We start from the raw sequence: 60,599 nt of genomic DNA, 5'->3' as shown, positions 1-60,599 counted from the left end.
AAAAAGAAAAAGAGCACAATTAGAATTAATGATTTGTGGCATAATACGAAAAAGAAGAAAATCAAATCCGTTGATTCGAATAAATTCCAAATTCCTTGAATTGTACAAGACATAAATTAATACGTAGACGATTAAAATATTAATTGAGTTTTCTTTTTCAAAGTATGTAGACTGTAAGTTTTAGACAATGAGAATTCCAGAATAGACCTTGGTGAGTCATAGACCTAATTATCAAAACCTTCCACTTAAAATTAAAAAAAAATGAAGTAAAGGTCTACACGGATTAGAACTAATAGTAAAGCAATCAAAAATCATTGACGGAACATCCGTCAACAGAATTTTCCTTCAAATCTTCTGTCTGGGGTCCACCATCCACATTAAATTTGTTTTATGACTAGGTTAGAGCAAGTCACTTGAACTATCTTACTTTCTTTTTTTTTTTGTTCAATTTACCCATTTAACTTTTAATGTCCATTATCCTGATCATTTTACTAATTTATATGAACATTATCTAAGCGTTGTTTTTGTACTAAAGGTCCATCTTACAAGTGCCTACTGGGCATTCATTAAAATAAAATTGACGTGTTAATTTTTTTAAAATGTAAAATTAATTTAAGAAAGTATATAAATATAAAAGAGCACGATAATAAAGTTTAGATTGGATATAGTTTTGGTATACTAACTAGTGCCCACCAGAACCAATTAGAAAAACGCTTATAAACTAACATGCATAGCATCATTCTAGAAGCACATTTGTTATTTCTCAGAAAACCCATATAACCCAACCATTTCCAAGTTTCACTCCCCCCCCCCCCCTCTCAAAGTTTCACTTCATTTCCTACAGTTCTGGTTTTGTGTCATTTCACCTATGTAACTTCTAAAAGGCCCCATATGTGAAGCTTATTGATGTGCTGATTGGCTACCAAGAATTGGAAAGGAACCACAATAGGACATTTTGCTTTTAACTGAAATGCCAATAGATCTAGTTTTGTTCTTTGTTTAATTTCAGCTAATATATCCTGTTTTACTAGAAGCTAAAATAAAATTCTAAAGTTGAAGACAAAATTTTCGGGAGATGGAGAAAACATCAATGGATGGTGGTGTGCATGGGCTGTCAACTCAAGCAAATGAATGCAACGACCGAAACAATGCACGCTTGAAAGATTAATCAATGAGCTGAGAAAAAAGGGGGAAAATATTCTTGAACAAAAAAAAAAATTTTTTATTGCCAATGAAACCTTAAACTTTAATCAAAGTAAGATTAAGTACCTTCATATTAACTTCAGAGACTCCATCTAATATAGCTCTCAAAGTTTCATAACAATTGTGGCAAGAATTTTAGTTGTTTGACTTACACATTTTAGAGGGATAGAACATTCAACTTATGAACTCTATGAAAATCAAAGAATATCTCTAGCATGCACTAACAAGATAGCACAGTGCACTTCAATAACTATGACGGAAAGGTCACAACAGCCACCGCTTATGAAGCCTTAATTCCCTTGCCGACAAGGTTGTGGTGCCTTGAAATTTTTTAATGCACCAAAAGTGCATGTAAATCTTGTTAGATAACTAATAAGTTTTGTTAATTAAGTGATAAAATTGGTTATAGTACGTAGTAGTAAAATTTCCTTTTCTGGTTATAGTAAAACTTACGCTTCGTTTCTGGTGCTTTGAAGAAGCTCAAAACAATTCTCTCAAACTATGGACGAACTAATTTACAAACATGGACAATGCTATGTGTTTTGAAGTTTTGCCAGGCACCATATACATATACATATATATATATATAGCTAAAATTGGTTCACCTTTAGTTGATATAGCAACAAAGTTTACACAATCCAGGATTACATCAGGAAACTAACGCAAAAACAAGGCAACTCAACATAGAAAAAAAAAGAAATTGGAAAAACATTTTCTAGAACATATTTCCTGTCGAAACAAACTGACCATCACGGAAAATCAATATTTCTTCCATGACGCCAAAGGACCACTAGAGATAGGGTGTAAACGAGTCTAATCAATGCTTAATATTCAAATTTGTTTGATTATTTTAACGAATTTCAAATTTTATTCAAGTTTAATTTGTTTATTTGCTGAATCGAATTTGAAATTTTTTTTTTATCGAATTCAAAAGTTATCAAATAAAAAACATTGTTTAAGTTTGACTTGACTAGTTGGCATACCAAACTTGAACGAGTTCTTACCAAGTCGAACTTGATTTAAATATCATGTAACTCAATTTATTTTTCAACCCTAACTAGAGATGATGCGGTAAAGTATTAACATACTAGTAATAGAAAGGAGTTTAAAAGTAAAATCACACCCGAAGCTGAGACGCGAGGTCTTCTTGAACCATAAGATTGTGTACTATTACGAGAAATAAGGTGAATCTGGGCATTGTGTGAGAGAGAATGCATCATCTTGCCCGCAAGTTCAAAATCAATGTAGATGAATTTGAATTTTGAGCCAAGAATGAAACGATGAATGCTGTTCCCTGCAAAACCTACTCGCATTATATAGTGGATGTAGTGATTATTATATGAAAAAATAGAGCAAGAAAAAGTTGACTGCTATTTGCAGCTCTTGCCAAAAATGGAAAAAAGCATGGAACATAGTAAAAATTTGACTAGAGAATTTGTTTCATTTCTTTCGTTGTCGATTGGTATTGCAGGTACTACCATAGAGGTGACCAGGTGACTCAAAGAATGCGATAACAGTGTGTATTGAAATATTCATTTTGTACGTACAATCGTCAACATTTCTACTAACAGTGGGTATTTCATGTTGGATCCTTAATCCAACGTTGGATTTATATGTGAATAATTATGTATTACAAACTGTCAAATAAAATTAAGTCCAATTAAAGTGATCAAATATAGTTTGGACTTAATGTATCTAATAGGGTGTGGGCCTTTAATGTGTAGAAACTTAAGAATATTTCCTATTTCTATGATGGGCTGAAATAGAGATCCAAAGGGTAACAGGAATGTTATCTATAAATAGGGTTATGGTTCTCAGATCACACGTATTCTCATTGTCGTATTTTCTAGTACCACAAAATAGCATTTTCCTGATATCCCATCGTTAGAAGAGATACTAGAGAGAAACTAAAGCGCTTCCTCAAGGATTGGCAAATACGTGTTAACTTGGAAAATCATTCCAAAACCTCTAAATATTCAAGTACCAGTTTGTCAACATGAATCCAGATACGCTTCCACAATTTTTTCTGTTAATTTATTTCTTAATAATCGCCATATAGATTTTGGGTTTAATAGGTGATGGTTTTCACCAAAAACTAAATATAAACAAACACCCTAACAAGTGGTATCAGAGTTTCACGTTACGAGACTGGGCTACTCATGGGCAAATGAATTCTTCTCGGAGTTGGACCGGTAAAAATTCTCTTCTTGATAGTGGATCGAAGTGCCAAAGAGCTAAGGAGTTTGGCTAGTGTTGGACCAGGTATGCAATGGGTTTGGCAGGGGGTTCGGTTGGGATTAGACCAAGGACCCAAGGGTTGGCAAGGGTCCATAATGCAGTTTAAATGTTGAAGAAGAGCGGGTCCATGATTGGAAGAAGAGGTGATCTTAGGTGATAAGGTGGGCTTACATTGAGTATTAAAGTGGTCTCGAAAAGAGCTTGTAAATTTGGGTTTAATGTGGGGGTTACTCATGAAGAGGAAAATTTGTTAGGTTCATGAGTAAAAAGAGTACGTTCCACATTGGTCCGAGAGATAGACAAAGAGTCGTTAATATGTAAGTAAGGGTCCAAAACCTAATAGTTTGAGCTTTTGGATCAGAGTTGGGTTCCTGACTTATATATTGGACTCTTTGATGAACTATTTCGAGGTGTTTCACCCTATCAAAATGTTATCAGAGCCTATATGGTTGATTATTGGGAAATAATTTGGATTCAATAATTTATATATGTATATATATTTTATGTCTCACGAATTGGGTTTTGGTTATATGGTTGTCAGCAAGAAAATTCTTGGTAATGGCCAATTGTTCACTAATTGGATTCTTATTCGTGTCATGATTGTTTCTCGATGATGCGGCTTCATGTTTCGGTTTCATGCTTCGGCTTTCATGATTTAATGTTTTTTTTTATTACATATGAATCTGTGGATCCCACCATGATGGACAAGTCTTCACAAAGCTTTCATATTCATAATTGTTTACATAAGGCATGTTACAGTTATCATGTTATTGCACAAGTCATCGTAGGATCCACATGATTTATATGTTAAAGGCACCATTCATATTTACTTGGGGACCTGTGGATTGTCTTGTTTACTGTGGGTTTCTTTTTAAGCAATTTGATTATATAGCTTTCGTGACTTATTTTCTTGTTTGAGAAACAATATGCCTATATTTATGTTAAGGATATTAGGGTTTCTCTAATTTAAGTGAACCCTAATAAAGACGAACAAGATATTTAAGCCCTATAAACCCCATGTGTTTGGTCCACTAAATATATAGTTTTATAAGACATTATGGATTTCAAGAAAATTTTTGGACTTGCATGATAAATTTGGGTCAAATTATGGATATGGACTTTTGGTCCAATTGACTGATTTGACCAGAGTTGATCAAAGTTGACTTTGATCAAAATTTTTGTTTAATTTGTATAATTTTAAATTTGAATATTGGTATGATTATATATATTTTGGAATAAATTAATTGAAACAATATGCCACCAAAGTGACCTCTACTGTAAAAATTAATTTATTTTAGAATATAACTAGTTGAGTACTTGTGATTTTATGAATATTGATCGAGTCAAAGGAATGTCAATATTTAATAAAATTACATGTACACTTGTGGTAATAAACATGTGATAATTATTCGACTTTTTACATGTGAATTATAAATTGACTCAAAGGAAAATTTATTGTTTGACATGTTATTATTATCACTATTTATTACTGCACCAAAATATCACTTAAAAATTAATATTTTTGTCCAAAGACAAAATATTAATGGAATATTAATATCTTGAGATGGAGTTACCATTATTTGAATTTATTATTATTTGGTTTATGTGAGCATAGTTTTAATTATTTTATGTTTTCTATTTAGTTGCAAATGATCTTAAAAATATTACTACCAACATCAATAATATTCCTATGTTGAATGGCACAAATTTCAAGTCCTGAAAAGAATAGTTAAGGCAATAGGAGTTTTTGCACCCTTTAGATCATTTTAGATTATTAGTTAAGGCAATAGGAGTTTTTAGATTATTGTTAAAGATTGAATTTTATTTGGATCTCAATGAGACATTTGTTGTACCGTCTTTTCGATGAAATTTTATTTCTATTTCTACTTTGGACAAATTTGGTTATTTTTGTTCATTTGAAAATAAAAAGTTTAAATTATTTCATGATTCAAAATTGGTTAGTTCTGAATCTTTAATGGACTACGATAATCTATATTTAATTGATACAATTACCTCATTTAATGAATTTCTGCATTTAAGTACTAGAGAAGTAAAGAGAAAATTAACCAACGAAAATTCGGCTACATTATGACACAAAAGATTGGGACATATCTCTAAACTAAGAATGGAAAGACTTGTGTCAAATGAAATTCTCGATTCCTTCAATTTTACATATTTTAATGATTGTATTAACTATATAAAGGGGAAACAAACCAAGAAAAGGAGATTTGAAACCAATAGGTCCTTAGACGTCTTAGAATTTATACATACAGATATTTGTGGATCATTTCCTACATGTGGTTGGAATGATCAACAATATTTTGTAACGTTCATAGACGATTTTTCAAGATATGGCTACGTATATCTCATTTCAGAAAAGTCACAGTTATTAGACGTGTTCAAAAATTTTAAGGCTGAAGTTGAGAATCAACTCAATAAAAGAATTAAAAATTTCAGATCTGACCGTGGTGGTGAGTGCTATGGTAGATGTGACGGTTCATATGAACAACGTCCAAGACCATTTGCTAAATACCTAGAGGAATACGGTATTGTTCCACGTTATACTATGTCGGGATCGCTCACTACGAATGGTGTAGTTAAAAGACGAAATAGAATGTTTAAAGACATGGTAAGGAGTATGATATGTCATTCTACCTTATCAGAGTCACTCTGGGGAGAAGCACGTAAGACTGTAGCATATATCCTTAACAAAGTTCCAACTAAAGTAATTATCAAAATTCCTTATGAGTTTTGGACTGGAAAAAAATCCAGTTTGAAACATTTACATATTTGGAGGTGTCCAACTGAGGTAAGACCTTACAGGCCAAATGAAAAAAAATTGGATTAAAAAACAGTTAATTGTTATTTTATTGGATACTCTGAACGATCCAGGGGTTACAAGTTTTATGATTCCACGACTAAATCAATTTTTGAGACAGAAAATGCCCGATTCTTTGAGAATGTCGAGTTTGAGGGAGAAAATACAGTAAGGGATATTATTTTTAAAGAGAAATATATTAATATTTTCACAGGTGTCATTGATCTTGTTCAGGATCCTATTCCTAAACTTGATCATGACATGACGAATCAAGACAATATCGAAAACAAACTGTTATAGAAGAACAAACTCTCCCTCTCCAAGAACCAGTGCCATTAAGAAAATTCACTAGAGAAAGGAGAAGTACAGTGCCAGATGATTACATTATTTTTCTCCAAGAATATGAGGATGACATTGGATTGATGGAAGATGATCCAATCAACTTCCGTCAAACTATGAAAAGTTCAAATTCTCAAAAGTGGATCGATACCATGAACGAGAAGATTAAATTCATAAAAGACAATGATATTTGGGATCTTGTCCCATTGCCAGAAGGAGCGAAACCCATTAGTTGTAAATGGATATTTAAAATCGAAAGGAATTCGAAAGATAATGTGAAAAGATACAAAACCCGTCTTCTCGTCAAGAGATTTACACAAAAAGTAGATATCGATTATAAAGAAATCTTCTCTCCGGTCTCTTCAAATGACTCTTTTAGAATTATCATGGTATTAGTGGCGCATTTCGATTTTGAGTTATATCAGATGGATGTAAAGACAGCGTTTCTCAATGGTGACATTGATGAAACGATCTATATGATACAACCAGAAAACTGTATGAGGAAATCCAAAGAATATGATTTACAAAGTTAAAAAATTCATTTATGGGCTCAAACAAGCGTCTCGACAATAGTATTTCAAATTTCATCAAGTCATCATCTCCTTTGGTTTTGAGATAAATTTAGTAGATAATTGTATATACTATAAGTTCTGTGGGAGCAACTATATTTTTTTGATATTGTACGTTGATGACATTTTACTTGCCAACAATGATATGGATCTATTGTATGAAATCAAGAAATTTTTAACTAAGAAGTTTGAAATGAAGGATTTTGGTGATGCATCTTTTGTGTTAGGCATACAGATACGCCGAAATCGCTTTCGGGGTATTTTAAAACTATTACAAAAGGGATATATCGAAAAGATTTTTAAAATGTATGGCATGCAAAATTATAAATTGGGTGACACCCTTGTGGATAAAGAAGACAAATTTAGTCTTGAACAGTGTCCTAAAAATGCTTTCGAGGAAAAAGAGATGCAAAAGATTTCTTATGCGTCAGCAGTAGGGAGTTTGATGTATGCTCAAATTTGTACGCGTCCGGATATTATGTACATTATTGAAATATTGGGTAGATATTTAAGTAATCTTAAATTAGATTATTGGAAATCAACCAAACGAGTCTTGCAGTATTTACAGAAAATAAAAAATTACATGCTCACGTATCCGAGGTCAGATGAGTTAGAGATCATTGGGTATACTGATTACCATTATGCTGGATGCCAAGATACTATGAAATCAACGTCAGGTTATATCTACCTGTTGGCTGGATGTGCCATATCTTAGAAGAGTGCTAAACAGTCCCTCATAGTATCTTCTACTATGACTGCAAAGTTTATAGCTTGTTATAAGGCGTCCAACCATGAAATTTGGCTGCGAAACTTCTTCACAGGATACGTGTAGTGGATAGTATTGAAAGATCATTCAAATTATTTTGTGACGATAAGTCAGCAGTTCTATATTCCAATAATAACAAGAGTTCGACGAAATCTAAACATATAGATATCAAATTACTGACTGTTAAAGAAAGAGTACAGAGTGAACAGTTATCGATAGAGCATATCGGAAAACTCTATAATTGCGGATTCGCTTACTAAGGGATTGCCACCCAAAATATTTCATGAACATACTGCTCGTATGGGTGTCATGTTATTAAATAATATACAATTTTAGCGAAATTTTGTTATTTTAAATGCTCTTATAATACTTTTTGATTATTAATGATTTAAAATATCTTATGCATAAATAAAGTTCAGATTTATTTACACTTTGATTTTGGTATGGTTTGATCTCGCGAAAATTTGAAATTGACCAGTTAGAAATAGGCATGTTATGATCACATTACATGAAATTTCTATACTACACATCCACATCATAATTCATGTCATTCAATAATATCAATATATATGACCATTGATGGGTCGAGTTATGAAACTGTAACAAAGGCCGCTTTGATCCTATGTTGATGTAATTGATGGATCGAATTGGCTACAGATACATTGTGATAATGACAGTAAAGTTGAGCTCATACGTTTAATTGTAAAATATAATTATAAGGTTACACATATAGTCCAAGTGAGAGATTATTGGATCCTTAATCCAACGTTGGATCATAATTATGTATTGCAAACTGTCAAATAAGGTTAAATCCAATTAAAGAGATTAAATATGGTTTGGATTTAATGTATCTAATAGGATGTGGGTCTTTAATGTGTAGAGATTTAAGGGTATTTCCTATTTTTATGATGGGTTGAAATATGGATCCAAAGGGTAACAGGAATGTTATCTATAAATAGGGTTCTGATCCTCAGATCACACGTATTCTTATTGTCGCAGTTTCTAATACCACAAAATAGCACTTTCCTGATATCCCATCGTCGGGAGAGATACCAGAGATAAATTAAAGGGCTCTCTCAAAGATTGACAAATACGTGCTGACTTGGAAGGCCACCCCAAAATCTCTGAGGATTCAAGTACCAGTTTGTCAACATGAATCTAAGTACGCTTCCACAATTTTTTCTGTTAATTTATTTTTTAATAATCACCATATAGATTTTAGATTTAATAAGTAATGATTTTTACCAAAAGTTAAATATAAACGAACACCCTAACATTGCATATTAGTATTACTACAATTTGGAAAGTTATGAATGACGATTCTTATGATTCTTACATTTGACTATTCATCCCCAGTGCTATCTTTATCTTAAGACCGCTATCGTCCAGGCGAATGATAAAGAATTAAGGGTTCTAGTCTTCGAAAATAAACAAGTGATTGTCAAAGTCAAGAGTCTGCAATTGCAAATATGGTAGGCGGACAAAATTCCAAAGTACATAGGATCTGAGGTGGCATTACTTTTCCACCTGATGGTACCCTCTCTTTCTCCATTTCGGGCGATACATGTTCATGGAAGGGGAATAGGGTTTCTAATGGTGGTTTGTTCATGTGCTTTCTTTTTCCCTTAAAATTAGGGTAAAAAACAAAAAAACCCCATGTGGTTAACCTAATACACAGAAAAGTCTCCCATAGTTTCAAAATATACAACACGACCCCTCATACTTTGAACTAAATTGTAAAGGTGACGGAATCCGTTAAACTTAACGGAAATGGACGAAATGACCAAAATGCACGGATATAATTAAGCAAAAGACAGCTCAAAAAAATCATTTGTTTTATTCTCTAAGTAGAGAGAATTGAGGGTTAAGGGGTAGAATAGGTATATTTGATAAAAATTAGGCATAAATTTTTTTTTTAGGTTCCAATAAATTATTTCCGTTAAATTTAACGGATTCCGTCACCTTTATAATTTAGTTCAAAGCATGAGGTGTCGTATTGTATATTTTGAAATCATAAGGGGCTTTTCTGTGTATTAGGCTTACCACAGGGGGTTTTTTTGTTTTTTACCCTTAAAATTATATAGACGTTTGGATGGTCTCAACTCTTATCACTGATGATGATACTTATATGTTATCCATCAATACAATATTTATATTAATAGCAAATTTCGAAAACACATGACCTCTTGGAGGATAGTTCTATCTTTAATTGCTCCTCCATTATAGTATTACTTTTCCACTTAAATATAGTTGGGGTGTAATGGTGGTATATCTATTTTTTTTATTTTTGATAAAAAAAAATTGGGTGATACCATAGGCCAGGGGTTGATGGTCTTTTAATGCACCTCATCTTAGATGAGATTGACATGAATAGAATGGCCCCCCAAATTTCTGGCTTTTCAGTCATGATATTTGACCAAAATTAGGACAACCATACGGCAAGTCATGACGCATGAGAAGTGCATGGACAAAATTTTCATTCACTAGCGTTGAAGACGCTCTATTTGTAAGCAAGTAATAAAAATTATGATTTTCAAGGTTTTTGGACATTCTGAATTCAATTTTGGCACCTATTTTCTCAATTTTTTCCTCTACAATACTATATTGTTATTTGTCCATTCCTTGGAGTATATTTTTGGTTATTTGTCATCTCCAATGGCTCAAGGTGATGTTTTTCAACCTATTCATATCATTCTTGATGGCACTAACTATTCTCATTAGGCCCAAACATTCCAAAATTTTCTTCGTGGTTAGGGTTGTTAAACAAAATGAGCAGCTCGAAAACTTGATTGAGCTCGACTCGATAAGGCTCGAACTCGGCTCATCAATTTTAGTAAATGAGTCGAGTTTGAACTAGAAATTTACTCGATTAATTAACGAGTCGAGTAAGCTCGAATCGTTTGTTATTCGAGTGGCTTGTTTGGGCTTGATAAAGAAGGGCATATATGTCATTTCACAAGTCAAAAACTAGAAATTGAAAATTACAAGTTTTTATTGTGATCAATTTGCATGAGCTCGAGTTCAGCTTGTATGTGATAAACGAGTTGAGCTCAAGTTTGAACTCAAGTCACATGTCCTATTTGGCGAGCCGAGTCTGAACACACTTCAAGGCTTGTCCATTTAATGAAGTGAGTTCGAGCTTGACTCAAGCTAAGTACAAGTCGAGCTCGGCAGTCAAATATTCAACTTGATTAACAGCACTATTCGTGGTCATAAACTTTGGAAATATATCACTGGTGGTGTCACTCTCCCTATTGCTATTGAAAGAGAATCTTCTGAAAAATTTAACACTCTATTCGAAGAATGGGATAGTGATAATCATAAAATTATCACTTAGATTACCAATACCTCTGTGCCCGCCATTAATCGCCTTTTTAAGTGATTTGATACTGCAAAGGGAGTTTGGAACTTATTAACTGATCATGACACTGCTACCGATCTCTCTCGACAATACCAACTTTCCCTTCGACTAAATGCCATGAAACAATAGCCTGGTCAATCTGTTCAGGATTTGTTCTCTGACATGGGCTGTCTTTGGGATGAGATTGCTAAATTAGAACCCCCGATGGAGCTACCCTAGTGAAGCAAAAAAATTCTATGCCTACTGTGATTCTCATCGCCTTATTCTATTTCTGGTGGCCTTACTTGACAAGTTTGATTCCACTTGAATTGCTATTCTCAATAGAAAGCCATTGCCTTTCCTTGATGCTGCTCTTAAAGACTTGATATTTGAAGAAACTCGAAGGCATATAACCTCTTCTTGCTATGTTGATATGGTCCTTGCCACTCCATGTCAGACTTATTCGGCATCTCAACCTCCTATATCTTCTGCTTCAAAATCAACTATTGAGTGCAGGTATTGTCACCGTTTAGGTCATTCTATTTCTAAGTGCCATAAACTTCAACGTAAAAAAGGAGGTCAAGAACAGTGTACTTGGAACTCTTCTCCTCACACTGCAGCAAGCACTGATATAACCTACCCTCTTGCTAAGTCTACTGCTGCCACACCTCTTGGACCTGTATCTCCTGCTGCTTCTTTTGCTCTTTCTGCTGCTGATTTGGAGGCCATTGTTTCTCAAGTTCTTACTCACACTGTTCAACGTTTTGCATGTGCTTTTTCTGCCACATCAGGTACCTCTTCATGGCTCATTGATTCTGGATGTTATAACCATATGACCAATAAATCTTAACTTTTTCCTCAAAATCCTTATCTTCGCAACCTACTTCCATTTCCACAACTAATGGTTTTATTATACCTGCTATACATACTGGCACCATCTCATCTAATTATATTTCTCTATCTGATGTCTATTTTGTTCCTCAATTGTCTCTCAATCTTCTTTCTTTTGGCCAATTATGTGACCTTGATCTTCACATCTTATTTTCCCGGTGCTGGTTGTCTTATTCAGGATCCACTGACGAAAACAATAATTGGGACCGTACGTAAGATTGGGTGATTGTTCGAATTGACACGTCTTTCACCTTCTTGTGCACTTGGTGCTCCTACTATGTCCATATGGCATTTCAGATTAGGCCATCTCTCTCCTATTAGATTAAAAGCTTTAATATCTGATGGTAGATTAGGGATTGTCAAGTCTGAATCTTTCGAGTGTATGCCATGTCAATTGGCAAAATAATCTGCTTTATCTTTTAATAAGAGTGATTCTCATGTTTTAGCATCTTTTGATTTGGTCCATTATGATGTTTGGGGTCCAACTTCAATTCCTACTATGGGGGGTTCTCCTTATTTTATTATTTTTATTGATGATTTTTTCCGATATACATGGATTTATCTCTTAAAATCCCGTTCTGAACTCCTCTCCATTTTTTGTGAATTTAATGCAATGGTGCAAACTCGGTTATCTAAAACTATAAAGCTTTTTAGATCTGATAATGATTGTGAATATACCTCTGGTGATTTTGAATCTATCCTATACTTTCAAGGCACCTTACCTCATTTATCTTGTCCACATACTTTCCAACAAAATGGTAGATTCGAATATTTATAGTAGTGTTTCCTAGAGTTTGTCCACCCTTTGTAAATTCCGATTTTAAAATTATGATTGTGAAAACCTTAAGGAAAAAACATCCTAAGAAGAAGAGCTAATACGAGTCAGTTGGATGAATTTGGGCAAACTGTTATTGGATACTGGTTATAGTTGAACAAATCCGTTCATATTTTTATATTAAATGATTATAAATTGGTGGTTAAAATAGATTTAGGTAATCTAATTACCCATTTAAGAATTATTTACTTTTTAACTTTACAATACCCAATCATTTTTTACGTCTAAATGCGTTTGCAAAATCACTTGCTAGAAGGGTAATTTGAAACTAAATACTGTGTGAACAAAATTCATAATCAAATAACATCAACAAAGAACAATATATTATGCAGATATTATACCTTTCAAATTTTGATTTGATTGAAAGTCAAAGTAGCAATATAATGATTAGAACCGCGGATCCAATTCCAATTCCGATTTGAATCGGAATTTAGATTTGAATCAAAACTTGACTTTCAATCTTTTTCAAGAACTCCATCCAGATCAAGTTAGAGATGGCCACAATTTAGATCTGAATCGGAATTGGATCCGCGGTTTGTTGAACTGAAATCAGAACTGGATTTTGAAAATTGGAATGAAACCATAACTGTAACTCAAGGTTCAGGTTCACTAAAACTTTGAACTAGAATTGGAACTGATGGTTTAGGATGCATTCAAACCGTTTGAAAAATACTTGCTACCTAAACCTATTTGGTCAATTTAGAGTTCAATATCAATAATCAATACCCAACACCAATAGCCTCAATCCTAACCCAACAACCTCTTATCACATCTCATTAGTAAGTCTATACCTCATAACTAAATTAAGTTAAAGACGAATCCAATCTAATCAACAATGAGATTTTTTAAAATAAAATTTGCATTATTTTTTTCCTTGCACATGATAATACTATACAATTCTTATTTTTTCCTACATTGATTTCCATATTTTTTTAGAATTAATTTTTTTAACAACAAATGTTTAAACATAACTAAAAAAACTGGAACCATAACAAGAAGGAATCGAAACCGTAACTAAAATCAAATTGGAATTGAAATTAGTCTGAAACTAGAGGTTTGAGAATCGTAACTATAACATCCCTATAAGGGCTAGTTCAGGTTCCAACTTTCATAAAAAATTAGAACCATTGATTTTTAAACTGAATCTATGGTTTTGGAACCACGGCCATATATAGATCAAGCATTTACTATCCTTCATAAATTAGTTAGATTGGGCTTACAGTAGTTTCTTCCCACCCGCCAACCCTCGCCCAAAAAATAAAACCCAAAAAAACATAAATATTGGAATTTCCTTTTCTTTTTTATTTCATTTTAATGTTGGGGTTTAGGCTCCATCTTATCCACTAACGGCCTTTCATGAGTCCTTAACCATTCTTTCTCTCGAGGTGTTTCCTCTTAACACTTTCAACTTCTCCCATTGGTATCTTACCCAATTAAAAATTGTTAAAAGGATATAAATCATTCAACCTTATAACTGAACTTTTAAATTTAATATCTTGGATAATGAGAGGGTATGGGAAAAAATGGCGTTTTACCAAGTGTTGTTGTACTGACTTGACTGGCCGCCTTAGCCTTATCTTTTTCCTTTTTTCTTTTTTGGATAAAACGAGCAAATACTTTCATTCATGATTGAAATCATCCAAGAGAAGTGCCCTTAGCCTTATCTTGGTTCAAGCTATTGTGAAAAGTCAATTCCTAATTGTAGTATATGGATTTAATGCTCTGATTTTTCTTCAGCCAGTCTTTGAGCTGACTTAATAAGTATATATATATATATATATATATATATATATCTTATCTTATCTTACATATATAGAAAGAGTTAAGATTTCTACTTCCACATTGAGCCACGTGGTGATGTCAGGGGTGGAAGAAAATTTTCCTTCCGTTTATGTCTCGGGAACGGTGATTACTTCTCCAAACAGTATATCGCTGTTGAGGTCATTTTTGTTTTTTTACATGAAATTACTACCTTACCCAGATAAAAATAACTAGCCCCAAAACAGTAACTAACTGTTGAGGGCTATTTTTGACTTTTCGCGAATGGTCTTTGCTTTCTTTCCCGTCTCTTCCCCTCTTTTCTTAGACCAAAGAAAGCGGTAGTTGCCATCAATTCTGTTGTTCTCCACTTCTCCTTTGTCTCCGTTGTGAGAGACAAGAAGTCAAATAGTCAAACAAAAAAATGGAAGTTCACCGATGTGGCAGGAAAGCAAAACAGTCCCTTTCTGCTTCATTTTAGCCCATCATCTTTTGTTTTCTTCTTTCTTTCTCTCTCTCTGTTTTCCATTTCTTTTCTTTGCCAGTGGTTCCGCTTCGTTTTCTTTTTGCTTCAGAAGAAGCATGTTTGTAGATTTCGTTTTGTCTTCATGTTCAACTATACTTTTTCTCCTTTGTTCCTCTCTCTCTGCTTCCTTTCCTTTCTCTCTTTCATTTTCTTTCTGGTTCCGACAAACAAAAGTACCAATTGAACTGCTCTAGCACTTGGTCAACAATTTGACGATCTTTTCTCCCAAATTATGGCTGCTCATCCGTATCCCAACCATGGGATTGTTCCACAAAGAGTCAATTATGGCTGCCTATCCATATCCCAACTGTGGGATTGCTCCACAAAAATCAAGTATGAGGTATGATTTCTACCCATTATTAGGAATATAGGTTTGTCCTTTTGCCTTTGTTTTCGTCTGCCAGTTGAGAAATTATCAAGAGTGAGAAGAAAAATCTCTAACAACTCATCCATTTTGCGTCATTATCTATTGTGTTCATGACGGCTAATACCATTTCTAGGGATATAGATTTGTCCTTTTGTTTTCCTTTTTGTTGGCCAGTTGGCAAATTATTGACAGTGAAAGAAAAATTCCAAACAACTAATAAAATTTGTGTCTCTATATACATCAGGAACACAAACACTGCTCATAAAAAACTCTACAGTTCTTCCTCCTTTTCCTCTGCAATGTTTCCTACTAAAGGTAAGTACTCATTTTTTTTGTGTAATATTTTCCCGTATGAGTATTCAAGAGATTGGATAATCTATATACTTTTCATTTTGGTTGCCAAATTTCTTCAGGGGTTTAATTGCACTTTCAAAGAATTGGTGCAGAAGAGCTTCTGATTTAGCGTTCATAGATTTCAGTTGTAAGTTCGTTTGGTTTCACTTATTACTTGTCAACTGAATATTTTTTCCTTATATTTTTTTCTTAGTAGTTGTAAGTTCTCTTGCGAGTATTAAGTCCATAGGTTGTAAGTTCTGCTATTTAACAGTAAAAGTCTATAGGGTTCTTGTTACATGTTACAACAAGCTGATTGCATAAAATTCACATTTTCATGCACCCTAGGGTGACAGAATGAAAAGTTTAAGAGTACTAAACCATTAGCTATCATTACTAATAACAACAGGAAATAATAGTGCATCTGCTTCTAAAGTAATGGGAAAGATGTTCACATAATCTTTTGTTGAACAAAAAGAGACGAGATAGGAAAAGCTAAGGCACTATGTATCTCATATTTCCAGTTTTTTCTTTAAAAATTAAAAATAAATAAGTAAATAAAATTGGAGAAACAATCACGTCACAGTAAAGAGAGAGGAAGTTTAAAAAGGAAATTATAAATGCTTTAGAGAAAGAATCTTACATAGTTCTCATACACTTTCTTACTTTTTCTTTTCCTATTAGTAATACACTACAACTAATTAACCAAGAAACGTTGTCATCACTTGCTAAATAGAGATAACTAAGCTAAAACAAATTAAATTCTCAACCTTAACTTCAAGCTTAAGTTCCAGTCTTATGTAAAGGCATCAGAATGAATACTGCCATCCATGTATTAAAGATACAAGAAAACCATGCTAAAATCCCATTTATCAAAATGAGAATAAAAGATAAAGTCTTACACATTAAAATTTTGCCCCACATTGGAGATATTATTCACAAAGGTTAGGTAGGCGATAGAAGAAACAAAATTTCAAACAGAGAATTCTAATATTGAGTTTCTAGCAATTTTTGTGACTGGCTTAAAAGCGTAGAATATTAGTTCCTGAAAGTTATTTCTAGAGGCAATGTTTCTTGTTCCACAGAACTCTCAAATATTAAATCCACAATATGAGAAGTTGATCGCATAAAATTCACATCTTTATTGAGGAAAAGTTTTTGTGATATTCTGGCATTAAATTGAATCTAGGTCTACTATTGCAGTTTTAAATTACTATATACATGATGTTGGTTTTATATCTACTGTCCTGATTTAGTGTTTCTGGTTGGTTGAATTTCGGCATTGAAATTTGTGGATGAAATTATTGATATGTCCATTCTAGTATTTCTTAATATTTCAGCTGCTTTTCTCCTTAGCATATTGACATTCATTCAAAGTGTGCCTAAACATACCTTTCTCTTTTTTTAATTTTTTTCCCTTGTGAGTATAGTTTAAACATATTCGATAATTTTTATAGCTTTACATTGACTTATACCTTTCTTCTATACTTTATTTTGGTTATCAACTTTGTTCAGGGGTTTAGCCACAATTTAAAAGAGGTGCTAAAGAGGCTTTTGTTTAGGGTTGAGAGATTTGTATTAAGGAATTGCTTCAATGCAAGATCATTTCTTCTATTCCTTCACTACATCCTCCAATTTTTGTGCTTAAATCTTGCTTTGCTTGACTACACCCTGGAGATTGTCATAACTGAATCTATGTTCATATCACTTTCTTTCTATTGTCATAACTGAATCTATGCTTATATCACTTTTCTTTCTCACCTCGTGCCTTTTATTATTTAATCACTTTGATTCGTTGAATATGACAGTGTCAAATAATTAGTCTCACATTTGTATCTCTTGGTCAGCTCCTTATATCTAGCAGTTTGGATTTCATATATATAAAAGTTAGCTTTACTCTCTTCAGTAGCTATCATTAGTCACATTTCGTTACTCCTACTTTCATTAAAATGAAAAGAAAAAGGAATGCAAGTAAAGGCTTTAGTTTAGTAGATGAGTGGTTTGATGAATGTTACAATGCTGAGGCTTCATTAAAAATATGGATGACATATATTCCTTTAGAGAGGTATTATGGTTCTTTCTACATTTTTTTTTCTAACTCCTGATATTTCCTTGTTTTGCTACTTTATCAAATGGCTGTCACCACCTCCTAAAGCTGTTTCTCCTAAGAGGCCATCCTCTGCAGCGAAAAACATGCAAGTAATAGCTTTACATGCTTAAAGTTTTTAAAGAGGACATGCTTTTTTGACTGGTATCAGGTGTATTTTTATTTTAGCTTTGCAAGTGCAGGCGAATAAAGATAGTAGCGAGAAAGACACTTCTGATGAGGAAAGTGAAGATGAGGAGCCTCAGAAAAGGAAGAGTAAAGTTTTGGTATGGTATGCATTTTGTTGCCTTTTAACATATCCGTTGGCTTTTGTAATTATTTCTTTGTGGGGTTCTCTAGCCCACTGGTGTTCTGAAATCCAGTGCTAAAGGCGGGAAAACAGAAAGTAGTAATGAAGAGGAAAGTTCAGATGAAAGTTCAGATGAGGAACCACCAAAGGCAAACAAGGTAGCAACATATATTATTAATCGCATTGACTTTTGTGGGACCTTAACATTTCACTTATATGTTCAATGCTTGAATTTAACTTTGGCAGCCTGTGCAACCAAAGATAAGCAGCTCAGATGAATCATCTTCCGAAGATGAAGAAGAAACTTTTGAGGATGAGGAAGAACCTACCAAAACCCCACAAAAGAAGGTAACATTTTGCAATTTAAATATTTGTGTTTGTGGTTCTTAAAATGCTATTTATTATGGTTTGATTTGCCTTTAGTTGGTGAGTGAATGAATTGATTCTTTGAGGAAATTTTTTTTTCTTGATTTCAAGTAGATAGTCCTAGCTAATTGAGATATACCTTAAAATTTCATGTGTGCCACTTGACTAGCAGAGTATTGTTAAGTGATATTGAAGCTGGCATTACTGTTTTGTAAAACCAGTGTGCAAGGTGCTGGTATTTTGGCGTTACCCAACAAATACCCTCAAGTTACTTGTTACTAATGTATGGTTTACATTTCTAGTTGCATGGTTTTGTAAAGAAAGAGCAATTGGAGGATACCTTTACTCGCACGCATCTTGTGATCATTCCTGTTGGAGTTCCTAGGAAACCAGCAATGACTAAAGATGACCTTTTTAATATCAATGCTAACATTGTTAGGACTCTCTAAAGGAATTTCAAAGTGCTATATGAAAGCCATTGTCCACATGGCGCCGTCTGGGACTGGAATGAACGTGACACTTGTTGGCATCAAACATTTGGGGCTGTAAGGAATTTCAAAGTGTTTGTGAAGTTATGAACTATTGTTCTACGATTCAGTTAATTTGTTGTGGTGTTGTTTAACTATCTTTGTTATGGATATTTGATAATTTAAAGTCCAAGATGGTTGAATTAGCCCAAGATTTGAATTTTTTTTTCCTTCTAATACTTTTTGGAGCTGTACAAACTATCGTAAAAATGTGTGAGAGAGAGACTCTTCTGTACTGTGACTTAATTAATTTACGTTTATTGTGTTCTTCATTCATGTTTATTTTTCATATTGCATATGTGCTCCTTTGTCCGGACTCTTCGTGGTTTATGTGAAAGTATGCAAGCACTTCATTATGGTTCAGAATGGCATAAGATTTACATCCCTTCTTAGGGTTCTTCCTTGCCAGCCAATATGAGAAGTAATTGATTGATGTCTAAAATATAAGGAGCAAAAATTAACATGTCTTCCTGATAGAATTTTTAGTGAACTTTACCACTGTGGTCTCGCCCATTAAGCAGCTTAATTAGCAATCCAATTAAGTTAACAGTTACTTCAATTCTTCAGTTCTACAAGTTATGCATTTGCGTGGACACTACATATAACTTGGCAAGAATTTACATATCATTGTTTAGAGAAATGAGAATACCGGGAAATTCTTCAATATTTTCGGCACAATGTATTGAAAATCTCTAGTATATATAAATATATATATATATATTTCTCAATAAAAGATACCTTTTCATAAAAATAATAATTAGTTGGACTGATTTACACACTACAACAAAAATGGCTTTTAACGGCATTTAAAAGTGTCAGTATAGATAATTTAACCTGACACTTTATCTATCCTCACACCTAGGGCGAGTGTTGTCCCTTCCAATGTGGGGATAGACTCGTACTATTCAATATGTCAGGAAAACTATGCTGTTATAACATCCCATCTGCCAACAAAAATCCCTTTTCTTGATAATTGAAAGTGTCAGGATAGGTATAGTACAACATTAGAATATCGAATTCTATGCTGACACTTTTAATTGTCAGGAGTTTTTTTTTTTTGAGAGAGAAGCAACCTGCAGGTAATGCTCCCTGCTATACATTCCGTCAATCAGAAACCCAAAGGACTTTTAAAATTATCCCAAAGAACAGAATGCATATAAGATAATATGCTATGATGCAAAAATCTAGAAACATCAAACTTGAGCAGTACTGTGATTATGAGAACTGAAAATGCCAACTCCTATAAGCAAGAGGAGATTTGTCATCATGTTTCATACATCAAAAGCAGAATGCAAATGAGACTAAATGATATACAAGCCAACACACAGTGGAAAATCTCAGAATAAATGCAAGCACACTTTGTTTATAGCAATAACAATTCGCACTTCAGCTGCTTTGGCATGAGCAATGGCCTTTTCTGTTTGAGGTCGAATTCTATCATCAGTAGCAACTACAATAACAGCAATGTCTATTACTCTGGCTCCACGAGCTCTCATTGCTCGAAATGCCTATCCAACCATTTTTACAGTTATGTTAGATAATTCATCTTGACAAAGGCCTTTTAAGATATGTCTGCAAAATCTCCAAGAAGAGCATTTGACATAAAAATTTTAAAAAAAGAAAAAAAAACTTGCATGAATAAGCAGTTAAAAGTTAGAACCAGTGCTACATCATTAATTACCTCATGTCCAGGAGTGTCAAGGAAAACACAAGTCTGTGGCTTGCCATCAAAAGGTACTTGTACCTTGTATGCCCTCATGCCTTGAGTAATTCCACATGTTTCAGATGCTGCCACCTACAGTAGGTTGTCTAAGATTTAGTTCCCAGCTATTCAAGTATCATAACATAAGACAGAATAAGGTACTTCTTCTAAAGTCATCAAATCATAATGGCATTACAAATAATGTACCTCAATGTGAACATTAATAAAAATAATCGATTCATACCTTGTTTTTCCTGATGTAATCCAAAAGTGTGGTCTGCCAACCCAAAAGAAAAACCAGTAATATATTAGCTAAAGATTGTTATGGGACAATAAATCTAGAATGACTCTCCTAAAGATCAATTAACTGGAAGCACACAAAATGTTCATAGGCAACAATCAAATAACAAAGAAAGGTAAAATTATTTCATGGGATGAGATCATAATGACTTCAAAAAAGATCCATTTGCTATGGAAGACTAATCCAGCTGTAAGAAAAATAAGCGCATGCATCAAGGAGTACAACATTAATATTGATGATAATGTATCATTTATAAGCAAAATACTGAAAATGAAACTTGGAATGACTATATCTAGACATCGCTGGACAAATCCCAATTCTCTTGATAAGGGAAGACAAACTAATAATGTACAGCTAGATTAGTAATAATTTAATAGAGAGCCAAAACTTAAGATGGGCACCTGAACTATGTCGTAGATTGGCGTGATGCCAGTCTAAAACTGAGTTGATCTCAGCTCTTTCGAACAGGTCTGCTGGGTACCTTTTTGGTATGAAAAAGCACAAGTGATCAAAAGAGGTACGATCGAGTATCAGTTGCTGGTTTGATACATTAGAAGCCAATAGGCATCATAGTAAGACTTACATTTAGCAAGTGGCTATGTAACCATTTTCTGGTCCTCATGTGTTGCAGCCTGATGATGGTACCACCTTTGATTGTATCCCCTTGTTGGGCGTTGGTATCTGGTACGGGTCTAACAATCTGCAAGCCAAGTTTAATCATACCTAAACTTAGAAAATTATGATGATCTAGAAAAAATAGATACTAGAAAAAGAAACATACCCAATAGTTGTTTGAGTCATCAACGTTGGGAAAACCAGTGACGGATTGCTGCCCACTACCAGAGCCATATGGTACATCATGCGAATGCAGCCTAAACTTTGTTCTCTCATGCATCAACTTGATCACTGACCCATAAGTAATCTACCAAAATCACAGATGCCGAACAAAATAAGAATGACTTAGCACAAAGCCCCATTATACAACTATTAGAACTCAAAGCATCATACACCATTTTTTATTTTCGCCACACAACGGAAACCTCAAACTATAAAACAGGAAAAAAAATCAAATTTAATTCATAAATCAACTCTTTAAAAAATCCAAATAGCAATTTTTAACTGATACCCAGCTAGATTTTCAACAAAGATTATCGAGGCATTTCATCAAACATGTCGAAGGCTATTACTAATTCTACACAAACAACTCCATTTCCTCTTTCCCTGTTCTCTTTTAGCTTATAAACCTCTGAAGCGCTGTAATTTATAACCATCACATGCCTATAATAGCACAAACTTGGTCAAAATTTTGAACCAAAAATAACTATAAAACAACTTTCCGCGTACAATTTCAACAAATAGGGGGAAAAACACACACACACACACACAAAGATGCACCGCATATCTGTGCAACTACAGGAACGCAAAAACCATGAATTTGAAGTAGTAAGTGGGCTTTTGGCTTACCTGGATGCCTTCGGAAGCGGTAGAGATGGGGGAAGAGGTGAAATCGGAGTCAAGGGTAAGAAAAAGGAAAATGGCGAGACCGAAAAACTAGATTGCCATTAGTAAAAGTAAGCCAATGAACCAGGTAGTTTGCCAAAAGGGCAAATTGAGATTGGACTTGGAAGACAATTCTCGATAAACTATTCGAGTCGGGGGAGAAATTTGTTGAGCCGAATTCGAAGAAGAAGATGATGATGACCCGGAAGTGGGTTTCCTTCGAGAGAGATTTTGTTGCTGATGCTGCTGTTAGCTGCCTGAGGGAGCCACGGTTGAAGTTTCATGGAAACTGCTGCTTGGCTGCTACCCATTTTTCCCACCAACTACATCGGAATCTGACAACAGAGAGATAGAGAGACAGAGAGAGGGTGGCTGGAAATGGTGGAGCTGGAAAATGAAAATTTTGAGTAAGTGTTTTGGCCGGCAGAATGAAATTTTTGAGTGTTTTAGGGCGAATGAATCTTCCGCCAAAATCAAATGATGCCGTTTAGTGTCTTTCTTTTTTTTTGGTGTATCTCATATTTTCTCAAGTGTCATGTTAGATAGTCTCAAGGCACATTATTATTTTTATATCTAATAAAATAAAAAAAATTAGAGTATATATTATTGAATTGCTAATAAGTGTCATGATAGGAGTGCTATAATGACACAAACCAACAAGTGTCCTTACAGATATGTTAGGAAAGGCCATTTTTGTTGTAGTGACACTTTCTTTTCTTTTTCCTTTCCTGATTTTTTGTCGGCCATTTGGACTTGGACACATCTATTGAACCTAAAGCTGATCTTTAGAGCGATTTGCATTTTGGAGTTTAAGTTACAGAAATCTAACCTCACCTACCTCGAATTCTATATTCTATATATTTAAGAATTAATTAAAGAATTAATTAAGTTTTATCGTCTTTCATAATTGTTGTACCAAGTGAATTTATGGTTCTTTTTTTTTTTTCATTCGGTGATAAACACTTTGAAAAAGAAGGGTTGTTCATTCAATATGACACTTTTTAACATTATCATCCACCCAACAAATTACATGTATTTTAGAGTTACAATTTTAAACTTTTACATGTAAAATAACAAATGGTCTACTTTCTATTGTGTGCTCGAAAAGAACCTAATTAATAATCAGTGCTTTTATTTATTTTCTTTTAAAAGATGTTTCTCACACATCCCCACAAATTTTACCTATGTTACATGTTCGAATGAGGCCCACATGTACAAATTTATTTTCTCAAGCAATTATACATCCTTAAAAATTTTTAGAACTCGTACTTAGTCAAACTAAAACATTGAGTTTGACGTCATTGGCATTCGTAAAATAAAGTATTAATAACCTTTGAAATATGAAGCAATAAAATCCTTTTGTAATTTAGGGTCCAATTTCTGGATAATGTACTATACCAAGTAGTGTGTGCGTGTGTCTAAGGCTATTCTCAGTAAAATTATTGCTTCCACACTCGCCGCCCGTGTTCCAGGCAAACGGACTGCCCATAATCTATTCAAAATATTTTGAGCTATTCGAATGGTAGGAAAGATTTATTTTTTTTTTCTTTGCATACGATTGAATGGAATGTTTTTTTTTATTTTTTTAATGATCATGGGGCGTCTCAATGGAGAGAGAGATGGGTTGGATAGTACGGAAAAAAAAGATTGTAAATGAGAGGTTTCGGATTTAAAACAATCCACTTATATTAAAAAAAGTGTCTGGATCTTGGTCCAAAATTTTTAAGTTGGATAGATCAATGTGTATCTTCTTGCTCTTTTCTATTCATCTTAATGGTTCTCATTTTCATAATATCCAACTACCTGATGGATGATCCTGTCTCCAGCTTTGCTCATCATATTTTGTCTAAATTGTTGTCCCGACTTTAATTCAGAGCTAGAGACAAAGGTCTTAAAAACTATCAAGGGTTTTTAAGATTCCAGAACTAGCCCTTTAATTTCTCATTTACTTTAGGCAGATGTATCTTAGTATATTATAGAGCAAATTATCCGAATAGCCACTAAACTTTTGCAATCGTCAAGTTTTAGTCACTGAACTATTAAAAGTCTGGTTTTGATCACTGAAATGTATAAAGTTAATATTTAAGGCTATCCCTGTTAGATTTAATCGTTAAGTATGCCAGATCTGAGTGCTAATGCAATTCCCAAAACAAAAGAAAGGGGCAAATCAGGGAGGCAATTGATGGGGTAATAATGATTCTTTTGGCATTATACCAGATGGGATTCGCTTAATTTCGGTGGTAGCTGGAGCAAAACATTTTTGTGGGATTCAAGAAGATGATCACGAACTTGAATGCTGGGGGAACTTTAATTCGTCTTTGGTCTCCAAAGAGTTCTGGTTTTCTTACCCTTGCTTCCACAGATTTTGTTACCTGCGGCATCAGGGAGGCTAATCTAGTACTTGATTGTTAGTTTGCAAATGGTACTCCACCTTTAGATTATGATCCTCCGTTGCAGTTATGCAGTCCCGGATTATGCAGCCCTGCTACTTATGGTGAAGGAAAATTTGCCTTCAACGCCAGCATTCTCAATGAGCTAGATCTGACCAACTAGTGTGTTCGGAAAGATCTCAAGATTTGTTCTCCTTGTGCGCAGAATTGTTCCGCAGGATTTTTTCACTTCGAGTGCTCGTACTGAGGATGCTGACAAGGTTTGCACGGCTTGCTCCCTCTGCCAGAACAACTCTTGCTGGGATATTTATGGGCTCCAATTTTCGCCTGAGATGAAGCCGAAGCACCAACAGCAATTGCGTGAATTGCTGCTTATAATTGGGTCTTCTGCTTCAGGATTCATGTTGATTTTACTTGGCTGGTACCTCTTACCCCGCGTCACATCCGCAAAAGGAGGAGGAAAAAGGATACATTTTGCTTCCTGCATTGGCAAACCTGAGCAGGAGATTGAAGTCAATGGTGATCCAAATCCTCCTTCGTGTGTGGTCCAATGTCTTGGGATTGCCCAAGTGTTCCGGCTTTCAGAACTGAAGGATGCCACCAATGGTTTCAAGGAGTTCAATGAGTTTGGTAGGGGGAATACTGGATTTGTCTACAAAGTTGTTCTTCCCGATGAACTTTCTGAATTGCCCCTTGAATAATGTTCCCTCTTGAACTTCCTAAATTGCCCCTTTTTTGTCTTGGGAATTATGTCGATACTCAAATCTGGCATACTTAATGACTAAATCTAATGGAATAGTCTCGAATCTTAACTTTATACATTTCAGTGATCAAAACTAGACTTTTAATAGTTCAATGACCAAAACTCAACGATTGCAAAAGTTTAGTGACCATCCGAATAATTTGTCTATATTATATGGGGCGACTTAGGAGGAGTAATTCAATGTTGAACAACGCCTTCAGACTTCTAAGTTATCATAATTGAACTAGGCACCAGATGAATGCATCTAATACTCAATTTCTTTAAGCAAAAATGTTCAAGGTACATTAAAAAAAGGAAGATCAGTGTTACAAGCTTTGAGTCTCAATTCTCAAAGAAAGAATGTGGTCAACGAGAAAATATTTGGGATTACATTTTTGGCAAGCCGCAGACAAAATTTCATGCTTTAGACAACTTAATGAGCTCAAAAGCCCAAAAATCTATACCAAGCTGGCCAATGTCCTCAAACCTGAGATGGAAGCAACTCCTGTACCAACATGTCCATGTTTATATCGCCAAACTGCCATCTTCTGTTTATAGGAAATTTTGGTGGTTAGGAAATACAAGAAAAAAAAAGTATTTTCTCAATTTTTTGTTTCATGTGTAAATCGTACAGTGTCCAGTGACCGCATTTGGAGACAAGCATTGTCGAATCCCTTTCAAAAATAGCTTTTTTAACATTATTTTCTCCATATATAAGACTCGTATCCAATATCATACTTAAAGGATATCAAACTCTTTGTTGCTTGACCCAATAACTGTTGGTGAAGCAATTGTCTCTATATCAAGTGCTGGGATTCCACTTGTCTACCTAATTAACAAGTGCCCTCGGATTTGGAAGAACCAGGAACTTCAACAGAGCTCATTTTGGGAAGGCATGCTCCATTTTTCAAGCTCAAATACATGGGATTTAATTAAAAAATTTAGAATAAAAAAACCAGTCCAAACATAAGCCCAGGCCTACTTTTAGATCCAAACAATTGAGAGGTAGTCAGCCACTCATTTTCTTGGACACCATACAAGCCCAGGCCTTTTATCCTTAGATTAGGACTGATAGTACTTGTGCTAGTGATTCGATTCCTGATGGCCTTGTTTTCTTGTCATCAAGAGGATTAGTCCTAGCCGTCCAGCTCACCTCAGCCCAGCCAAACCCCACTGCCCTACTTTTAGATCCAAAAAATTGAGAGGTGCTCAACCACTCATTTTCTTGGACACCACACAAGCCCAGGCCTTTCTCCTTGGATTAGGACTGATAGTACTTGTGCTGGTGATTCGATTCCTGATGGGCTTGTTTTCTTATCATCAAGAGGATTAGTCCTAGCCGTCCAGCACACCTCAGCCCAGCCACACCCCACTACCCTATCTTCCTCGGTAGAGCCCAAAACCCACTAGACTTTCTTACTCTGTGGAGCCCACGAAAGTGGACTGAACTCCCTTACACTGTAGAGCCCAAGAGACTAAGCATATTCTCTCAACAGATCAGTGATATCACTCCCTCTTTCTTGCTGTCTTTTTCACTCCATTTGTTCATCTTCTTTTTTCTCATCATCATTGTCCATAACGTCCTGTTCCTAAAGATCATCATCTCCAAGAGTTCTGGATTCCCCGGAAAAAACTCAGATAGGAAACAGGAAAAGAAAGAGGGTTTTGAATTTTTGCGGGAATTATGGATCTATGGTCCATTAATGTGAAGAATACAAGCAATAGGGGACCTTTTCTGCTGAGAAATTCAATTCCTCAGAAGCCCTTTTCCAAATGGAGCTCAAGAAGTGTGATGGCTGCTGGGATTTCCTCTGCTTGTGGGACTTTGAGGGTTGTTGAGATCAGGGTCTCGAGAAAAAGGCCTTGTGGATACCAATCCTTAATGGTCAGAGCCATGGGGAAGAAGAACAGCGATAGTAGTAATAGTAGTTCTGATAATTTCTCTTCTTCTTATGGTAAAGATTCTTCCTTTCCTTCCTTCTTCTTCTTCTTCCTTCTTTTCTGCAATTTGTTTTGCTTCTTATGGCGTCAATTACTTGTGGAGTATTGTGCTTACTATTTTGGCATTGTTTTCTGGTTTTGTTGTATAATTGACAAATTTATAAATGCATTGTATATTAAATTGTTAAGAAAAATGAGTATTGGTGTGCAGGGTAATTCGTGTGGTTATGCTAATTTTTATATCTTTCAAGTGCTGATGAGTTTATCCTCAGTTGTGAATCTTGAAGCTTTCTTCAGTTTTCATAGCCCCGATGAGTTTATCCTCAGCTGTAAATCTTGAAGCTTTCTTCAGTTTTCATAGCCCGAGAATTGAAAATTTCTTGTGGTACTCGATCCCCAACTCTGACAACACTCTGGACTACCTGTAGTATGGGGAAGCTGGAATTCTACATTGTTGGCCGTTCTAAATATGACACAATGAGCTCATATAAATCTTGTCAATGGAGTTTTTTGATGCTTAGTCGTAAAATCAAGACAGGAATTGAAATAAATAGGCAGTTTTTAAAGGTATTTGCTGGCTTTTAATCTTCTAGGATGGAATTGGTTTGACTAAAATTATGTGTGTGAAGAATTGGGCTAGAGGTTGCGCTTTGACAGTGATCTATGAAAAGCAACATTACAAACAACCATGTTCAGGGTGTAGAAAGAATCCAAGAATTGTTTGGTTTATTTGATGCTAATTTTATTATAGCCATTACCATGTTCAGGGTGGATTAACATCCAAGAATTTTATAATTGATTTTCCTGATTGGATTCCTTTAGTAAGATAAGCTAAGTGAAAGAAGCATAATGACTGAAAGTGTGAAATCGCTAGCACTTATAACAAGGCTTAGAAAGTGAAGAAAGTTTGAGAGAGGGGGATTTGGATTGCTTTCTGCTTTTTGTTTATCATTTTGCTTTTTAAGGTTATTAGTATTGGTGTTTACCAGTTCAAAGTGTAATTTTTTTTTTAAATTACATTGAGACCCTTTAAGTGCTAATGGGGTTCATGATCAATTGTTAATGTGAAAAGTTTTTTTTCCCTTTTGCTCCAAAGTTGGAAATTTACTTTTGGGAGTTAAACCCTCATTCTGAATGGGGTGTACATATTGGGTGGAGGAAGGTGCACTGAGACTTTGGTGGCCAAGTGCTATATTATAGGACTCTTCAGTTTGTCCTACCATACCTGTGTCTGATCTTCATTTTGGCCTAGGGTAGCCGTGTCATTGGGACTTTCGTACTCGATTCCTCTTAACATAGGCCAAGTGTAATGTGACAGAGAAAAGCCTGGGACATAATGATGTTATATTGGGACATAATGTTTTAGCAAAAGGGTTCTTGAAATGCTTAGTCATGATATTGAGGTGGAAAAGAGAAATAGATAGGCAGTTTTAAATGGTATGCTCGTGGTTATTCTTCTGGGGATTAGGGATGGCAGCTTTTGGAGAAAATAAGCTCTAGCTGTTGTTAGTGTAAAAGGGGGGAAGACTGAATGTTTTTAATAAGGCAGAAGCTGTAGGTAGTCATGCAATAGTAGAAACGTAGTTTGACCATTAACGCTTGTATTGACAACTAATTTGTTCAAAAATATAATAGTAAGGGTATTGGAATAAGTATCTAGTACTTGTGAGATAGGACAGTGGGTACCTAACTTTCATCACTGAAAGTATTAGTTTTACATAAACCACTGGAAATCGGGTACCATGTGTCATACATGGCAACTATTCAATAATTTCTCATGTTAATGCCCTTTCAAAAAGAAGGGACCTTTTGAAATAAAGTGATGCGTTTCTGCCTTGCATACTAAGAAGTTAATCTCGCTAGCAGTAGGATTTAAGATCTAAGGTTTCCTCATCATTTCTTTGAGCCTTGACCTTTTTTCCCCTTTTTTGTGTTGTTGGAGGGAGGGGGGGGGGGGGGGGTTGAGGGTTGGGTGGGGCATTTAAGTGGAATTACAGACTTTGAACTATGGGTTGAAGGGTTGGGTGGGGCATTTAAGTGGAATTACAGACTTTGAACTATGGGTTGAATTCATCTAATGCTGACAATGAGACTCCAAGACCTCTAGGTATGAAAAGGTTTTGCACGTGAAATAGGGCTTTGATTAAGGGTTACCACATGTAACAGCGAGTCCAACTAAGGTTTAAGAAGAATCCATGAATACTTCTCTATCTTTTTCTTTAATTAGATTGCTATAAATTGAGGCTTGACTGAAAGAATTAGAATGACTCGGAAAACTGAGTTTGAGATGTCGACTGCCCCTTGTTTTGTGTAGTTCATCATTTTTCTTTTTTTCTTCCTTCTCTTTTTTCAGGAAAGGGTATGTTGCAGTTAATTTATACAATAAACATTTACCTGAAAAAATTTCGGGCAGAAATGGTCTTGAAAACATTAAATTTCAGCATGATGAAAGTAGATACAGATTTTTTTTTATTTTATTTTTTGTGATTCTTAGTGTCTGTTTTTTCTTCCTTTACATTGTGAACTCAGTAATCGTCTCTCTGGTTTGAAAATCAGTATTCTTTTTGTTGATTTTGCCAAGATTGAAATCCTTGATTCTTCTTGCATGGATCCCAAATGCATTCCTTGGTAATTGTTTCAGAAAGTAGTAGCAATTAGTAATGTATCAAAGAGATTGACAAAATTAAAGCAAAACACAAAGTACATTTTATATATATAAAATCATGTGGATAATCATAACTTTTAGCAAAGCATGACAATTTGAATGTTTTTCGGCACGCTTTTCTCAGTACTCGATGACAAAATTACGCAGTTTTTTAAAGTTTTGATTATTACTTGTTTCTCAACTTCAATTCTAGTAATTTTAATGAATATTTAGACTTTTATTTTGCCAAGTGTCATCTTGGATAGACATAGTGCTAATCAGGCCGACATTCAGCAGACTCCTTATCGGTGCTAATTCTTTTTGTAAATTAAAAAATTTGACTAAATTTTTTATTCGATTTGAGCATCTGTTATTTGTCTCCCACTCCGCCCCCCCCCCCCCCCCCAAAAAAAAAAAAGCTTTGTTTATCTATCTATCTGTGTCTGTTTGTATCTCTCTCTCTCTCCCTCCCCCCAATTTACTAATGAAAGCAAAGAGAAACTGTAATAATCAAAACAATAAATAGCAGATAGATAATAAACCCTGAGCCAGAAGATATAGAAAAATTTAAATGCCATAATTTCTTTTACCCTCGTTGTCTATTCATTTCTGTGCTGTTGTCTACTTTGGTACGATTTGAATGTGCTTTTTTTCTCCTACCATGCACAACTTGCATGCTTCTAATTATCTCCATGAGATGCCTTATTTTTTACACTATACATTCTATGTTTACTTCTTTTAATACAGGGAATGACAATCAATCATCACCAGAAGGAGATGGTCAGAAAGAAAGTAATCCATCTGAAAGTAACAAATCAAAAGACATTGGTTCTCAGAAGTCCCATCGTAAACCCCTGGACTGGAGAGAGTTCAGGGCAAGCCTTTATATTCAGGAACAGGTAATTTTTTTAAATTAAGATCCTTCCAACATATTCCTACTGTCTACCCATTTGAAAGTAGTAAGAAAAGAATTTTTGAATGTCTTCATAAAGCTGGCATCATTCTGGAGATTCCCAGATATCTTAAGTGAGCAATGTCACGCTTTGTTTGAATGATCTCGTGGTAGTATCCATGTGATAATATGATCCCTCTTTCACATGATGTTTGGAAGAGTAACCGCTTGATTGAATCCATTATCAAACCTCAGAGGAGAGTATCTCCAAGATCAGTCTTTTGTTAGAGTGGGGAAGCCATAATAAATAGCATTAGGTTAATACTTGGTCACTACCCGTTGCCTGCTTTGGAGTTTTAAGGCATTAAAATGGAGGTGCTATTCATTTTCTTTGTAGGGAAAAAAATGTCTCTGTTTGTGCTATAATTACAATCCTGCCGCACTAAATTGTGATTTGGATTAACTTACTATCAGAATGTTTTATCCCTTATTTCTAGGTGTTCAAAATCAATGTTGGAGGCGTTGGCTGTTGCTCATGCCTTGTCATTAGTGCATTGTGCATAAAAATCTCTACCTGAATGGTTTTTTGTTCCATGGCTTTTCATATTATGATGTTTTGTACATGTTTAAATGCAGCATGACTACTTATGTTTAGTGGCATTATGTAAATATGAACTTGCCTAGTGCATTTGATTAAATGAGCATTTAGATTGATCACTCATCATAAAATTACCTAAAATTCAATTATGAGTGTTCAACATAACAAATTTAACAAATGTTTCAGTTAATTTTTTGGACTCTCACGTACATCTGCAGCATCAATCTATTACATGTGCATGTCAAGTCTGATCATATGTACTATCTTGGATTTTCTATAGATTCCATTGCACCTCTAATACATTTCCTGTGAATTGAAGAACAAAGTTGTTTCTGATCCTTGACTAATTGTTGGATGGTTTTTCATCTGTTTAAGTACTATTTATAAGAAAATTTGGTATCCTCATGGGAACTCCTAAGCAATCTGGATAGTTAGAGACTGCGACTTTTGAAATTCTGTGATTATTCTTTTGACAATTTAGTTTGAAGATTGGATTTTGCTGCCAAAATTGTGCTCTTTTTTATCATAAACTATTGCAAACTTCTGTCGCTCTACATGTTGAAATTATCCTTCTACTTTGATGCCATCTTTTTGCACATGCTGGGAGATTCCGCATATTTAATTGCATTATCAAGGAGTAGAAATCGTTTGCATACCCTTAAACAATTCAAGTTGAGAGTAAAGGAGAGCACTGTGGTCTTACTAGATTTAACTGTTATATTTGAAGTTTATTTATTGCTTCTTGTTAAAATTTTTATGCCAGGATGAAACCATCTCTGACAATCACAAGCAAGACCAGGCGTCTATTGGGCCCAAAACTCTCCCTCAAAAGTGGGCCCACCCTATATCTGCACCCGAAAATGGCTGTCTTCTTGTTGCTACAGAAAAACTTGATGGAGTTCGGACCTTTGAAAGAACTGTAGTTCTCCTCCTCAGATCTGGAACCAGACACCCACAAGAAGGGCCATTTGGAATTGTTATAAGTCGTCCCCTTCACAAAAGGATCAAACATATGAAACCCACTAATCTTGATCTGCAAACAACATTTGCTGATTGCGCCTTGCATTTTGGGGGGCCTCTCGAGGCAAGCATGTTTCTGCTAAGAGCAGGGGAAAATTCAGACCTCCACGGTTTTGAAGAGGTGATACCTGGTGTTTGTTTTGGTGCTCGAAACAGTTTGGACGAAGCTTCTGCATTGGTAAAAAAGGGAGTGCTTAAGCCTCATGATTTCAGATTCTTTGTTGGATATGCAGGGTGGCAGCATGAGCAGTTGAGGGAAGAGATTGAATCAGATTATTGGTACGTTGCCGCATGTAGCGCAAATCTAATCTTTGGGGGTTCACAAAATTCTTCCTCGGAAGGTTTATGGGAAGAGATTTTGCAACTTATGGGTGGTCACTACTCAGAACTGAGCCGCAAGCCAAAGCAAGATCTTTAGTTCTAACCAAGTCAATAATCAGAACAAGGAATTGTGCTGGATTATGTGACAGATAAATGTACAGGAGAAATAGATCAAAAACTAGCAATCCCTTCTTTTATTTATTCAGAAACTTGCTATTTATGCATGCATGTAATTAAATAATAGTTTGTACTAGTGGTGGTTTATCTTTATTACATCTAATTAGAGATGGGTTGTTTTCTTAAGCTAAAATGTTTATATTATGATCAGAGACGTTTTCCTGCTGATATGTTAGTTGCTAAACCACATTCTTCTCAAGGTCTTGCATAAAAATAGAACCAAAATGGCCTACTTTCCAACAATATGGTCTTTTCTTGACTTAAGACAGGAAGGCATGGTCGGTTTATGTTCTTGTGCAGTAGCATATGTCCTAAAACAGTTCTTATTCTACTTCCTTTTTCGCTTATGATTCTGATGGATAATTAAACAATGGATTAATATTTGATACACTGTCGGTTCAAGAAGCATTTGTCTGGAGACAAAACATGAATTCTCTTAATTTGATTTATAATTTCTGAAAGCAATTATGCATGCCTAATTGCAGTATGCTATACAGATGCATACCTCCTTGCGTATGCATTGACTTGCTAAATAAGATAGAAATAGAAAAGATTATTGATTTTGGAGGAAAAGGAAAGAAATGAAAGGCAGAGCTAAATTTACAAGGCATGTACTCTTTCCTTTGTTCTTAAATATTGTTTTGGAGGGGTGGTTTTAGAATTTAGATGCTCCAGACAGCTAATTTTCGTTTCTCTCTTTTTGTTCCCACTATTACAGTTTGCTAGCTACTACGCAAAAGGAATGTACATGGTATGAAATGGCATCTGTTATGAACATGAACCGAACCACCTCTTCCAACTATACAAGTAGGAAAAGTCCCCAACCCACGAGGTACAATTACATCTAATTTGCAACGTTTCCCCCAATTCCCCAGAAGGAATGTCAAGCACCTACTGTGAATAAAACCAGAAGAGCTTCTTCTCTTGAGCATGACAAATCATGTGTTTCTGCCTTTCTCGGTCCCCTTGAGAATGTTTGAACAGCCAAACTTAGCCAGCTTGTACCTTTGTCCAACAAGGCCAGAAATTTTTAGTGCTATCTATATCCAAAATTTCCTTGGTGAAACGACTGCTCGTGAGCATATAAGTTCTTCTTGGTCCTTTCCTTCTCAAGCCGTGCTTTCCTAACTGCCTCTCGGATTTGTCTCTCATGCTCTTTCAGCATGTCCTCCATGTTTCCTCCCGGAGGCACCAATGGCCCAGAGCAGTGGATCCTGGTTCTTTGTGATCCAGAATTCTGAAATGACAGAGAAGTCAGCTCAGTAGGTTCAAATGTAATCCAAGAGGAAAACTGATAGAGTCAGCAGTAAAAGGATACATAAGAAATACTGTCATCTTAAATCTGTGCCAATCGATGTGCTTCCTCTCAGACTTGCAGATATGACACATGGTTAAACAATGACATGATTATGTATGTTTATCTACATTGTTTTCGCCTGTCTGGCATAACAATACCTGTATATGCTAAGAGCCTTTATATGCTAAGACATGAATGTTTGAAACGCACAAATGATGGTGACAAAAGGTTTTAATTTATGAAGCAGAAATATAAAATTTGGCTTCAAAACCGGCACATAACTGGGCTTTCCTCGACTCATGAAAAGACTTGCGTAATAGTGAAATTAGGAGGTTCAAATGAGAGGGCATGTGAAGAATGATACAGAGTTAAAATTTAGAAACTTTTTGACTTAACACAGGAAAAATTGAAAGCTGAAATGACATAAAACGTACCAGTGTTGCCTGTCTCAACAGTATATCATTGCTTGTTAAGCCCGATACAACTTGAGACTTCTGAGAACCCTGTTTTTTTATCGATCTGTCATGCTGTGAATGGCTAAATGTACTACCTGAGATTGTACCACCTTCATTCCCCTGTTTTGTACTCTTGAAGGCACCAATTGCATTTGGATGAATCATTGAAGTTGAGTGAGAGAATCCGTTTTTACTTCCCCTAGGTGGTTCAATTGGAAAGCCAGCTCCACTATCCTCCATTGTATTTAATCTTACACTAATGCACTTATTTGAATGTCCCTGGTGTGTCAAAAGATTTATGTATTCAACCTAAGAAATCCAAGGAAAAAGAATAGATTCATTCCTAAATGTACAAAGCAGAAAAGAAACCTGTCCCTGAGTACTAAAATCTCGTGTGTTTACGGCAGTCGGTTCTCTTGAAACCTTCCTTGCAGATACATCTCCATGTCCTTTTATGCTCTCAGCTTTTCGCCTGAAACCAGGGAGATCATACACATGAAGCAATGTCGAGAAACCAAGAACTGAGATCAAATGAAATTACAGTCTCTTGGGGAGTAGAAAGTCGAACACAAATAGATTTGATGGCTGATTAGTCAAGAAGTACTCTATCTCTCTCTCTCTCTCTAACTGTGAACTATATAACTTTGCGCATTTGTACCGTGAAGCAAAATAGGCCACCATGGTCTGCAGGAGATGGAAAAGGGCTCAAGTACTGCTATAGTATAAGCTTTTATGTATTCTGAGAAAGAACCTACTAAACGGTATTCTAATTACACTTCAATATTGAATAGAGTATGCTGACAATATACAAGTGGACACAGGGAAGAGAAATCAATTTTTGTTGTATGTCTCTCTGAATCTCTTTTACTGCCTACTTTCCACATAACTTGGACTCTGATCCTATATGTTATAGTCCAAATTCTGAGCTTAGAGCTTATACAAGGCAAGTTGAAGATATTGCAGGAAAGCAAGACAAATCACAGGGAAATAATTAGGTCAGAAACCAAGTAAACCTTTCACGCTCAGATGTTATTAGACAATAAAAAGCAGAACAATAACACATGAATCTATACGTACCTTCTTTCTTCCTCATCTCGAAGTTTAGCATCAAATTCCTTGCTTGGAGGATATTTTGGTAAACTAGATGGATCACAAGGGAGAGGCTTCTTCGTGAAGAACTGATAAAGATACAAAAGTAATGAAAAGTATTAAAATTAGCTGCAAAATGATAACGTGACATAATGATGTAAAAGTATATGTAATTTTGAACTTCTAGAGGATCAATTTTCTTGTTTAACTTATGATTTCCAGCACCTAATTGAAACAGCTTAGTATCTCCATGAGTCTGGCGAATTATTGTTTCTTTATTTTTTACAACAATAATTGGCAGAACAAAAGCAAAAGAAACATGTATATACTGCCATTAAATAGAACTATTTATTTTATTGTATTACCTCACTATTCAGTGCATATTTAGCAGTACCCCGCTTCTCTGGTTCGATAGACAGGAGTGTTTCTACAAGAGCCAAAGCTGGTGGAGGAAAGTCCTTGAATGTATCAGCCACACAGCGCCTGTATGGATGCTGGGGCTTAAAGCTAGTAGCATGAGGCAACTTTGACTTTCTCCAATATTCCTCAGAAGGTGAACCGCATAGCTTGAAGATTTTATGCATTTGCTCAACCTAGCAGTCATTTTAAAAATTCAGTTAGAAACAAGATGAAAAAAAATAAAGAAAACTCAGTTATCTGACCACAATTAACCATTTCTTGGCCTGATACTTTGATTTGTGATCGACTTACTTTTATCAGTTTTGCTGCATTTTATGATGCAAAGTTTGAATACCACAAGACTTCACCAAACAAAACATTCTGGCCTAGGCCTTGTAACACGTAAAGACATGCAATTTGTTTCAAAACATAAGACAACTGTTCAAAAATCTGATTTTGGTATGAAAGTTATGTGTTTGGACGCCCAAACCTAATGTCAAAAGACGCATTATGTACACAAGGAAATTCACAAAAAGTTGTGAAAATGTCCATTTACTTGTGCTAAACATTAAAAATTATTCCATCACTCAGCTATTTCATTGTTTCACTAGGGACATTCTGTAATCTGACAGGTCTTGCCAAATCATATGGATGAATGGTTACTTACAGAGGAATAAGGATCCTTTTATCTGATGAGATTTAGACCTTCTCAACTTAAATTAAATCTTTCGATGTTCTCTACATATCAACGCGACATAGATATAGAATTGGTAAAGAAGAAATCAGATTGCATCCTTAAACACCTATAAGAAATACCTCTGTTCTCCCAGGCATAATTGGTTTTCCAGCATAGAGCTCAGCAAGGATGCAGCCAATGCTCCACATATCTATTGCTATGCCATAGTCGGTTGCACCAAGCAGAAGTTCAGGGGCTCTGTACCAAAGAGTTACAACACGACTAGTTAATGGCTCCTTTTGGTTGGGTTGAAAAAATGTAGCCAGACCAAAGTCTCCAATTTTTAGCACCCCATTATCGTCAACTAATAGATTCGAACCCTTAATGTCACGATGAAGGACCCCCCGACTGTGGCAGTGTTCAAGTCCATGAAGCAGTTGCTGCATGTAGCACTTTATCTGCAATTAAGTTTGAAAGAGACATATGAGAAAGAAAGATGATGCAACAAAGTGGATTAGTGGAAACATAATTGCCATGATGATCCATTGCAGTTCATTCATTACACCCCACTCTAGTTCTTCTTTTAACAAAGTGCAGGCATATTACAAAGGCTTCTTTGGGTTCATGGTAAAAAAATCCATGTTTTGCTATATATGAATCAGTTCCATGCAAGACTATAGTTGAGGATTAAGCACAGGTAAACAGCAAGTTGATAACAACAGATGCCCCCAATATGCCAAAAGGAGAGAAAGGTGTACCTGTGCTTCAGTAAATTTGACCCCTGGTGCTGTTGCGAGCCCAGAAAGGTCATGATCCATGTACTCAAATACAAGGTATAGGTTTCCAGATATCCTGGATGTAACCAGAGCTTCAAGCTTCATGACATTTGGATGGTCAAGTCTCCGCAAAATGCATATTTCCCTTGCCATGAAACGAACACTTTCTGGATCCAAGTTAACAAACCTTACTTTCTTCATTGCCACAATTTTATTGTTTGTAAGGTCGCGAGCTTTGTATACACTACTATATGTCCCTTGGCCAATCTGCACAAAGTTCACAAGTGAACTTTTAAAAGTTAATCTGTAGTAAGATCTTAGATATTCAAAATCATTTCATGGAATATATGATTAACTGCATGATTTTATTGTTGAGGATTCAGAAAGTATGTGCACCAATCCTGGATTTATTGGCCATTTCAACAATTTGAATGGTGCTTCAGAGGCCAATGTAGCCCTAAAAATGTAAACTCTTCAACACTCAAGTCTTCTGATCATGGCTCTCTAATTGCATAATATCTTATCCTCTTTTATACCAAAAATTACATATCTGGGAATGTTTTCTGTGATGTTAATTTTGTGACAATCTTGAAACCATCAAACAAGAGAGAGATGCAAAAAAGGTGTCCCGAATTTATAATAAAAAAAAGTTATTGATCAGGAAGGAAATTAATCAAGCACACTTAAGCAGCACCAAACACAGAGTGAGTGATCACATGAACAATCATGAAACAATCACCAACCAAATGTTGAAAAGAATATTGAAGAACAAAATGTCAGAACATGGGAAAAATCAAAGTAATAAATACTGGAAACAGCAGATACTTCTAGACTAGAGCGGATAAATTTAGGCATTATTAAAAAGAAATAATATATATGGAAAAGGCTATTCAGGACTGACTTTGTCTAACTTTTCAAAAGTTTCTGCACTTCTTGGAACCCACCCTTGAATGGCATCCCCAGCAACAGAAGTCAGCCATGATGGCCATCCAGCCGCAGCCTGTTCACCTCTTGCACCGTGTGGCACACTTAAAAGCCTCGACATTGGTTGCTGCAATTGAGGCATCCCCATATCGGTTGAAAAACGCCTCTGATGATGGCCAGCCTTTGGCCTCTCAATGATTCTACTCTTTCCATCGTCCTCAAGTCTTCCTGGCTGAACAGATCCCTTCGCTTCTTCTGCTGGCGGAGATGACAAATGTTGTTTTAAAGTAACAGAGTCTTCATTTTTTGGATTAGCTACTCCTACAATAACCTCCTCTCTGGCTGAGGGAGCAACCAACTGAACTGAGGACTTGCTTACCTCTGGCTGTTTTTCTTTCTCGTGTATGGGTTCATCTGCAGATTCTTTTGAGCAAATGCAGCCCATTTATTTCCCAAAAAATCTGCTATTTTGTCAGACAGATGGATTGCATATATTTAATGGACCATACAAGGCCAAAGGTTATGTTATCATGGCACTTCTAATTCTCAACATGGCTTCAATTTCTGCAATGCACTGATTAATATTGAGGATCACTTGATATCAAACCACTGCAAAATTCAGCCAACCACAGATTGATACCTAAAACAGGCATGATCACTTTCCACCTCCTATTACACCTGAAAATCAATTCCAAATTCCAAAATCTCCTCTGACAATTTTGGCACCTGGGCTATGGCTAAGCCAAAATAAACCCCTCAGCCTTCAAAAATATTCCAACTTCTTCTTCAAAATCCCAAATTCTGAGCCTTCCAGGAAGGCCAATCTTCAAAAGAATGGGAGGGAGAGATGGATAAAATGCAAAACTTCCAAACCTTTTGCTGTTCCAATAAAATTAGATAATCTATTGAGAGAAAAGAATTTACAAGAATGGACTGCAAGAATTTACATAGCATCACCAAATTTTCAAATGAACCTATGCAAAGAATTCAATGAGAAGGGAAACATTCAACCAAAAAAATGAGACTCAGGGAATTGGAAGCTCCAAAACAATTTATGGAAGAAAAGATCATCCAGTCAAACTATATTAGATACCCAGACCAGAATCCAGCATGAAAATCATGTTTCAATTGCATTAGCCTATGAATTGATGATGAAGAGCTCTGGTCCAGGAGGAAATGTAGCCCAGTGGGAAATTGAAGGTTCCAAAAAAAATTTTGGTTCCTTGAAATTCAACTTTTTTATTCAAAAAAACAAAACAAAATTCTTTGTTAGTTCTTGCCATTGCAATAAAGTTATTGAAAAATATGTGGCAACAAGTCCGGAAATTGAGAGAAATTATTAAAATAGGAAAGAATATTTGTGGGGTGCCCATCAAATGCGAGGAACCATAGGTTGTTAAAGTTGTGACAGATTATACATAAGATTGCATTTCCGTTTTGGAATCTTCTTTCCTTAAAAATGGCAACGTAAATTGGTGCATGCATTCCTTCTAAGCTTCTCAGTAGCTGCTTAAACGAAATTTTCTTCACATTTGTGAATGCATCTTCATCCTCATCCTCTGACAAAATGTTTGCATGAATTTGGTCGAAGAACTGAAGAAAAGATTAAGATCAGGACTGAAGCAACTTGAACTTGAAGACGCATGCTCCAGCATGAGATATTGAGGCCCCAATTTTCTCCTTAAATGCCATGTGGAATCCAGTCAGATTTCCATGGTGTAACTGTAAACCACAGAAGCCAAACTTTTGTGTTTTTGTTGGTTGGGGGTCTTTAAGTTTAGTAATTTTGTTTTTAGTCCTTTTCATTGTGACATTTTAGAGTAACCCCGATCAATTGATTTAATTCCATCTAACAGTCGACTCTGACCAAATCAAGGGCCTACGGGCTACAAATAGCTTCCTTATTATTATTATTATTTAAAGGGATCCTAGCCACCTTGTAGGAACACAAGCCTGATAGTTTTTTTGCTTTAAGAAAAAAAATTCAAGCGGTATAAGAGAAAAGTTTGAAAGTCGAATCAGTGGCCATGATTCCCTCACTAAAGTCACTATCAATAAAGTTGGATTTTAGGGATGTAGCTGGTTAAAATTCTTACCTCAGTTAGATCTTGGAGAAGATATTTTTTTTTTCTTTTTTCATTAAATATCTTTACCTATGCGGTAATCAGTTACTCGTAAAACTAATAGTATACTCTATTTCAGTTTTTTTTTTTTTTGGACAAATTCAATATAAGAAAGAACTATGTCCTTTTCTTTTCTTTTTTCTCCTAAAGAATTAAAATTGAAATCCTTTTAACATCTTATATTATGCAACATTCCAGCGAAAAATGTCTTTTGCATTGGCCATTGTTTTCTTGAAATATGCTTTAACCACATTTCTTAATCATCTTCATAATACATACATTACATCTCAAAAGTGCTAGAGTACCGTTTTTGTAAACTTATTTCTAAACAGCACAACGCAAATTGATGTATTTCAAAGTTTTTCATGCTCAGATGGTGTTTGTAAATATTTTATGTTTTTCCTACTGCGCTTTATTCAAATTTTCCTTGCATCCTCATCAAAATTAGATAGTTAAGGTGAAATTATAGCGGTTTTTTCTTTTGTTACCTCTATAAAATGCTAGAGCTGAGAACGAAACAGTTTTTAGGTGAACTAAGTTAAATTTGTTGTTAAGACGATGATTGACTACAGAAAATCTGCACAAAACACAGGAGCCAGCAAAGACTATTTTAAACTACAACCCAAACTAGTTTTTTTCTTTCTTTTTTTTTTTTTTTGGGCAATCCAAACTAGTTATATCATCAATCCCCATCAGAATTCCATGATCAGCCAGTAGATAAAACAAAAAAAAAAAGACTAATCCGCCTATAATTGTAATATGGGCTCATTTCCCTGTTCTCTTGGATGCCTCAGACATATAAAGTTCTTCAATCATTCTAATTGATCTTAGTTCAAATTCCTAAGAATATGGAATGATACACGTCCTAAGTAGACTTCCAACAGTGCGTCCTAGAATGTGAAAGGCTATGGCGAATGCAACCAGAGGAAGTACAGTTACAATAGGTATGGTTTTATGTGGTTATTATTTGGGTATGTAAGAATTTATTAGTACCCAAAAACAACAATTAGCGGCCGTTAACACCGTAGATTTTCAACTCAAATACATGCTCTCTGACAACAACCAAACCCTTTACAATCATCTATTAGTATCCGTTCTCTCGACCTTTTTTGAAGGAGAACAATCTATACCTGAATACTGCAAAGATTGAATTGCCTTGCACTCCTTTCTTTCCAAATGCAGTAAACAGCAGCTGCATTCACTAAAAGCAGAATTCTATACAATGAGGCTTTTCCACATGCATGCAAACGGGTAAATAAATGATAGTACACCAAAATTCAATTGAACATCCTATTAGTCATGATGGCCAATCGATACGGCATAACATCTTGTTTTTTACTCACCAAATGATTTTTAAAACCTTTTAGCTTTCTTGTTGATATGTTTCTCTATGCGCATTTAATCTGCAAGGGAATAGTTACTGCAGAATTGTGGGTACATATATACGAAACACTTCTGAGCTAAATACACTAAGCTATGCTCTTTAAATGGTTGAAGAATTAAAATTTTCATGAGCAAATGATAAGATTTTTAAATTCTTGGTGACATGTAAATTTCAAGAAGGTAAACTGCAAATTTTAAAATAATTTAGAGCAAATAGTAGAATTTTAAACGGCAAATTACACTTTACCCCCATGTGATTTAGTGTTTGTTTACATAACCCCCTATGGTGTCAAAAACTATCCCCTATGGTTTCGTGATTTGGATTAAAATGTCAAAGTGACGTAATTTACAATCCATAACGAAATCAACTAAAATATCTAAAATACCCCTTTGTAAAGTTTTAAATTATTTATTAACCACAGGAGGGTTGAGTATATCTATTGAAAACCAAAATAGAGTTATATGGTAAAACACTAAACCATAAGAAGGTTATATGGTAAAATATAAAACCATATTGAGTTAGAGAGTCATGCATATTATGTTTATATATTTTAATTACTTCAACCATTTCAGATTTTAAACAAGGGTAATTTCGATGCTTTTATAAGTTCTGTTAGAGATGATCATTTCCATCATTTTGACACTTTAATGCAAACTATAAGAGGGTTATATATAGCTTCATCAATTTGAAAGATGAAAAAAAAAACTGTTGACATAATAAAGGATGAATGTTACATGTACGATTGCAGTAAAACCGAGCATGACTACAAGTGAGAGAAAACTCGACCTTACTTAATGGCATATTTTGGCTTCTCCTTTTGTTTAAAGAAAAAATCACGATTGAACCTAGATATAAGACCATTACAAAGCTTATAAAAAAAAATCATGATGAATTTATAGAGAAATTGGGGAAGTTTGGTCAATTAAAAAGATGAGAAAAAAATTACCAACATACCTAAAAGGATGAATTTACATGTAAGAGTAAAGGTTCTTTTGATAACCATATCAATGGGCATGAATTTACTGTTAGATATATTAAAAAAAAAGAAGATAACATTGATTTAAGAGTCTGTGTTATTGAATGATACGGCAAGAGTTTATTGAATAACAGAGCAGGGATGGTAAAATTTTCCTAGAGTAAAATCAGACTCGATAATAAAATGTAAGCATGAGAAATTAATTTTCTTCTGTCTGTGCTGGTCTCATGTACAATATTTCATGCAGAAACTCCGACTGAACCAACGCCTACATCCATTGCCATTTGGCTTTGCACAGAAACACGTGTTAACAGAACACATCACTCTTTTGCATGGCAGTCTTGGTGTTGATCTTCTAGCACTAAATGTCAAGATAGCTGCTTCCATCACCGTTTCCTTGTTTTCCTTCTTTTTCTTTCTTGTTAGTTTCTTCTTCCTGGTGCTCTTCTTAGCTTTTCTCTCCTCGTCCTTCGCTTGACACCAACATAATCCCAAAAAATAAAAGTAAAAAAAAAAAGAATTTTTTTTTTGAAGCTAGTTCTTGGTAGATATGGATTTGATAAACTCCGTCTTGAATTTGGTGGTGCCACCTGCAAGTTTACTTATGCTTGCCTTTGCATGGCCAACTTTGTCATTCATCAATGCTTGTGAATGGCTGTACAATACTTACTTCAGTGAAGAGATGGACAACAAGGTGGTTGTCATCACCGGAGCTTCTTCTGGGATTGGAGAAGTAAGCCCCCTACTTCAGAAATTTTGTATCTACTTCTAGTTATTCCATTGTGTCCAAGTTTTCTAGACAATTTAATTCTTGAATTGGATTTTTTTTTTTTTAAATTTCCTTTTAATAGCTTTTGGTGGGTGAGAGGTTGACAGGTTTAGGAGCTTCTGATAACATAACCGGGATACCAGGTCCTTCCATTTAATTTCGGATGCCAACTGCATAGAAATTTTGGGTAAAGAAATTTAGCATCGGGGACTTTTATTTGTAAATTGAGGTGGGGATTTTATGGTATGCTGTTGAATTTTTCCTCTCACACATTAGTGTGTGACAATTTGGCACAATCAATACCACACGGCCTTACAGTTCAACCCAATTCTTGGATGGAACCTTTTGCTGATCATGGTAATTGCAGCACTGCAGTCCACATAATCTTTATCTTCCATTTTGACGTATCATTTGTGTTTATATTCAAATGATTTGCCACAAGGTTGGTCAAGTTGGATTGGTCATAGATGCCCCATATTTTCCGAATTAGAATTTGAGGTGCTAAGGCAGGGTGACCAGAACAACAATTGGAGGTTGCATAACTGGAATCCACACACGTCCATTTCGCAGAAATAATGCACTTAGACGCATTTATTACGCACGTAAAATGGTCCAAGGAACCATTGCAGAGAAAGACCAAGGAAGTTTCATCTACGCTCTGCCATAGTATTCTGCTGATATTTGAACAAAACCATTCATGAAACAAGTAATGGACCTAATTTTGTCCACTACCTATTAGTAAAAGGCGCAGTAGTGATTAGTGATTAAATGCATCAGGCAGAGTGGTAGAAAAGGGGTAACTGGACTGTGAAAGAACATACAAGTTCATAGGAATACACTGTCCACAACGAAGTCATCTAGCTTAATTGGGAGGGTGTTGCTCCCAATTAAGCTATCTAGCTAGAGGCACCTTGTGTAGGTTGTAGCATTACGCTACTCTGGCATTCACCGGAAGTTGAAGCAATTTCACCTAGGCAACAGTACATAGCCAGCTAATACGACATTTCTTGTTTCCTTTCTTTGAAATCTATACATTTCTCGTTGCAACCATGGCACTCAGTGAAAACACAGGCAGAAATTTTTAAAAAAAAAATCCAGAAACTAATTTCCTCTGCTTCATGCTAGGGGTTGTCCTCACTCATTTACATGACTAATTAATTTAAAATTTTTTACATCTGGAATGATGGATAACTAATTTTCCTGCATTTGCAAATATGTTAAGGGAACTTTACCAGGTTTAGATAATTACCTTGAAGTGTGTTATTGCTTGGATACCAGGTCAGACCTCCTCAATTATGAATAAAAAGAGTATAAACATAAGAAGGATTAACAGCAATGCATGGTAAAACTAATTTAAAACTTCAAAAGGAAATTAATTTCTCCCTGGCCACATTTAATGCAACTTGAGAAATCTTTCTAGACTGAACACTTTCAGATTTTGGTGCGATTATCTGATGTTATAGGTACTAGAAAAAGGGTCATTTTCATTCTTGTAGCCATAGGATTTCCTCTAGTGAATCATGTCAAGTAGCCATTTGAACTGGAAAGGCTATCTAGACTAGCTTTGCTATGAGAGACTTTGTACCACTGCTAGAGTCAGTCGTATATCTTTTCAGCTAAAAAAATTCCAACTTCCGTGTATTTCCTCTTTGATTTCTTTTAACAGTCATTACATAAGAAATGATAAAGAAATTTTATTACCCGATAATGTTATAAACTAAGAACCTTTTCCTGTCACAGCAAATTGCCTATGAATATGCAAAAAGGGGTGCCAATCTTGTACTGGTGGCACGAAGAGACAACAGGCTCCATGGCATAGCTGATAACGCTCAACGTTTGGGCTCAAGGCATGTGTTGATAATGGCTGCAGATGTTGTCAAGGAAGAAGATTGTAGAAGATTCATCAATGAAACTATCAACTACTTTGGGTGTGGTAGGCCTGGAATTGTTTATTCAACTCATTTTATTCATAACATCATTTAGAAATATTTCATGCTTCTCTAGTGAACATGCCTTACTCGAAGTGCCTTTGCCACTGGTCAGGCTTACCTTTTTCTTAAAATTAAAATGTTCTGAAAGATTAAGATGAACTTGAAGGTCAGTTCTAGAGACAGTGTGCACGTAAGGTATAGTGCCTTTACAGCAGCATACAAAGGTTGTTATCATGATAATACATCTGAGGCTTAAGGAAACTTTTTATATAGTCCAAAATAAAAGATAAAAGAACTCCAGAATCCTACCTTGTTTTCTAACCCTTGCATGTCTACTTCCTTGTTATGCACGATCAACATGGGAAGACTACCTCCGATACACAGCTCCTGACTAATTTATTATCTGAACCAAGTTATTTTGCCTACTACGTACTGTTGGACCCTTGAAATGCTGCATTCTCACTGCAGTGGAGCTCTGTTTATTGGTTGACATAAATGAATCTTTTGTGACCAGATTGTAACATCAACAGAGTATCTGTTGGCTCTTTCCTTTTGCAGTGGACCATCTAGTAAACACAGCTAGCTTGGGGCATACTTTCTTTTTCGAGGAAGCTACAGATGCATCAGTATTTCCGATTTTATTGGTAAGATATTACCATCAAATATCAAGTGCATCTTTTGATAGTTAACATGTTGGACGGTATGGAGGGAGGGTGTGTAAGTGAGAGGTCCCGAGTTCGAGACCTCACACTTACACTAAGGGGAAAAAAAATGTTAACAGCTTCTGAAATTTGCTACTCTATGATTTCCATAGAAATGGTTTTAAATTGTACACGTTCTTTAGCTCAAGGAGGTGTTCCTCAAATCAGCTTTTAAATTTTAATATTGTTATTGAATCTACTCATTTTTACCAATTTTCTCTTCTTAAGAGTCTTGACAGTTGATCCTGCATGTAATTGACTGCAGTAAGTCACAATATTATGACATCTAATTGTATCAGGACATAAATTTCTGGGGGAATGTGTATCCAACCTATGTGGCTCTGCCTTATCTCCGGCAAACTAATGGTCGAATCGTTGTGAATGCTTCAATTGAAAATTGGTTACCTTTGCCGAGAATGAGCTTATATTCTGTAAGTATATATGTACTGTTTCTTCCTGCTACGGTCTCCTTTAATTTCAAGCACCTGCTGCTGAAGTTCGCATTTCAGGCAAAAGTTGAAAAATCCATCTCTGTGGTTGTAACATATCTGTGCGTTTTTCCTCCTCTCTTTTTTATACGTGGCTTTCTTTCTCATGTAGGCGGCCAAAGCTGCACTTATAAACTTCTATGAAACCCTGAGATTTGAAGTGAAGGATGAAGTCGGCATAACAATCGCAACCCATGGTTGGATAGGGACTGAAATGACCCGTGGAAGATTCATGGTTGAAGAAGGTGCAGAGATGCAATGGAAAGAAGAAAGAGAGGTGAGTTTTTCTCCTCCATGTCATGTGTCCCATCAATTCTTGTTCTAAACCTCATTTTGCAATCGGAGTTTTACAGACTAACGATTTCCTGTGCTCTAGTCTGGTAATACCCATTTCTGAAATTGTTCATGGTGCTAAACCATTTCATCCATTTCCATTCTAGGTACAAGTGACTGGTGGTCCCGCAGAGGATTTTGCAAAGTTGATCGTGGGTGGGGCTTGCCGACAAGCTGCATATGTAAAATACCCAAGCTGGTACGACATATTCTTTGTTTTCAGGGTCTTTTCTCCTAATGTCCTGTACTGGACCTTTCACTTGCTCTCCACAAGTCATGTTTCAAGAAGAACTTCTTTCATCGGCACTGGAAGGCCTCTTTTGGAGGGCTCCCCTCCGAGGAAACTTCTCACTGGTGCAAGTCCTGGTACCTCCTCTCAGTCTCAAGTACCCGTTTACCAGCAGCAGAAAGTGGAATGAAAGGGTTATAGTCATGATCATTATTATTTACCGGTTTTGATGTTTACTTTGTTTTCTTGTGATACTTTGGAGAAATTTGTCTCAGACAACTGTAAAAGAGTGTTATCAATTTCAGTAGATGATTAACTCAGTAATCTTGTCTGCACATCAAACTTTTTTTCATCCTAATATAGCTTGTAATCAGCTACTGCTGCAGGACATGTTATTGTTACCCATAGGAAAGAAACGACACCTTAAACTAACATGTAAGACAGCTCAAGATTCCTATTTGCTAAGTCCATCACAGGGGTTCTTGAATCCAATTGATTCATGGCAGATTGAATTCTTGGGTACCCCTCAAATTCGTTTTCTGCACCTCTATGAAAGAAGCCAGTGTTTTTATGCAACTCCACATTATCTGGAAGGGCTAGCTGCATCTAATCTGCTGTATCATGTACAATGTCAACAAGTCCCAAATGAATTGCACATAGGCAGAAATCCTGCTGGGATTATGGGACGATAATAACTGTTTGATGACACAGTCCCATAATTTTATTGTAATCACTCGGACAGCAAATGGTATAGCTATAAAAATCAATATTTAGTTGATCTATATGATTTGATGACAAGGGTCCTAAGCTAAGGGCGGAACATACTGAAGCTTGACTACAAATATAGGGAATTGTTTCAGTTTCTGCAGAAACCATTTCCCTTTTTTCTGTATCGAGTCAAACGCACGTCATAATGAGTCCAATCATTAATTGCCCGTGCTTGATTTTGAGTACAAAGCATTGAATTGCATGTTACAATCGTAGAGCTTGAACTCCTTGCGTAACTTTCAACAAAGAATTACCTTTCTCGGGGGCATAAAACAGGTTTTGGCAATATATCTAAGCCTGAGAGAATATTACTCAGAGATAATCGTCAACCGAAATGTTCAAAGCTTGATCACCTAATTCTCTGCTGAACTCTTTGCCTTCCCACGATGGTATGTCTGAAAAACCATCATTCCCGCATGGCGAAAACCTTTCCTCCGGTCTAGAATTCACCACATTTTCCTCCACTTTTACGGGAGAATCCGCCGGACGCTTGGCTATTATTTGTGCATCTACAGCCATGCCAGCATCCGTGGCTGCCTTCTGGACGGACCTGGGCGACATTCCTCTTTGAACTCCAGCAGGCAGCATCACAGGAAAGTTGAAATCATCCAATGATGCATTCTCCCGCAAACAATAGTATGCAATGTCATGTGCCATCGCAGCAGCCTCCGGAGCTGCATAAGAGCCTAGCCAAAGGCGGTCTTGCGTGCCGGGAACTCGAATTTCCGACACCCATTTGCCCCATTTCCGCCGTCGAATCCCTCTAAATCTTTTCTGGGACGTGCTGCAACTGCTGCCACCTTCATCTGAGCTGCTCATTTTGCTAGAATAATACTGGTGTGAAAGTAATGGACTTCTTAAGATAAAATTCGTGTATGGAAAGTGGAGCTCTAGCAAATGTGTGATATGATATGGGCTTTTATAAGTTGAATAGAGCAAGAGGGGTTGACTATTTGTTTGTTTGATTTATTATTTATCGTTAAAAGTCAAAACTTTCAAAGGTCAGAAGCTTGGACCTTGGACAAACCAGAAAAATTAGCTGTTTTTGCCATTTGAAACTTCTAGGACACGTCTAAATTAGAAACAACTGACTGGTGAGATCTCATGTGATCATCAACTTGCAGCTGAGAGGAGATGCGGTCAAGGTGGCGGCTTAGATTTTTTGAGGAGATTTTGAGGTTTATGAATTAAATGCACGTGTATTTATTGCCAAAAAGGTGAATTTTGCCTGTTGCAGGTGACTCCGTCAACGAATTCTACAATTTGCACCGCACAAGCACTAGTTCATAATTTTGGAAAGGAAAAGAAAAGCAATTCATAGCTTTTGTTTTACTAAGTAATACTTTTCTTTTTATTCACCAAAAAGGCAAGCAAACTAAGGCTAAATAATAGACTTTTGAAAATTATAAATATTAATAATGTATTTCAATATTTTATGATTGATTTAAGTGCCTTCTAGAAATCATTTCACAAACCACTCTCAAGATCCTAAATATTCTGTCTACCCTTCAAATATCACACATGAAAGGAGTATATAGTAAACATTTTATAAGTGTATAATAATTTTAATGGTCATGAACTAACTATTACGCTTAATTTTTCTTTTTTATTAAGTTCCATTATTTCTTTCTTCTTTTTTTTTTTTTTAACATACAGATAATTGTTCGAGTAAATGGAGAAGTCAAATACACATAGGTCCATATCCAAAGAAATGGCACTATGTGTCCGGCCTTTTCTAGTCCTGGTTCTCTCTTTTAAAGAACACACAAGATCCTTGTGTATGTACTGCTCGTGTTGTGTTTGGATTGCATTTTTCATGATTTTTCATAGAAAAATTACTGTAACGATTTGATGTATGTGAGGAAAAAAGGTAATAGGGAAATGTGATCACGGAAAACGACGTAATTTTTCGATGAAAAACCGCAATCCAAACAAATAAATCTCAACATACACTCTAATTAATAGCATAATCAATTGAGCTCTATTAATGCGGGTAATGTTCAGGGTTGTAAGTTACAAACAATCCTAGAGGACATTAAGGCCCTAAAGAATAGCTTTGACAGTTGCCTATTCTCTTTTGTTCCCAGAACTGCGAATAGGTGTAGTCATGCAATGGCTCAGTTTGCAACCAAGGTGATTAGAAACATTGATTGGGATACTTCTTTCCCAGCATGGCTAACTGATCTAGCTAGGAAAGATATGGGGGGTAGTTATCCCTTTTTGTAATTAACTCTTGTATTTTCAAGTGTTAATATCTATAAACTGTTATCGTTTGTTAAAAAAAAAAATTGAGTAAATATCTAAATCAAACACAGATGGTTTACTAGATAGGAAGATTTGCAAACAAAATTTCAAATTTTTTTTCTACTCACATCATAAATACAATTTTCAATCACCTTTTTTTTATCTCTCATACATCACATCACATCACATAAAGTATAACAATAATTATCTCAAATAAATATTTTAAATAACCTTCTATCCAAACAAGCTCTGGACAATAAATCTAAGTAATTGAATTTAGATAATAAATTAAGTATAAGATCGATGTATACGATAACGTAGGGCTAACCGTATGCCAATTGCCACCACGTCATCTCAATTTGAATTTATACGCATGTTACTTAATTAATACGCGTAGGACTTCGAAAGAAAAATCAATTATGAGTGTCACGAGATTTGTAAGTCGTGACTATGTTTTGATGCATGCGGGGGTGCAGAGACCATACAATATCCCGTCCTGTGACATCAGTGGGGGCTTGGGTTGGTGGGTCAGCGGAGGACCTGTAAAACCTCGGCAGAGTAAACATCGCGGCACGTTGGTATCGAAATTCATCATCTGCTGCGTCACGAAGCATGTCGGTGCAACATGCAACATGGAAAAACGGTTAGTAGGAATTAGGAATTTAGGAGCAGCCCAACTCTTCAGCTGTTTGAAATTTGATCCAAAAATTAAATATGGCTTCCAAGTTTGACACATTCTAATTACATCTTATAATATTTCATACCAACACTAGTAAATTGCTTTTCTTTTTCTTCTTTCTGAAACCGGGACGGTGGTCCTTGTTAACAAGTCTTTTCTTTGTGGGATTTCCAAACTAATTTCATTCACTCTGAAGTCAAATCTACTGTTTAAGTTAGTCTTCCCACACCAAATTGACTTATGATGCACTGTCTATTTCAGCTCCTTGGATGTCGAATGGGGGAATCATAATGGTACTGTATTGTTAGATACAACAATGTATTTGTAAACAGTGATGGAGCTAGGAAGTAGGACCCGTGATAAGAGAATGTAACGATCAACTTCAACGTAAATCATGCTCTTAGACTTATTCATATAAGAAATATAGTATATACTTTGATTTTAAAAGTCAAATCATCTTCTCCCATTAGAGTGTCGTTAACGTTTAATTTGAAATATGTCCAAAATTTTTGTTAGAGATAATCAACAAAATATCTTTTTTTTTTTTTGGAGGTAAATATAGAATAAGGAGGAAATATATAAAACTTCAAAGGATAAAGGAATTTTCTTAAATTTAAGGGGGGCAATACAACTAAAAGAGAGGGAGCAATTGAATTTGAGGGGTGACTTCAAGGCCATTTTATAAACTTAAATTTGAGGAGTGACTTAAATTTGAGGAGCAATTTTATAAAATTCAAGGGGTGACTTAAAACTCTTGAAAATTTCCAAGGCCATTATACAATTTTATTAAATTTGAGGGGGAGCAATTGCCAACCCTCAATCCTATGTGGCACCACCACTGCCAGTAAATGCTAGGACTAATATCACATCATGCCCTTGAAGTTTTTCTCTCTTTTTTTTCCACTTTCCAGTTTACACTTGAAGTTTTGTTTGGACTGTTTGCATTCTAAAAGATAAGTATCCAGATTAAGGGCTTCACAAATCAACTTTTGTCCAATTTAAATAGGTTTATATAATTCTTTTTACATTTGGTGTAAACTTGTACAATTTTGATGTAATCACCAGCTTAGTTGTATGAGTTGAAAAATTCAAATTTACACCAAAATTATATGAATTTCTACCAAAAGTTATAAGAATTGCATGAAATTATTTGAAACTCAACTTGTGAGGCCCCTTGTGGGAATTGAGAATCCAAACGAAATGTCTCACATCAAATTTGTCAAATTGTGAAGAAGAAAAAATTGGTATACATGCTTGAACCCAATTAAGCTGTTAGCAACTTCACGTTGACCATTTTGAATCCAATACTTTGGGCCAAAAGTTATTCGACCAGTCCAAGGAATTGAAGCATTATAATTAATATCAAAATGAACTTCACACAGTCTCGGTGCAGGGTGAGTCTGAATCAATGTGTTATAATTTCAACTATACGAGAAAAAGAGTGAAGAAACTAAGTGTTATGTAGAACTAAGCCACCTCTAAAATCCCTTAATTACATTAGGCGGGGGCTATATCTAGAATCCTAGCAGAAGTGAGTAGACAATTTGGATTAGCACGAAGAAAATACTTCGCATATATGCTTGAACCCGTTGAACTATTGGTAACTTTAAACAAACTATTTTGATCCCATAGTTTCCGCTCAAAAAATTATTGGGCCAACCCAGTGAACCCAAATCTTGCGACCCTGATCATCAAGCATCCTAATCTAGGCGAACCATTGTCCTTTCAATTAGGAGTTTTGCATTAACCAATGAAAGACATATCAGCAATTGACTAGTTACCGCATAGGTGGCATTTTCCGTGCTAAATTTTAGCCTTTGGGGATATTAATCATTTTATATAACTCGCTCGCTTTAGTTGTCTTTTCTCGTGCAATTGATATTTGAATATAAATTTTAGGATAAGAACCCAGTACAATTGTATTTTATGTGATTCCGTTCAATCGTTATATATGTTTAAATTTTTAATATATAAATATATCATAATATCATACTGAATATATGTTAAATATTTTATTCATATACGCCACTTTTACCTCGAATACAATAAGTGGACCAAATCTAACCTGAGTCCAACTGCACAGCCCTCTCCCGTTTTAAGGTATTGATGACAACCGGACGTCAATTGTGTTCACATGGTCTAAAGGAATGTCAACGTATAATCTCTACGCTCCAATTATTTCCATCAAAGGGTAAAATCCCGAGAAACAGCCTAATAGGCCGACGGCAGTCGGGCAACTCAGGAAATGCAAAAACAAAAGCAGCCGCAGCTTAAAAAGAGTTGACAAGTGAAAGTCCCGGCCAGTGGAGAAAATGTGAAACAGAGTGAGAGACTCTGCACCAGATTTATATCCAGGCAAGAGTTTGGTCATACATAACAATCAAGAGGAAAAAGAAGGGAAGATTTTGCTGATTTAAATGGATGTAAGTTTCAGAAGACAACAATGGCCAATGAGGAAGAAGAATACAGAATATGATATACAGAACTAATCATATGAGAAAATGAAAGCCGATAATTCGTTCATATGGCTACAGCTGTGTCAATACTTTTGATTATTGAATCATATACAAGAATCATCATTAGTCTCATACTTTGGAATCAAAGTAGTTTGGACAGAATACAGAAGTTGTCAAGGTATGAAAGCAAGTACTATGAATGTTCTTGGTTCACCACAATAGCAGTACGTGGAAATTTTTTCCATCATGTGAGATTCGAACAGACTCTCAATTGAAAGCATTCGAAATCGAATAAATGAAGTCCAAGAACCCTGTTCCCTTAAGTAGGCCTTTCCCAGTCAACAGCTCGAAATCTAAAAGCAACAGAAAACCAATAATTGCTGCCTTTCCATTTATCAATTCATTTGTCCCTGTGAATCCAAAGCCTTCCAGCTCCTCATCAACCACCATTCTCACCTGAGAAGGATAACAGAATCTTAAAAGTTAGAAAGTTGCTCTCCTGTCTTGACTAGAAATCACATGAATAATGTAGAGCTGTGCTGTTTATTACCTCTTCGACATTGACATCAGTTGCTGTTAAACCAGGTTGAGCTTTTCCACTGAAGACAATCTCTGCAGACGCATCGCTTGCACCACCTTTTAAGCTTATGTAGATATTTTCACCTTCTACTTTCACTGGATAAACAAATAAGTTTCTTAAAGCCGGAGTCAGAACCCTCAGCACGGGATTATTAGGATACCACTCTTTAATAGCTCCAGTTCGCAGATCAAATGTGCTATCAGTTGTTGGGCAAACTATACAGCCATCCTGTATGCAAGCACCAGGTTTTCTTCTTTAGTCTCTAATCATTTGGTAGGTGTATAAAATAAAGATCACAGAAAGAAAACTATCTGGTCTCGCGTGATAAGATCACTCAGCGTATCATATCCCCCTACCCAAAAAACAAAGACTTTGCTAACAGTAAACCAAAATCCTTAACATGTCTCTCAATCCATTACGAGTGTAAAACGAAATATATGCATATGCACATATTTATACAGGACACTTCATTTTACGCATGCTAATACTTGGATATACCCTGAAATTCTCTTACAGGAACATCAGCCTAAATGTTGACATAGTAACTGAAATATAATTGCTTCAACTAATAGCAAAATTTTGGTATACAAAATTAAAGGAGAAACCCAAAAATTGGTCATGAAAAAGGTCAGGTAACACGAAATACAGTCATCATTTACATGAAAAATGATAAGTGCTTTATAGAAAAATATAAGCATCTGAAAATGGTTATTAGCATCACACTTTTATCACTGCATGTGCTGCATGCAGCCCCAGAGAGATGGGAGGAAATAAAAGGGTGGCTGGGGGAAGAAGGCAAAGACAGCATCCAATGACTCATCAAATAGAAACTAAAGCCAGTAACATGAGAGGAGAACAAAGAGCTCCCTCAATTGTTGATGAAGAATCTGAAGAAACATTTTGACTCTCAAAACTTATCTATGCAACAGTTTCCTTTTGCCATTTACTTAATAGAATTTCATTTTCAAGATCTATGTTGACAAAACATAAATTAAAACAGGGTCCTAGAAAATATGTTCTTGAAACATTGCCAGCTTCATTCATTTGACTGATTAACTACACAAGACCTCCCTAAGGTTTAAGGCAAATAAGTTTGGCCCTTGACACATGATTTTATTGTTTAACAGCTTTGATTTTAGTTAGAAGAGAAACCTGGGGTCAAAACAAATAAAAGACTGCAGACTTTTTAACTCAATTTCTTTATTCATCCTTCAAATTCCTGATTGCTCACATGAATTGCTGACAAGGTTAAACCCATCTGGAAATGCTGTGTATCTTCACATATGTTCAGCCGGTCATCATAGGTATTGAATAAAAGCATTTGAAGTTATCTTGCTTTCTTATTAGATCACCAAATTCTTGACCTTTAGTGGTGCTTAGAAAAGCAAATTGAAGCTCACATCCATTCATCCTAGTGCTGTAGTGGAGTAAAACTCCAAATCTGACATCCCTTTTACAAGTCCCCACTATAAAAGTTAAAAAACACTAAAAATCTAAAGAAAATTTCCTCCATTGGACCTCTAACTTCTCTGCTGTCTACTTATACACTCAATGCAAGTAGGAGCTTCAATAATGAAAATGAGAGAGAAGGGAGAAGAAGATGATGAGGGAAAGGAGAACCGGTTCACAGCAAGGAGCAGGATCTAACCTTGTATACAAACCTATTAAGTGGAAAAAGGTTGTCCAACTAATAAATGTCAAACCATACTGCTCTTTTAGAAAGGCTTATATATTGGGATAAAATGTTCAAACTAGCTCTAAACATTTCCACCTTGATATTTGGAGGTTTAGCCTATCCTTGTGAGCCAGAAAAATGCCAAAAGATGACTAGTAAGTCAAATTCATAATGTTGCTTCTTATGCCCATGATTTTAAAAGAGAAATTCAATGCAGGTATAGTTCATGTTCACCCTAAAATAGCCGCAACAGTGATAACCACATAAGTGAAAACCATTTAATGTAATTATTTGCTCTCTGTTTTTCAAGTAGCATGATCCATAATTCTAAAATGATTTTCAAAAGATCACAACCACAAATGTAAGTCAAATGATGACACTTCCAAATCCTTAAAATGAGAATAACATGTGTCTACAACAGACACAGGTACACTCTAAAGGTCTGCAAACTATACAACAGATGGGCCACCACGTGCATTAGTTGATATCTAACCTCTCCTGCAAGTCTAGCAACTCAAGTTATCATTGGGAACCGAGATCCTAAGTAGTGCACTAGGCTAATAGGAAGCCATAGTTAATCTTCAAACAGAACTCCAGAAGAAAATTTAGGTGGGGTTGGGAGGAGGGGGAAGCAAAGAAATTCTCAAAACTAGAAATTATGAGGAAGAAAACAGCAATATTTGCATGAGATTGTTGCTGACAATGTTCATAAAATTACACAAATATATTCAGCAATCACCGGTAGCAAGCATCCAGGTCCTTCCCAAAACTAAATAAACAATAGCATTTGTCATATATCACTAAAAATGAAAACTTCACTGTACAAATGTAACAAATCACACAGATGATCATATCTAAAGATAACTAAACATATCAACGAAAGATTTAGGAAAACATCTCTTTTTCCCAGTATACTTTTGGGTACATGTTAACAACATTACAGAAGCTCTCCCACAACATTCTTGCCCCTAAAATATTTTTAAATTCACTCTCCCCATCTAATGTTCTGCAGCAAATTTCAGTGTTTGCTTACCCTCCAAATATCCCAAGTCCTCTATTAATCTATGTTTCCACCATTAGGAATTTCTAGAGTACACCACAGACCACAATTACATCAGAAACATCTAATACTGCTGGCCACAATCTGACAGCCTAATAAATATAATCAATGAAACAATGATCACCCATCCCATGTCACTATTGCACCCAAAAAAATAAAATCCATATCAGACAAACATATTCCGACAAACAAAACAAAGGTAAAATAAACTAACAACATTAAAAACAGGAGTAAAAGCAAAGGGGAAGAGGCAAAACAAGAATTGCGTACAACCCAATGGTTAAGACAATTATTCCTCATCTTAGAACAAGGTTCAACTCTCACCCATCCATTCTCCCTTCACCCTACAACCTTCCCCTAAAAAGGGCAATCTGGCAATGCAAATTAGTAGCCAAAAAACAGAGTAACTATTAGGTATCATGAGAAAAACCCTTTATACCCAATGCTGAACTAAGGACAAACAATCACTTCTAAAACTAAGGCAAGTGGAAAATTTGAGAGAACCCGTTTAGTCCAATGTAGGTACAAAAAGGTTCGATTAAGCTCGAATTCAAACTCAACTAAGACTCAATTTCATTGAGAGCTCGAGCTCAACTCCACTCGATTACCTATCCCCCCTTTCCTCTTCTTCCTCTCCATTTTTTAATTCAAAAATAGTGAACGAAATTGACCTGAGTGAGTTTGGCATTGAGCAAGCCCTCAGTATAGGCACCTTCAGCCGGGGACCTATTTTCAATAGCAAAAACTTCATCTTTATACCACAGCAGCAGTATAATCTCTCCATCTTGCATAATCACGCGCCGCTCTCCTTTGGGAAGAGCCGCCAGCGGCACCACAGGAACCCAGTTCTCAGTATTGTCCTTAGGAGCTGCCGCAGAGGAGGACTCCTCCGCCTGCACTGAGGAAGAGGAGACGTCAGTGGCCTTACGTGAAATGCTGAGGAGTCTCTTGGGTTTGAAAAATGAGGGTGGTTTTATGGTTGTTAGCGGCGGTTGGCCGTGATGGCGGTGGTGGTGGGATGCAGATGGGACGGTTAAGAAGGCGGTGGTGAGTTTGGAAGCGGCGGTGGCAGCAGCCATTATTGAATTTTTTTTTTAGTTTGTTTATTTTAATTTATTTTTTAGAATAGTACATTTTGAGAGGGAAAAAGAAGGAGGGAAAAATGACACGACAGAAAGAAGACGATGGCCACAGAAATTAGAAAAAGAAGATAATGACAATATAATTAGTTATGGCTCTCAACTCCACTTGTTTTTATTTTATATTTTTGGTTCGTTTCTTTTGTTCTGTTTTTTAATTAATTTTTCTTTTTTCTTTGAGAACGCTTTTACTATTATTATTTTTCACTTTGTCCTTGTGCTCTTTAATTCAGAATGTCAAATTCATAATTCATGGGATAACTGAAAATATGTGTAGATTTCTTCAAATTTGAAGTTTTATTGGGATGTGTTCTTCTTCAAGAATTAAGAATTTCAAACTTTCAAGGTAGCACGAAATTAATATCAGAAAAAAGTTTAGTATTTTATGTCTATTGATTCTTGTTCTTGAAATGTGTTCACATTGGAGATTAATTGGAAAAAATCTTTTATATGCATGATAAAGATAATTGGTCGATGATTGAAAAAAAATTCATAGAACATTTTTCTAAGTTCACATATTCGATTTTAACCTCGCAAAATACCGTGTAAAATTGTTTGGATAAGTCATTATTTGGTTAAAAAAATTTTGATACATATATATACACACACATATATATATATATATAAGACATATATGTATATCATACATACATATATATATAAGACATATATGTATATCATACATACATATATATATATCATAAAAAGTACTATAATAATATATTTTTCAAAAAAATTCAAATTATTTTCTATCCAACACAATCTTCTAGAATAATGTGACAAGTAATTTTTTATTGAAAGGACAACAATAACCCCACAAATAATGTGTTACCCAGAATACCCATTTCATAAATTTATTTTATCTTTTTTTTTTATTATTTCAACCCTGAACAATCTTTCACCTCTTGCCATTATCACTGCAACAAAATACCTACCATTGAACCACCACAATACAAGAAGAAAAAAGTCAAGACTAGATTGTATAAAACTAGAGTAGAGGTGGCAAATCAACCCACTTAATTAAATTTACCCATACCCGTCTATGAATAGATGAGTATGGGTATCTTAAATATTTGTATATGGGTATAAATGGGTTATCCAATAATACCCATTTATTAAATGGATATTATTGGGTAACCCATCAAACCCAATTAACCCATTTAGAATTCTCTTTCCCCCAAGTCTCTTCTTTTTCCCCACCCATTTTTTTTTTCTAATTTTTCATTTTGTCATGATGTTAACTACTTTTGTTTCATTATTATTATTATTATTATTATTATTTGTTGGTTTTATCTTATTATTTTATTTTCTCTTAGTTTGTTAACTTGCTCATTAATTTATGATAAATTTTAGCCTATTTTCTTATCTTTCTAAAATGAAATTTTAAATTTATATATGAAAAAAATGTTAGGAGTTCAAAATTTTTGGATTAAGTTTTTATATTAATTTTTATAGTACTTAGTTCAAATTTTTATATTCTTATTATTCAATTATTAAATAATAGGTAATTTTGTGACATAGAGTATAAATGAAAAAAAATTGGTAATTAAGTTTATTGAACATTATAAATAAATATTTAAAACTAATGATGGGTACAAAGAGTGGTATAAATTGATAACTTAGTTTGCAAAAATGAATTTAAATGAGTTTATAAAAAGTTAAAATAAATGGGTTATAAATGGGTAATTGGATTACCCAATTCATTTTTTGACTTACTCATTTATACTCATTTAATTAAATTGGTATAAATGAGTTGACTCACTTATACCCGTTACCCATTTTACCCAACCCAAACCCGCCCAAGTCACCCATTTTGACACCTCTAAACTAGAGCAAAATCAAAACTTTGCATCAAGGCTAGAAACCCATCAGTCACCAATGTAAAATATTGAAGATGCACCTCATAAATCTACACCAAATCTTCAAATAGCAGAACTCATAACACAAT

The 60,599-nt window shown here is 35.3% G+C and overlaps 6 protein-coding genes and 1 long non-coding RNA gene across 7 annotated transcripts; 3 read left to right on the top strand and 4 right to left on the bottom strand.

The window, feature by feature from the left end:
• Window positions 1–18,053: 18,053 nt before the first annotated feature.
• On the top strand, window positions 18,054–19,431 carry LOC113750367 (nucleolin 1-like). The gene is made up of 5 exons (XM_027294354.1): window positions 18,054–18,182; window positions 18,273–18,356; window positions 18,430–18,537; window positions 18,626–18,727; window positions 19,048–19,431. The coding sequence occupies exons 1-5, from the start codon at window positions 18,054–18,056 to the stop codon at window positions 19,192–19,194; spliced, it is 570 nt and encodes a 189-aa protein (XP_027150155.1). The 3' UTR covers window positions 19,195–19,431.
• Window positions 19,432–21,219: 1,788 nt separating this feature from the next.
• LOC113750191 lies at window positions 21,220–21,967 on the bottom strand. The gene is made up of 3 exons (XR_003464641.1): window positions 21,859–21,967; window positions 21,677–21,756; window positions 21,220–21,251 (listed from the first exon to the last, which is right to left on the bottom strand). It is a non-coding gene; the product is annotated as an uncharacterized LOC113750191 (long non-coding RNA).
• A 5,471-nt stretch (window positions 21,968–27,438) lies between these two features.
• On the top strand, window positions 27,439–33,603 carry LOC113749083. The gene is made up of 3 exons (XM_027292735.1): window positions 27,439–27,862; window positions 31,240–31,391; window positions 32,746–33,603. The coding sequence occupies exons 1-3, from the start codon at window positions 27,592–27,594 to the stop codon at window positions 33,418–33,420; spliced, it is 1,098 nt and encodes a 365-aa protein (XP_027148536.1). The 5' UTR covers window positions 27,439–27,591; the 3' UTR covers window positions 33,421–33,603.
• Window positions 33,604–34,095: 492 nt separating this feature from the next.
• LOC113749677 (probable serine/threonine-protein kinase At1g54610) lies at window positions 34,096–39,786 on the bottom strand. Its single transcript, XM_027293500.1, has 8 exons — window positions 39,094–39,786; window positions 38,175–38,459; window positions 37,557–37,874; window positions 36,707–36,934; window positions 36,330–36,430; window positions 35,622–35,724; window positions 35,232–35,531; window positions 34,096–34,737 (listed from the first exon to the last, which is right to left on the bottom strand). Exons 1-8 carry the CDS (start codon window positions 39,559–39,561, stop codon window positions 34,537–34,539), a joined length of 2,004 nt encoding a protein of 667 aa, XP_027149301.1. The 5' UTR covers window positions 39,562–39,786; the 3' UTR covers window positions 34,096–34,536.
• A 3,968-nt stretch (window positions 39,787–43,754) lies between these two features.
• Window positions 43,755–48,370, top strand: LOC113749431 (11-beta-hydroxysteroid dehydrogenase-like 5). Its single transcript, XM_027293173.1, has 6 exons — window positions 43,755–44,332; window positions 46,109–46,301; window positions 46,858–46,943; window positions 47,300–47,431; window positions 47,601–47,765; window positions 47,929–48,370. The coding sequence occupies exons 1-6, from the start codon at window positions 44,150–44,152 to the stop codon at window positions 48,238–48,240; spliced, it is 1,071 nt and encodes a 356-aa protein (XP_027148974.1). The 5' UTR covers window positions 43,755–44,149; the 3' UTR covers window positions 48,241–48,370.
• A 760-nt stretch (window positions 48,371–49,130) lies between these two features.
• On the bottom strand, window positions 49,131–49,637 carry LOC113750366 (ethylene-responsive transcription factor ERF020). Its single transcript, XM_027294353.1, has one exon. The coding sequence runs from the start codon at window positions 49,635–49,637 to the stop codon at window positions 49,131–49,133; it is 507 nt and encodes a 168-aa protein (XP_027150154.1).
• Window positions 49,638–54,128: 4,491 nt separating this feature from the next.
• On the bottom strand, window positions 54,129–58,632 carry LOC113748698. Its single transcript, XM_027292230.1, has 3 exons — window positions 58,184–58,632; window positions 54,748–55,005; window positions 54,129–54,653 (listed from the first exon to the last, which is right to left on the bottom strand). The coding sequence occupies exons 1-3, from the start codon at window positions 58,589–58,591 to the stop codon at window positions 54,465–54,467; spliced, it is 855 nt and encodes a 284-aa protein (XP_027148031.1). The 5' UTR covers window positions 58,592–58,632; the 3' UTR covers window positions 54,129–54,464.
• Between the last annotated feature and the right edge of the window lie 1,967 nt (window positions 58,633–60,599).

Source organism: Coffea eugenioides, chromosome 10, assembly GCF_003713205.1.
Source record: "Coffea eugenioides isolate CCC68of chromosome 10, Ceug_1.0, whole genome shotgun sequence".
In the NCBI taxonomy this organism is placed as follows: Eukaryota; Viridiplantae; Streptophyta; class Magnoliopsida; order Gentianales; family Rubiaceae; genus Coffea; species Coffea eugenioides.
This window is presented reverse-complemented; position numbering and strand designations above follow the sequence as displayed.

Coding starts and splice junctions, on each gene's coding strand:
- LOC113749677 (XM_027293500.1), bottom strand. CDS start 39,561: ATGGGCTGCATTTGCTCAAAAGAATCTGCAGATGAACCCATACACGAG. Junction 36,935..37,556: donor TTATGCCTGGGAGAACAGAG/GTATTTCTTATA, acceptor AATGACTGCTAG/GTTGAGCAAATGCATAAAAT. Junction 35,725..36,329: donor CGAGATGAGGAAGAAAGAAG/GTACGTATAGAT, acceptor CCCTGGTTTCAG/GCGAAAAGCTGAGAGCATAA.
- LOC113750367 (XM_027294354.1), top strand. CDS start 18,054: ATGGTTCTTTCTACATTTTTTTTTCTAACTCCTGATATTTCCTTGTTT. Junction 18,538..18,625: donor AACCACCAAAGGCAAACAAG/GTAGCAACATAT, acceptor TAACTTTGGCAG/CCTGTGCAACCAAAGATAAG. Junction 18,728..19,047: donor CCAAAACCCCACAAAAGAAG/GTAACATTTTGC, acceptor TTACATTTCTAG/TTGCATGGTTTTGTAAAGAA.
- LOC113749083 (XM_027292735.1), top strand. CDS start 27,592: ATGGATCTATGGTCCATTAATGTGAAGAATACAAGCAATAGGGGACCT. Junction 27,863..31,239: donor TAATTTCTCTTCTTCTTATG/GTAAAGATTCTT, acceptor CTTTTAATACAG/GGAATGACAATCAATCATCA. Junction 31,392..32,745: donor GCCTTTATATTCAGGAACAG/GTAATTTTTTTA, acceptor TTTTTATGCCAG/GATGAAACCATCTCTGACAA.
- LOC113750366 (XM_027294353.1), bottom strand. CDS start 49,637: ATGAGCAGCTCAGATGAAGGTGGCAGCAGTTGCAGCACGTCCCAGAAA.
- LOC113748698 (XM_027292230.1), bottom strand. CDS start 58,591: ATGGCTGCTGCCACCGCCGCTTCCAAACTCACCACCGCCTTCTTAACC. Junction 55,006..58,183: donor TCAATGCCAAACTCACTCAG/GTCAATTTCGTT, acceptor GCTTGCATACAG/GATGGCTGTATAGTTTGCCC. Junction 54,654..54,747: donor CTGATGTCAATGTCGAAGAG/GTAATAAACAGC, acceptor TATCCTTCTCAG/GTGAGAATGGTGGTTGATGA.
- LOC113749431 (XM_027293173.1), top strand. CDS start 44,150: ATGGATTTGATAAACTCCGTCTTGAATTTGGTGGTGCCACCTGCAAGT. Junction 46,302..46,857: donor TATCAACTACTTTGGGTGTG/GTAGGCCTGGAA, acceptor TTCCTTTTGCAG/TGGACCATCTAGTAAACACA. Junction 47,432..47,600: donor CGAGAATGAGCTTATATTCT/GTAAGTATATAT, acceptor TTTCTCATGTAG/GCGGCCAAAGCTGCACTTAT.